Below are 72,089 nucleotides of genomic sequence, written 5' to 3'. Positions count from 1 at the left end.
CCGATCGGTTCTGTGGTTACCAAGATCTTAAGGGACAGACAGACAGACGGACAGACAGACGGACAGACAGACGGACAGACAGACGGACAGACAGACGGACAGACAGACGGACAGACAGACGGACAGACAGACGGACAGACAGACGGACAGACGGTCAGACGGACAGACATCGTTCTACTTTGTATTATAGATGTCATTTGTTCGATCTAAAATGAACCTTACCTGCAGGTGACAACATCCTGTACCAGCCCATTCCATTCCAGTCTGGACTTCTGAATACATGGCTTTCTGAGTTAGAAATATTCATTTTATTTAGTTAAAAGTATTAACCTTTGAATATTTCCTTTTAAATAATCAAAATAAGGACAGTCTTTTTTTGTGTATTTAAAAGTATTAACCTTTGAATATTTCCTTTTAAAAAATCTAAATATGGACAGTTTTTTTGTGTATTTAAAGGAAAAATATAAAATGCTGTAGTTGATATAAAACAGTATTAGAAAAGTATTACATAAAATACCTTTGTAAAGAGCAAACATTCATAAAGAAATACAGGTTTCAAATTGTTTCTATGATAATAGCTGATCATAAAAACACATTTTCCAAAGGGAATTTGATGTACTCAAAAACATTACTGACAGGTCAATAAAGTTATGAAGTAGATGCTCATTAAATTGCAAAGTCTTTACTACAGCAATCTATCTCTGATAACAATAAATAAATTGCGTTTTCATTGTATAATTCTAATGAAAGAGCAAAACTGCCAGACCAACTGACAAAGTAAGTAAGTGAGTTATTCTAGAGTAAATCATGAATAAAATTTTTCTTCTAGCGTTGCGGATGAATGGACTTACTGACAGGTGGACAGATACAGTGAATTAAAAAGCATCGCTAATAAACAATCATAATAAATAAATAAATAAATGAAACCTTGATCACAGTAAAGTTCAGATCCATGCAAGTTATTTCTGATTATTAATTAATTTAGATGATAAAGATATTTATTAAAATACCAATAAAATGTTATTTGGTACTTTACTTGTACATAAATGGAAAACTATAGGTAACCCCCACCAATTGTTCAAAAAAAAATTGGGGGGAAAAATGTTTCAATCTTTTGTATCATAGCAGTTGTATTTAGTATCTAAATTCCTAGTTGAATCATCTAAAACATTGTACTCTTCACATTGTTCTGGCAGATTGGATTCTAAACAAAAGTTGGATCAGTAAATGGGATTGACCGATTTTATAAATGCATTTGTTAGTTGTAAATGTTTAGGTTGACCTACAGAATAAATCGGCTGACCTCTAAAAGTTGTTTGTGAACTGGGCATATATTACTCATGTCATAGGTCCATATATTCATATTAGCAAATCTACTCTATATGAATTCTTCTGTCCTTTTTTTTACATTTTCTTTTATTCTTCTCCCTTCTCTCTCTCTCTCACTCACACTCTTTCTCTTTAACTCTTTCTTTCTCAAGTATATCTTTTCTTGTTTTCCTCTGATTTTATTATCTTTTGTTTATAATTTCAAACAGTTTTGCTGCTTTAATATGTAGCCGTACTTTTTTACTGAAAATTATAACGCTTATAAGTTATTTCGCATCATAATATAAACAGCTTTCCGTGGAAATAAAAGTATACAATTATAAGATTAAAACTGGTTTTAATCTTATGATTGTACATTTTTTATATTCGTAGAAAACTGGATATAATACGATGCTAGACATAATTTTTGTAAGTGTGGCTGAGAACTGGTTCTAATTCGCCGGATAATAATCAGTTTCAAAGCGATACGGGAAAAGAAATCCTCACTTTTGATAATATTAGTCTGAACTATATGAAGGAAAACTGTCACAAAACTAAGAACAATAAAGGATAAAGAAATTAATTGAATCTTTTCTAGGCGTTTCTTTATTTGTAAAGCTTCCGGCTCATTAAAAAAATTGTTCCATTTTGAAAAAAAAAATAAAAGACGAACATTTTAAATGCTTTCCAAGTCTTAGCTATAATACTATACTATTTTTTAAAAAGTCAGAGCTGCCAACAAACTTTCTAAAAATGTTGTCAATCCGTAGATGTGTATTGTCAAGAAATATTTCAAATTATTGTAATTTTAAATGCTTTATCCATTATTCCTGAGAATAAAGATTAATCTAAACATTATTTCCACAGCTCCATACAGGTAAACAAACAAACAGGCAGTAGGACTGGCAGACAAACCAACAGGCAGGCAAACAGATGCTAAACTATCAGCCAGACCTTTTATTAATTACTAAACAATTCTCTAGTCTGATGTTAATGTCTAATTTGTTAACAAATTGTGTTATATTAAGGGATATAAGAATAATTAACAAGGTTAATATTTTAAAATCGTAGGTTTTCTTTAGTTTGAACTGATCCGCCATTCTGTAAAAGCCTGTTAGAATCTTCATACTGACTTAAAATTTTGTATGATAATTTAGAAATCTAGAATTTGTTCCAACTCTATACTCATTATCAAAGAGTCCCTATTTCAATTCTAAATGTAAAAAGTTTTTATTTAAATTTTAGATGCTTTGTAATTTCTTGATACATTCTTCCCCTTTGTATTCAATTTAAAAAAGCATTTACTTTTGTTTTCTCTATGGTTATTAGCACAGCTAATAATACATATATATGTACGTTTATAAGGTAAAACAAAAAATGTTACATTTTCCTCATTTTATCAAATTAACCTCTCTGTTTATTTTATTAGTGAAAATCTACTCTGTAATTAAAAATGTCTTTTTGAAAACGTGACTCTCTTGGCTTCTGTTTGAGATAAACTCTTTAATTTTCATTGGAAGATTCTGCTAATTACTGAACATCCTTTTTATAACTCACAAGATCCCTCTGTTTGTCTGCAATGCTATACCTATATTAGAAGTTGTTTCAAATATAGGTATTAAATATAATTCTCATGGATTTTTTTCGGATATGTAGCCCATTGGCATAAATATTCTGTGGGGTATAGATTAAATTAAAATGGAAACTGCAATGCTATTGTCTGAAGATAAACGAAAGATAAACATAAATTTGTATCTTTAAACTATTAACAAGCATTTTCAGATTATATAATCTCATTTTATCTTTTTAGTTGCTGAACATTTCTACAAATAACTTTTTTTGACATTTGTTGAACAATTCTTAACATCAAATTCAAACACTAGATAATAACAAAGTGAAAAAAATCTTCCTTAATTCTGAAGATTTAATTTGAATATTCAAAATTGTTGATTTAAAAATTAATTTTTAAGTTGGCATTAATTTTTATATTTGTATCATTGGAATCAATGCTCCTTGAATTATGTAATCCTTATCTTTTATGAAACTATATTTTTAAGTCTTTATTTACATTCTTACATAAAAGTAACAGGAACTGTGCATCCCAAAGAGTATCCCTATCCGCTGGACCAATATGGTTCTCCCTTAAAATGTAGCTTCTCATATGTCCCAGAAAGGTTTTAACTATTTTTGGGAAGGACACAATCATCCTCACAAGTGAAATAGCCCCTAGAAAAGAAATATTAAAAGATATTTTAAAGTTCTGTTGTGGCCAGACCCGAATTATAGTTTTGCTGTGCTTCCTCTTTCTGTTCTATTCCTAGTTGAAAAAGTGTAATATTTGCAATTTTTTGTTTATTTAATTGAATTGTAAATTGTAATCTTAAATTTCTTCCTAAAATACAAAATGAAAGGAATCGGCCATTTTATCCTGCTTAACCATTCCTAACTTGTACTATAATTGTTTTAAGCAGGACCATCCCACTATAGTTCCACTAGAGACCACCACCGGTGTAAAACATATTTTGTACTCAAATAAATTTTAAAGTTTTACTAGAGGACTTTCGTTGTCATATAATGCATTTTTAAGTGTCTCTAGAGGCATCTAAATGTAAAAGATACTTTAAAGTAACTATATAATAAAGTTTAATATTATTTAAGTTTGAAATTTATTCAATTTTTCTGGGTTTCTTATCCAGGATTTGGTAGGGGGCATTACATCAGAAGACATTAATAAAGTTGTTTTTATACAAATTTCTATACCGACTTTAGACCGATAAATTTAAGCAATACAAACTTTGTTCCAAACTCTTCTAAACTTTGTTTTTTTCTTGTTAGTAGAAAGATGGATTAATATTCTGCTAAACAATTTTAGAATTTTTTTTATTGAGTTTTAAATTAAACTAGGAAAATTATTTTAATGACATGTGCATCAAATGAAAACATTTTAGTAGAGGGAGGTGAACAGAAAATCTCCTTAAGTCACCCAAAGACTTCATCTCAAAAAATGAAATAGCCTAGAACCATCACAGGACCGATATAAAACTAAAAATGAGAATTCAAGAGGTTCAGCGGTTAGCGAGATTAAAACAAAACTAGCAACAGCAAATGATTGATTAGCCGATAGTTTCTGTTATACGAACGGCCGCCGATTTTCCAAAAAGTGCTGATAAATTTTTGGTTGACGAACCCTAGAAAAAAATCATTATTCTATTTTGTGATCCCTCTCATTCCTGGAGGCTAACCGAAAAAGAATTAACAAACAACTTTCCGTTTAATTTAGTTATAGGTTTACAACTTTCATTTTTATGGGGAGCATAACCTCTCTGCAATTAATTCACAGTTTTCGTTCTTTAAGGTCTTATAATATGTTGTATGTTTCTATTTATGTGTGTCATCTAAGATCTCGAGGTTGCGTGACAGTTTGATTGCCAAACCTCTTGTGAAAGAGGGAACCCCTCCCCTTCTCCCCCATCTTTTTGTGTAGATGTCTCTAGCATTACTGTCCTAGCCTCTGGGGGCATTTCAAATGATAAATAAATAGCTTAAACCAGCGGCACCGTAATGAATATTCCCTTTAAATGAAAAATCATTACTTCGTTAGCAAGAGCATATCTAACTTACAAAAAGCCAAATTGGTTCAGTGGTTACCAAGATCTTAAGTTTCAGACGGACAGACAGATGGACATAGTTCTACTGTGTATCATTGATGCATATATTTCTGTTTTTACTTGTTATCCCTCTACCCTATTTTACAAAATTGTTTTTTTTTCAATAAATATTGTTATTGGTCTTTCGAGGTAGTTGAGGGATCAAAACAGCCAATTCTAAATTTTATTATCTTTGTCGATAAAGCCTAAAAGTAATGTCAAGTGTTTCATTTTGTTCAGAATCAATTTTCGATATTGCTAAAATTCTTTAAAAACGTTGTTTATTTATTTTTATTTTTATTCACAAGATTTAATATTTTTACTTTGCTTCATAAGCAATGAATATTTTCATTCTTGTATAAAATATTCTTCATTGTTTAGACTAATTTAATAAAAGCTTTGCAACTTTTTCCACAATTCATTGTCTATATTTTATTTTCTCAGAAGCGAACTTTACTTTTTCCCCTATTCCAAAAAGTCTGTCTGGCTTGCATTGGCGTTTTAATTTCAAGTAAGTGCAGAGGAAAAAGGGTCGACCCACCCCTCTTTTATATTTCAAACTTGCATCCTTTTGTCTATATTCATTTTCAATTACTTATGTCGATTATTTGACTTATTAAAAGAATTCATGACTGCCCTGATTAATTTAATTAAAGAAAATTTGTTTGAGCTTCACACCACCTTCCCCTAACCTGCCCCAAACATTTTGTACTACAAGGGACATTTAATTATAAATTAAATCTCTCCAAAAATCTAATAATGTTAAATTTTGTCTTCAAAAAGAATGAAACATTGAAAAAAAATCATCTCTATTTGACAGTAAATCAAACTAACAAAATTTATATTTTCCTTTTTATCGTGCCATACCCGATTAAAATGGCAATGACGCCCTTGGTGTCTACAAGCCAGTGCAAATATATTGAAATAAAGTATTGAAATTACTTAACAAGTAAGAAAAAGTATAATAATTATGCAAAACAATAAAAAAAATAAACAAGGATAAAACTAAAAGTGAAGCCTAAATCAAATAAAACATCCGACGAACCAAGCATTAAGTAACCACTTTGCTATTTTATATTAAAGAAACAAGATATCGTTCTGATAAAAAATTTATCTAAATCTCTCAAAAATTGCTTAAATACATTATGCTTATATTTCAGACTTGATTATTTAGATGCATTGCACCTAAGAAGGTACCTGATCGTCATAGGAATCGTAATTACAAAAGTCAACTTAATATGATATTTTGTAAAAACTTTTTTCTCAAAAGTGACAATAATGTTTTTAAATGTACGTACAATATTTCTGATTATCGATTGGACGATTCTAAAAAGCCTAAATTAACCCTCAGAGCTTACCTGGCGGGCAAAAAGACCGACTATAAACGTAGAAACATTATTTTTTGCCTGTCTGTGTTGATTAAAGGTAAAAATCAGCAGATAAGTTTTCTATTACATAAGATAGATGGTGCACTTTTATCTTCTTGTAGAATATTTAACAACTTTCTTTTGATAGCACAGATACTATATAATTATGCTAGAGGCTTCATAATTTTAAAAAAAAAATTAGGTACCTCTGGAGCTGCTTGAGATTTTTTGTTTTTTTGGTGGGGTTGTAGGTGTCCCACCCCCCCCAAAAAACAGAATAAACAAGGATGACAACATCCATAAGTAGCGAAGATTTAAAGTGTATTTATTAAAATCAAGAATAGATTTATTGATGAAAATAAACACGAAACACATACTAGATGCACATAACAATGGGAAAAAATATTTTGAAACTGTTAATGCAAAAAAGTTTTAAAATTGGGCAAAAATACCAAAGATATTTGGGAAATATGTCAGACATATAAAAATAGCCAAAAACCTGCTAAAAGGCAGTTTGGCCGCCATTATTTCTTTTCTTAAAACGCCAAAAATTTAATTTTAATATTTTTAACTGAAAAGTTTTGAAAATTGGACCATAAACACCAAAGATATGGATAAAAATGGATGCTGTGAGTATTGGTGCAAAAAATATGACGTAACAAAAAAAATTAGCCAATGAGAGTCCACTATCATTGCCGCCATTGGTCAATAACGGCCTCTCATTGGCTAATTTTTTTTGTTACGTCATATTTTTTGCACCAATACTCACAGCATCATAAAAATGTGAAAAATATAAAAATAGCCCAAAACCTGCAAAAAGGCAGTCTGACTGTAATTGTTGTTTTCTTCTAAAAAGCAGTCCGACCGCCATTGATGTTTTATAGTTAACTAGCGGCTTCGCCCCTAGCCTCTAGGGGCTTCGCCCTTTATAGTTTTGGGAAGTCAACCCTCCTTAATAGAAATATTCAAAAATTTATTCTTCGTTTAATTACTCTGTGGTAAAATTAAACCCAGGTTGTTTGCCGTATACACAAAAATTTCAATTTGTAAAAATTAGACCTAGGTTGTTCGCATACACAAAAATTAAAATTAAAAAAAAAATATTTTGATTTTTTTTGGGGGGGGGGATTCATGGGGGCTTCGCCCCATGTTGCAGTGGGGTTCCCCCACCCCAATTACTGGTTTTAGTGTAAAAAAAAATTTAAAAAATAAATTTTGGAAGTGGGGATTTTTTTATTTTTTGGGGGGTTGGGGTGTCCCACCCCCCAAGAAAATAGCCCAAAACCACCAGAGGACCAGTAGGTATATTCCTAAAAGGGTAGAGCCCAATTTGATCAGCAGTTACTGAGATTTTACAAAAAATGTAAAAAAAAAAATTTAGGGGGTTGGATTTTTTTTATTTTTGGGGGGGTTGGGGATGTCCCACCCCCCAAGAAAATAGCCTAAAACCACCACAGGACCAGTAGGTATATTCCCTGAAGAGTAGAATCCAATCGGTTCAGTGGTTACCGAGATCTTAAGGGACAGACAGACAGACGGACAGACAGACGGACAGACGGTCAGACGGACAGACATCAAGCTACTTTGTATTATAGATTGTGCTCCTTAATGATGGGAATGTTGTCAAAAAAATTCAGCTCTCTATCTTTTATAGGAGCCGAGAAAATCACGTTTCCCCCAATTCATTAATTACGGACGGACGGACGGACAGACGGGCAGACGAACGGACATTGTGAATTATAGAGTAGCTTCGCTACTAAAAACCACCACAGGACCAGTAGGTATATTCCCTGAAGAGTAGAATCCGATCGGTTCAGTGGTTACCGAGATCTCAAGGGACGAACAGACGGACAGACATCATTCTACTTTGCATTATAGATTACTCTGTCTGTTGGTCATATTATCATAAAACCTTTTCCCTATCAACAAAAGTTTTTAAAATAAATTTTGTTAAGCAGCTAAAATAATTTTATTTTATAAGATTAAACAATGCTCTTGTATGCTCTTGATTAAAATCAATTATAAGCTGAAATTGGTCGCTGTTAGTTTTATTATTAAAGTAAATTTGAAGAGCACGTAAAGTAAATATTGGAATTTCAATTTCTAAGCTTTCTCTCATTTCTCCCTCTATTTCTTTCTACCTCTCTCCATCTCTCTCCACTATTTCTCTATATCTCTTTGAATTCTTGTAAACCCCCCTTTTTCCAAAGAACCCTTCTCAGCTTTCCCCTGAAACTATCATATCCAATAGATATTATTTTATAGAGGATTATGGCAATCTAAACTACAGAGTTATGATATGAAAGCAATCTAAAATTGTAAAATTATTAGATGCTATTTTATTAAAATATTTATAAAACAGAAAGTACATTTCTATGTGTCCATCTATAATCAAAAATCACATAAATTGATGAAAAAAGTTAAAACAGATGAATATTTTTTTTCTTAATTTTATTTTATTCTCAATTTTTATGATTTTTTTTGGGTGTAGTCTCTTTTGTGGCAACGCCCCTTAAGGAGCGTTTCTTCGTATTTCACAGTAGCTTTTCTCCTATTTCTAGCGGGGAGCTCTAACTATGCGTGGCCAATTGACTAACCCTGCGAGGCAATTACCTAACCCAATATAACCTAACCTAACCTAAAATAACCATTTTGAAAATACGACGAATCGCTCCTTAAGGGGCGTTGCCACGAAAAGAACTATTTTTTTAGAAGTGCATCTACTTTATAATCCCTATACTACATGTTTTTATGTCCATCTGTCTAACTGTTACTCATTAGTTATTACAGTCACTTAGAATCATTTTTCTCGTATTCATTCGAATCCGGTGGATAGGAACCGGTTCTCATCCATACGAAAAAACTATGTCTAGCATCGTATTATATCCAGCTTTCTACGAATATAAAAATGTACAATCATAAAATTAAAACCAGTTTTTTTAGCCGGTGCCTTTGGCACCTCGAGGCTAAAAAAAACTAGTTTTTATCTTATAATTGTACATTCTATATCCGCGGAAAGCCGTTTATAATACGATGCAAGAAATAACTATTCTCAGTATTTCTCTTTATCAATTTCTTAAACAATATTCCACAGATACAAATTATAAACATCTCAAGAACTGTATAGTTATTATACCATTATATAAAGTAGTAAGGTTTTTATGAAGCTAAAGATTAACTATTGCAATGATTGAGTTACCATTTTAAGGTAAGCTTCACATAAGGATGGTTTAAGACTATTTTAAATATAATTTTCTGCCCTCTTACCCCTTTGAATGCAGATCCCCTAGATGCTAGGGATGCAGCTGGTAGTTATTTATAATACAAACTAGTGGTTATATGAAATAGATAATAAATAACTCAGTAATCTAAATGATCAAGTAACTCATCTCTGTCTTTTCTCTTCCAAGTATTTACAAGTTTTTTTCCTATAATCACAAAACTTTGCAAAACTTGAGGATGAAAGCAATAGCATTTTAGAATACAGAGAAACTAGACTAGATTAGAACTATAATTTTAATACTGATATTCAATAAAAGGAATAAAGTTTGCTTAAGGTATTTTTAAAGTTTTACAAACATTTAAAACTAAGCTTCACTGTAGCTAGCTATTTAAATTGCCTTTTCTAAAACTAAACTTCAAAACATATGAATATGGTGTAAAGATTGATTATTTTTGTCAAGGGAAAATTTAAGGTATATTAGTTTTCCATTAAATCAAAAAACCTTTATTTATACTTAAATCTTACATTGTAGAATTAATTGAAATTATCAGGGTTTTCATTAATTACAAAAAGTTTTTAAAAATCACTTTATTTAAATTTATAGATTTAAACCAACAGTTTATTTCATGTGAATAAATGAATATCAATTTCCTAAGGCTGGAGAATTTCCATGTGTAGCTTGTACTCTAACATTCAGGATTCAATCTGAGGAAATAAACAATTTTCTGGCTGTGTAATCTAATTGAACACACTAAATCTTGTCAAAGACTACATACATAAGTAATACATACAGTACACTATACACATTTTCTTGTCTAGTTGTTATGTTCAATTACTTTTAATTAGGTATTTGTTAATTTAGTTTTAAATTAAAATAATTAACTATGCAGAGAGATTGCTTACATAAATTAGAAGTCAAAATTATTTTAGTGTTACAGCAACAGTTTAAATAGTATCTTTTCTTTTACCTACTTGATATTAGATAATGTAAATGCATTTTTTCTAACCCAATAAAGTTAAATAAATGCATTCTAAGAGTTGAAAGGTTAATTATTACATTCTATAAAACGTTTTAATATTGATTTCCCTGCAGGCAAAAATTTTAATTCAAGGTTAGAATGTTTCTCATATCTCTTTCTCTGGTGAGCATTACCTAAGATGAACAAATACAAGTCTCCAATCAGGAGCAGAGTTGTTGAAAATTTCAATTTAGTTCCATGTTTATTTAGTGTGATTTAATGTTTATACTTCACCCCTAGCATCAAGAGATGGTTGGGGGATAACCTCAGCTGTAACCTACACAATAATTAATTTGTTGCCCTTGTTAATACCAGTTTGGTCCTAACAAATTATTTTGGGGGTTAAGTACCCCTGGGTGGGCCCCTTCCCCCTAAAATTACAGAAATGTACTCTGAATCAATACAAAACTTTCCTGAAAATATTTAAATAATCATTCAAGCTATTCACTGCACATAAAAACAGACAGAAAGACAGTCAACCTTGAAGTAAATAATATGTAGATATTGCTAGCATGCATCTAATACTTGTTTTTACTTTTTGTATTTTTTTTTGTCTGTCAAGTCAACATAGAAAAAAAAATATGCCTTTCCCTAATTACCTATAAAACTTGCATGTAATAAATCATGTTATAGACAGCTTCCTTTTCTCACCTCATATATTCAAATACTAGAACATTTCTCAAACTATAATTATCCTACTTTTTTCCTTGACTAAAATTTTACAATATTGCCTCATCCTAGATTAAATTAAATATATATTTATGTTGTTTTTACATTATGTGTAAAAACATGGATTTCATTACAAAACTTTCATATCTGAAACGTGATTTAAGTGTTTCTAAATCCATATAAAAGGTTCAGGTAAAAGCAAACAACTGATTGTTTGTTCTATAACCATTTATTCCTGTTTGTTATCTGTAACATGTACTACAAAGTAGAATAACGCCTATATGTTTTTTTAGTCTTTCCAACTGAGGCTTAAAATCTTGCTCACCATTGTCTTAATTGGTACTATTTTCAAAAAAAATATCTCTTAAGCTTAAAAATCTAGTGTTAAACTACAGATGTATAGAAAATTATCTGTATGATTTTCTATCGGAAGCTAATGATGTTACCATCCAGAATGGATCATCTATCTTTGTCAGTTTAAAATGGAAAGCTGTCTTGTGAAGCATAGAGTTAGAGTTTTCATCACCAGCATATATTTTATATTTTAATGCAGATATTTAGCCTAGTTGTGTACATATGAAAAAGAACACATCTGAAGAATGTAAAACAAAAATGCATTTTGTAATATTATTATCTGTAGAATCATGTTAATTACCACTGGACTAACCAACACCTTCTCTTGAGTTTTTAGTTACAAGCTTTTACATTACAATTTGTTGGAAATCATTCATATTTTTTAAATTAAAATTTAGTTTCAGAAAAAAAATTTAGATTCAGTTTTGTGTTGATTATCAAATTAACACAAACTTTTACTGATACTAGAAAATATCTAAATATTGTGTTTAGTATTCTAATTCATCTAATTGCCTGTTAAGATGGACTAGATGTATGTTTCTATGTGATTGTGTGTAAGGTATAAGATTAGAAGATTTATTCTGCTTGTAATGTTGAGAAAAACATTTCAACCCAAATATCAGAGAAAATACTGTCAATAATATTATATTTTTCATAACTTTCAAAATTTATTTCTGGTCCCTGTTTCTTTATAGTATAACTTTTCTTTTCAATGGATGATTACCTTACTATGTACATATATTTACTTCAGAACCCTAATAGCAGGCCTAGCTATTCTAACAATCAATTCTACAAAAAAATCACGAAACCTTTGGAAGTTAAATGGGAGTATATCTTGTTTTTTTTAATGTAGGGTGGGTAAGAATAAGAGGAAAAAGGGAAGGGGGTTGTGGGAAAATTTTTCTTTAGAATTATTTGTCAGAATACCATTCCCTTTTCCCTGCCCAAATAGAAGATTCTTGCCTATTTTCACTTTTCCTATCTTTTAATTTTAGTTTAAAAATCTTAAAATATAAAATAATTATGCGCTTTTTAATGTTTGTAACTGATTTCTGTTTCATGATATCTTGATAGTAGATTCACATTTGTTTAAAAGAAGGTGTATCAACTTTTTCACTTTTTATTTAAGATAGCTAGCCGGCTCTTTTAGTAAGTAGTAGATGTAATTTTTTTCATAGAATTCAGATATGCAATCGGTTTTTTTGTAGACCTCTTATTTTTTAAGTAATTTAAGTTTTAAAAAAAAATAATTAAGTCGGTTTTAAGGTACTAAAATGCAACAAAATAAAAGAAGAAAATGGCCAGCATGAACAAAAATAGTAAGATCTTTAATTTGACACCTTACTTTTAAAATTCTGTTGAGTAATTATTGAAAAAATAAATTTTTTTAATCTCGGTTTAATAAAAACTTTAAACCTAAATATTTTATCAAACAGACATAAAAAATATGGGTTCATATATACCTTTAGAATCAGAAAAATATTACGAATCCATTCTAAGCGAAATTGAAAAAGTTTTAAAAAATTGTAATAAAAAATAAAAAAAATAAAAAGTTTATTTTAAGAATTGTAACTACTAAACTAGCCAATCACAAATCACGAAAATTGACGAATCGCGAAGCTTAACCTATAAAGTTAACCAATAGAATTGCCAAAAAAAAAGGAGAACGTTTATACAATATATACAATAGATACTACAATAAATATAGTGATATTACAGAACATGTAAAGAATGAAAAATTATGAACAAATATGCACCAGTCTGTTTATAAACTTCAAAACAATGCAGTTAAAAATACATTATTGTTTCTTATGTTTAAAAAATATCTGCTACATTGCATTGTCTTTTGTTTAGGTTTTATTCAGGTTTTATTCAAGCTAACCCTTTAAAGCCGAAAATTATGATTCTTAAAATAAACTTATATTTTTTATTTTAGTTTTATAAAAGTTTTTCAATTTTGCTTAGAATGGATTCGTATTATTTTTCTCATTCTAAAAGTATATATGAACACATACTTTTTATGCCTGTGAGAGGACATTTTTGATTTCAAAGTTTTGATTAATCCGAGGTTAACAAAATAGATTTTTTCAATAATTACTTAACAGAATTTTAAAAGTTAGGTGTCAAATTAAAGATCTTACTATTTTTGTTCATACTGGCCATTTTCTTCTTTTATTTTGTTGTGTTTTAGTACCTTAAAACCGACTTGATTATTTTTTTAAAAAACTTAAATTACTTAAAAAATAAGAGGTCTACAAAAAAACCGATTGCATATCTGAATTCTATGAAAAATTTTACATCTACTACTTACTAAAAGAGCCGGCTAGCTATCTTAAATAAAAAGTGAAAAAGTTGATACAACTTCTTTAAAGAAAAATATTGGTTTGGTAGGTATTATTTTACTTGGGCCAAAACTTCTTTTAATTTTTTCCTACCTTTGATTTAATCCTTACAAAACCATATATAAGCTTTCATAAAAAGAGTTTATATATTAAGTTTTACTTTATTACACATTTTCGTAATTACTTACTTCAAATATCTGGAATCTTGAATTTTTTAGATGCAGTTATGGTTTTAAAATTTTCAAACAAAATTCCCTTTCTGTAACCCTGGCATTGCAAATCCACCCACACACAGACTAGACTTGCCCAAGGATTAACATTCAATGTCAAAACTTTCCCCCTAAATCTTTGCAGACTACAAACTCAGAGATGGGTTTTTGAAAGATGAATACTGCGTTTCTTGATTGATTGATTGACTAAACAGAGTAAAAAACTATTTATTTAACCATTTCGCTTTTGTTGGTACGGCCTTCATAGAAGAAAAACAAATGATCTTAAATCCATTTTTGCTGCATATTAATTAATGCATCTTTTTAGAGCTGTATTAGACATTACACAAATAGCTAAAATAATAACTTTAAAATTTTGAATTCTTAAGTTGTATACTCTGTTGAAATCGTACGGGGCATTGATCTTTAACAATCAAATAAGGATTTTATTAGAGTATACAACTTAAGAATTGAAAATTTTAAAATTATTATTTTAGCCATTTGTATAATGTCTAATACAGATCTAAAAATAGATTTAAATTGTATTAGACATTATACAAATGGCTAAAATAATAATTTTAAAATGTTGAATTCTTAAGTTGTATACTCTGTTGAAATCCCATTGTCTTCGTTCAATCAATCAATGTCTGAAAAATGTCGAAAAAACGCGGCATTTTTTATAAATTCCCATCTCAGTGTATTTTAATAAATAAGACTGAATAAATAACAATGTGGATATTCTCAGAATTATGTATTTTAAATAATGATGATCTAGAAAATCTTAAACTTTATATAATTTCCTCTAATTTCCTTGTTGCAAATCAGTCTAAAACAACCTTGACTAGTATAAAACTTATTCAAAAGAAGAACAAAATTATTCCAGCAATTTTTAAGTTTTCAAAAGAAAGATAGATAAAGTGACCTTCTTTTTAATATAAAAACTTTTGGATATGCCTCTATACTCGGCTATTTATTATTTTGATAAGAAAAATTAAGTTTAAAATTAAAAAGCGAAGAATTTTTCCCGGAGTTCACTTAAAATTTGAGAAAGAGAAACACGCAGAAAACCTACCTTTTTCTTTCAGGATTTGTACATGAATTTTACAGAAATACAATGTATTTGTAGATTAAATTCTTTACTATCTGTAGAATGAGACTTTTTCTATTTTCTATTCCCTGACTTTTAAAGATATTTTACTTATATATCAATATAATCTAATTTTCTTCTCTTCTTCAATCTCATACCTCATCTAGCTTAGCCACGCTGTAATTCACTTTCTCTGTCTTTTTTCTGTCCTGTTTTTCATGTGTTTCAACTTTTTCAACCAAATAATTGGTTAAAGTATAGAAAACAATGTTGGTCTGTCTTTACTTTCCATTGACAAACAATCTATGTACTTCTCCTAGAGGCCTCTATGGCACTTGAGGAAGGGGGAGTTGAATCCAAAAACCCATTTTTGGGGGGAGGGGGGGGGGGGTAATTTTTTCTAGAGGCGATTTCTCTTGGGATGGTTAAAAACCTTCCCGGGACCTAATAGAAGCTACCCTGTTAAGGAGAACCCCATTGGTTCAGCGGTTAGCGATATCCTTCGGTACAAACAAAATAACAGACAGACAGACAGACATCGTTCTACTTTATATTAAAGATGAGAATAAGAAGGGAATTTTTATTTTTTTATTTTTGTTTTTCCCTATAAAAATTTTAAGGGACAGACAGACAGGTGCTTTAACAGATGTTCAGACAGATGGTAAAATATGAACATACAGACAAACAAAAAGTTTTTATAAATATACTTGAAATCTGCTGTACTTTCAATGTATCTTTTCTTTCTTGTTGATCTTTCTTCAACTTATTATTCTTGTCCAATTTTTGAATGAAAAGTATTTTTCTACAATCAACTTTTTTGACACCATCACTGAGTCTTAAATTCTCTACCTTTTCTCTATCTATTTTTGTCTACAAATCTATCTTTTTTCTCTTCTCTTTTTTCCAATATTTCTCTTTTTAAACTCTTTTTTTCTATCTGATTCACTCTTTACTTATACTGCCTCTTCTCTTTTATCCCCTCATTTTTTAATATTACTTTTTTTCTCTCTCTCAATTTCACTGTTCTCTGATAAAACTATTTCTCTTATACATATATACCTCTTTTTTCTCCCTCCAAATTTCTCGCTCTCTCCCCTCGATAAACGAAATCTACCCTGTCTCTGTCTCCGTTGTTCTCTCTCTCTCTCTATCTTTTTTTCTCTCTCATTCTCTCTCTCTATCTTTCTCTCTCTTTCTCTCTCTCTCTCTCTCTCTCTCTCTCTCGCTACCTCCGTTGTCTGTGACAGAGAATTTACCGGTAGATCTGAGAGCCATAACATAAACCAGTTGTTTGTGAACCATTAAAGGCCTAAAAGTGTCCTGCTATTTTTTGATATTTCTAAAAAAACATTTGTGAAATAATTATAAAATAGGAAAAAAGGCCATAAAAAAATAATTAACTGGTTTAGAGCCTGGTCATGTAATTAATTATTTACTTGTTTTATAACAGTTGATAATATACACGCCTGTCTAAAGAAAAACGACAAGGACTGACAACATTCATAAAAGCGAAGTAGGACGAACGAACATTATCCCTTGTAAAGTGTCAGAATTAAACAAGCAGAATATTAATATATAACAAAATTGTAAGTAAATTTAGTCCAAATCTTCTTAAATACAGAATACTGTTTCAGGGCATATGAATAGGATAATAATATCACATAAAAAATGTTGTCAGAAAGGATTAAAAATCAACTTGTTTTAAATAAATGTACGCAGTTGCAGTTTACTGTAAGTTGTCATCCTTGTTATAATCCTAATCTATTGAGAGAAGAAACTAAACCAATTATATTTTATGGGCCCCTACCACAATTATAGTTTGATAAATTGGTCATATATACTGGATATTATCAGAAAAGCCAAAATCACAAAATTAGATTAAATTAAATCTTTATCATGTATTTTTTATGGCCATTTTCTTCAACAGAACGTAAGCATGAAAAAAAAATTTGCATGAAAAAATACAAATTTTTTATAAAAGAAACCTAATTTTAATGATTACTTTAGCTTAGGTTATGTTAAATAAGAATTAGTAATAAAAGATAAATTTTCTAAAAATTTGAATAATTATTTGGATGTGAATTAATTTTTTAATAAAATGTTAGTGATAACTTAGTTATTTTTTTTTTATAAATTAGCATGTATAATATACAATGACATATAGTATATTTATGTTAAAAAAAGTGCTTCAATAGAGGATTTTTTCAAGATTACGGACGAACATAAAAAAGGACAGGCACAAACTATTAAAGAGTAGCTTCGCTACTAAAAATGAAGAAATTATAAATTATAACAAAATGAATAGGAGTAAGAAAAGTATAAGCCTATTATATAATGTATAGATTGAAACAGAAATAACAAAATTACAATGTAGCTTTCCTACTTAATATAAGTTAATAGCTCTAAATAAACAAGGATGACAAAATCCATAAAAGCAAAGCTTAATAAATCGGAAGAACATAAATAAATTCCTTACAATTACAGAATGTTTAACGTGCATAAATTATTAAATATGGAATACTTACATTTAAGACTTAATTATAGAGATACTTTACATACAACAATATACCTAATTGTCTCTTGTAATCCTTAATATACATAGGTAGAGGAGGCCTGTTATGTATTGTTTTCCAAAAGCCCAAAAAGCCACATATTAAAAATTCAATTACGAACTTTCTGGTAACGATTATATAGAGTTTTAAGCTTTCTAAATCTTCCCAAACTGTTATAAGAATCATCATGCAAAGTCTGATATCCATAATAAAATTCCAAAATGCCCACATTTATTATAAAAGCTATCTGTTTAATAAGGACGGATGTGCGGTTCTACCCTTATTATAGGAAAGTCTCGCTTTTAAAAAGTTTCTGTGGTATCTTTATAAACGACCACCATGATCTCTTATTAATTAGAAAAACTTTTTTAATGCCATTTTTTGTATTATACTAGTTATATAGACAAATAATAGAATAATATCAAATATTTAAATTCATATTTATATTTTAAAATTCAGATTTTACTATTTATTTTTCTACAATTATTCAAAGAGTTTATCAGATATTCTTATAATTAGCTATACATATTATTGATGTTGTCAAATTTTTTTTAAAATTTGTTTATGAATCTAATGACCTCGCCTTTTGCTTCTATGGACTCTGCTTCAAAGTTGGAGGGGTAATACCTCCCAGGGGAATCAATATACCCCTTATACAGATTATAAGAATAAAGTAAAAAACTAAAATTAGGGTTACTTTCTAGGGCAATTTATCTTGGGAGGTCGGTGGTAATTACCCCTAAAGTAGTCACAAACCTATCCTTGTCCTATGAGAAACTTCACTGTGAAGGAAAATCTTGTTAGTTCAGCGGTTAACGAGATCTTAAGATACACACACACACACACACACACACACACACAGAAAACATCCTGTTACTTTAATACAGGGATACTCACTACTTTGGACTGATGTATGGTAACCTTTTTTTATTAATCCATCTCTGAGTGATGTGAAGGTCTATCCATCTATTTGATTGATATGTCTTATATTGCCGTATATTTAATGATTGTACATATACATATGGTAAATTGGACATCCATACGGCTAGACAGTTTTCCACAGAAGGTAAAGTGATAAAATATAGGATTAACTTTCAGATTTGTTGGCTCTTTAACATAATTACAAAAAGGGCGGAAAACGTTGAAATTATTCTTTTTTCTGGGAGTAATACCATGAAATATGATAACACACAATTGCAACTTCTGACTAAGTTTAATGAATCAAAGGGTTGGTTATAACTATAAGTCTAATATTTTTTCACATGAAGTGGCATTAAGCAAAGTTTACAGGTTTCTTTTTAGAATAATTTTGTCCGAAGAGACTAATAAAGCTTTCCTGAAAAGTACAACCAATTCGGGCCATTATTTGAACTTAAAAGTAAGACAAAATATGATATGAGTGAATCTCTTGGCCATTTCTATCATCAATTTGTGAGGTTTTTAAAGATATTGGGAATAGACTCTCCACTGAACTAATACCTTAATATTATATTTACATAACAAACATATATATTATATAAATATTATATATATCAATAAAATATATTACTCAAGGTCATGAGTTATAATCTTATATAAAGGGATTGCCAAATGCCAATTTTTTATCAAATTAATTCATGCTAAATAAAAAGTTCCCCCAAAGAGCCTAGTCGAGCAAAGAAAACCCTCCGCTCTATCCATATATTTACATAGATTATTACTAGCTAAACTATAGCAGCTACCCTAGTATCTCTGTCCATATATTTACATAGATTATTACTAGCTGAACTATAGCAGCTACACTGGTATCTCTGTCCATATGTTTACATAGATTATTACTAGCTGTACTATAGCACCTACCCTGGTATCTCTGTCCATATGTTTACATAGATTATTACTAGCTGTACTATAGCAGCTACACTGGTATCTCTGTCCATATGTTTACATAGATTATTACTAGCTGTACTATAGCAGTTATCCTGGTATCCCTGTCCATATGTTTACATATATTATTACTAGCTGAACTATAGTAGCTACCCTGGTATCTCTGTCCATATGTTTACATAGATTATTACTAGCTGTATTATAGCAGCTACCCTGGTATCCCTTTCCATATGTTTACATAGATTATTACTAGCTGAACTATAGCAACTACCCTGGTATCTCTGTCCATATGTTTACATAGATTATTACTAGCTGAACTATAGCAGCTACCCTGGTATCTCTGTCCATATGTTTACATAGATTATTACTAGCTGAACTATAGCAGCTACCCTGGTATCTCTGTCCATATGTTTACATAGATTATTACTAGCTGAACTATAGCAACTACCCTGGTATCCCTGTCCATATGTTTACAAAGATTAATACTAGCTAAACTATAGCAGCTACCCTAGTATCCATGTCCATATGTTTACATAGATTAATACTAGCTAAACTATAGCAGCTACTAGCCCTGGTATCTCTGTCCATATGTTTACATATATTATTAATAGCTGAACTATAGCAGCTACCCTGGTATCTCTGTTCATATGTTTACATAGTACTAGCTAAACTATAGCAGCTACCCTGGTATCTCTGTCCATATGTTTACATAGATTATTACTAGCTGTACTATAACAGCTACCCTGGTATCTCTGTCCATATGTTTACATAGATTATTACTAGCTGAACTATAGCAGCTACCCTGGTATCTCTGTCCATATGTTTACATAGATTATTACTAGCTGAACTAAAGCAGCTACCCTGGTATCTCTGTCCATATGTTTACATAGATTATTACTAGCTGAACTATAGCAGCTACCCTGGTATCTCTGTCCATATGTTTACATAGATTATTACTAGCTGAACTATAGCAGCTACCCTGGTATCTCTGTCCATATGTTTACATAGATTATTACTAGCTGAACTATAGCAGCTACCCTGGTATCTCTGTCCATATGTTTACATAGATTATTACTAGCTGAACTATAGCAGCTACCCTGGTATCTCTGTCCATATGTTTACATAGATTATTACTAGCTGTACTATAACAGCTACCCTGGTATCTCTGTCCATATGTTTACATAGATTATTACTAGCTGAACTATAGCAGCTACCCTGGTATCTCTGTCCATATGTTTACATAGATTATTACTAGCTGAACTAAAGCAGCTACCCTGGTATCTCTGTCCATATGTTTACATAGATTATTACTAGCTGAACTATAGCAGCTACCCTGGTATCTCTGTCCATATGTTTACATAGATTATTACTAGCTGAACTATAGCAGCTACCCTGGTATCTCTGTCCATATGTTTACATAGATTATTACTAGCTGAACTATAGCAGCTACCCTGGTATCTCTGTCCATATGTTTACATAGATTATTACTAGCTGAACTATAGCAGCTACCCTGGTATCTCTGTTCATATGTTTACATAGATTATTACTAGCTGAACTATAGCAGCTACCCTGGTATCTCTGTCCATATGTTTACATAGATTATTACTAGCTGAACTATAGCAGCTACCCTGGTATCTCTGTCCATATGTTTACATAGATTATTACTAGCTGAACTATAGCAGCTACCCTGGTATCTCTGTCCATATGTTTACATAGATTATTACTAGCTGAACTATAGCAGCTACCCTGGTATCTCTGTCCATATGTTTACATAGATTATTACTAGCTGAACTATAGCAGCTACCCTGGTATCTCTGTCCATATGTTTACATAGATTATTACTAGCTGAACTATAGCAGCTACCCTGGTATCTCTGTCCATATGTTTACATAGATTATTACTAGCTGAACTATAGCAGCTACCCTGGTATCTCTGTTCATATGTTTACATAGATTATTACTAGCTGAACTATAGCAGCTACCCTGGTATCTCTGTCCATATGTTTACATAGATTATTACTAGCTGAACTATAGCAGCTATCCTGGTATCTCTGTTCATATGTTTACATAGATTATTACTAGCTGAACTATAGCAGCTACCCTGGTATCTCTGTCCATATGTTTACATAGATTATTACTAGCTGAACTATAGCAGCTATCCTGGTATCTCTGCCCATATGTTTACATAGATTATTGCTGGCTGAACGCTCCACTGAACACAAAAGATCCTGGAAAATATTTGTATATTTTAGCTTAAGTCATAAATCAACTTAAGAATATATCCTAAAATCTTGAGCTATTTATTGATTTGTTGCTTTTAAATGGCTTATTCTAAATTATAAAATCCATACAAAAGATTTAGAATGTTTCACTTTGTGTCTGCCTAAACAGCTAGTGAACCGATGGATCAAACAGGCTTACCTAAAAAGGGAAGCATCTTAAAGGACACAAGATTTAAAAACAAAAATTTAAGTTTGTTTCAACAACCACCCCACCCCATCTCGCTTACCTCTAATAAAGCTAATAGAGGCATTTTTGTTAATTGTCCTAGCTTAGGATGAATTATGGATAAGAAAATATATGGTTGATATAATATATAAGTAGATTAAATTACTTACTTAATAACAAACATTTATTATAATGAATCTCTAAATACTACAGAAGTGTACAGCTTTGAACTAGGAGCCATTAATGTAATAAATAATACTATTAGATTCATTCATATTGTTGTACTTGCATAATCATTACAGGGAGGTAGGGGACAAGGGCTGTTTATTTAACTGGTTCCCAATGTTTGAAATAACTTTTTTTATTCGTTGTCTTAACAACTTCGGGAACTTTAATTTGATTAGTTGGTCCATGGAGCTGTGTGTCCCTAACGTTTTAACCACTAATAGTAATCTACATACGGGATAATTTAGTGTACAATCATTGAGGATGTACATCGATTTATCGGCCATTGTCTTATTCCTTTAAATTCCTGTAAAATATGAAAAAATAATCTTAAGAATAACGTTTCCTAACATCAACCTTTGTACAATTTAGTGCACGATAATTGGGGGGAGAAATGATTTATCATTAATTGTCCTGTCCCTGTATTACTAAAAGATTTGTATATATTTGTTTAGACTGATTTATTGTTTCATATCACATCCAAGAATAGTGATAAAGAATCTCAAAATATGATTGCTCGGGATTATCTAATACAATATTGGTTATTAGTAGCCCATTGAATTTAAAAATTTAAAAGGATGACAACGTCCATTAAAGCGAAGCTTTAAAATCAAATAAGAGAACAAACGAACATGAACACTTTTATGAATTTTATCATCAATGCAATGTCTTGACTTTATAAAAGCCCTTGTCCTACTATTTTATAACCTTCCTTATATATACTTAAGAATGCCTAGAAAGATTGTTAACCACTGAACCGAAAAAAAGTTTAAAAGGATGTGCAACTTGTAAGTAAGCATTAAACTTTCAAACTATAACTCCTGAAATAATCCGAGAAGAGGTAGATTTACTGACTATGGGGAAAAAACGGAGTAGCGTGTTTCGTCATATTTTCGTAGCTTTTGATAGGTTATTTTAGGTTAGGTTAGGTAACTGTCAATGATTGCTCTGAAGTGTTAGTAATTTCGTCCCGCAGGGTCAGAGCCCCCCGAAGGTGCTAGAATAGGAGAAAAGCTACTGTGATAATACGACGAAACCCAATACTTCGTTTTCTTTCCATGATCCGACCTTAGTTATCTTTAAAATTAATGTGTCAACATTAATAGAATTAAAAAATGAATTATCTTTGAACTATCCTTGGACCCATGTAAAGCTTCCAATAATTGAAGAACTCAATTAGTTGATTTTTAGTTAGATCTTAACTGACAAACACTTTATAATAGGAAAGCGGAGATGCTAGCTTCAAGTAAAACAGTATCAAACATTATTAAACAAAATTTTACCCCTACATTATTACATCTAAAAGACAGAATATAACCATTTTTCTTCATTTATCTTATTTTAAATTGCTATAATGCAGGTAAACAAAAGTTTTTGCTTATACTTATACAAGTTTTTTTTATTTTATTTTCAACAAAAAATAATTCGAAAATTTAACAATTATAAAAAGTAGTAAGGTTTTGTTTAAGATTTGAGAACAACTGAAGCGACTGAGTTCTACATTGTATTATAGCCCATTTTCTTATCTCTCAGACTACCCTAGCTATTTAAATTTAAGTTTAGTTTAGATAACAGAATAATTACAAAAAGTAGTAGAAAAGGCAGGGCTCGGCAGCTGCGTGTAATCTTCATATTATGAGTTTTAAATTCAGATGGACCTAAACCTATTCCTCAACAGATAATCTACCATTTCAAAAAAAATGACAGGCGAATTTAAATCTGATGATTATGTGCGGCTGAAGCGCGGCTGCCGAGCCCTGTGAAAAAGCAAGTCAAGATTGTTTCCATGCAACCTTTAAATAAATACTTCAAAAGTTTAGTGGTAATTCCATTTTGTTGCAAATCACTTTTAGATAAGGATAGAACAGTTCCAATACAATTTAAGTGTTATGATTAACAAAAAGAAATAATTAAGCAGAGATATCGAAACTGCAAAAAATATGTGTCGTCCTAAAATGTTCATTTTTTCCATTAGAGGATTGATTTACATTCAATGGAGCTTTCCCTGTAAAATCAGGGTCTTCTTATCCTTTATCCGATTATATGCCTTAGGTGGGGATTATTAGAATGATTTATAGACCTTCAATGCAACTGATAAAAGTATTGCTTGTTTTCTCAGCAGTAACCTGAGAGAAAGAGAGGGAGTGTAAGGTAGTGAGAGAGAGAGAGAGAGAGAGAGAGAGAGAGAGAGAGAGAGAGAGAGAGAGAGAGAGAGAGAGAGAGAGAGAGAGAGAGAGAGAAAGGGGAGGGAGTGAGTGAAAAAAATAGGGAAAGAGAAAATAATTTATGCAAAAAAAAATCTATTGGATAAAATTCTGAAAAAGGAAGGAGATACAGAAATCTGAGAAAGGATGAAAGAAAGTTAGAGAGAGGAAATCTCTGGTCTTAATATAAGTACATTGTATAAGTGATCGTAAAATAGACAAAACAAGCTTTTTATCGTCGGGATGGCGTACAAAGGAGAAGTCAATACTTAAATTATAATTTAGTAATCTATATTTAGAGTATGTCAGTCATGTTAAAATAAATCATATCACTTTGTTGTTAATTACAAGGAGTTTGGCTTTTCTATAAAAGAATCTTTCTATGATTTAGGTCTTTACGCAAGAACTTTCAAGTCTTTATTAATTTGTGTGTGAAAGAATTGTCCAATCATTATAAATCTTGCCAGAAAGTTTTATATTTGGATTTTAACAATTTGTTTATAATAGGGCTTTATTATCTACTATATTATAATAACAAAGAATCCGTTTTAAACATTTCTTTGGCTTTTAAAAGTTGAAATTTTGGCCTTTCAAATGGTTGTTAAGCAATGTTTTGTAAAAAAAAAATTTTCATTAAACCTTTTGGTATTAAATGCCTTATTAATTATCATATTTGTAGACGTTTTTACATATATTTGAGAGTTTGTATCTATTCATTTGTTAATTGGAAAGCTCTGCTTATTATGGATATCATAATCCATATTGATGCCCTCCTTCAATATGTGTACATATATGTCCCAACTCAAAACAAGCGAATCATGGTTTTATAGACTAAGCAATAAGATTTATATTGGACTCTTAGCTTTATAGGTTTTTATAGATAGATATATGTTGTATAGATAGGTAGATAAATAAATGTATAGATAGAAATTAAAATAGATAATAGTTATTTCTCGCATCGTGTTATAAACAGCTTTCTGCGGATATAATATTCACAATTATAAGATTGTTAGCCATGAGGTGCCGAAGGCCCCTCCCCCTCCCTCTCGCATTTTTCTTTTTTACTTTTTTAAATCTAAATTTTAAAAAATGTGTTTTGGGTTTCATCTCTCCCCTCCTCAAGTGCCCCTAGAGGCCTGTGGGGCGAAGCCGCTAGTGTTTAGATAGATAGGATAGATAGAAATAATTATCATTATAAGATAAGAATTGTATATAACTATCGATTGCTTAATTCATGAAACATGATGTTTTACATACAATCTTTTTTTTATTTATTCTATGTGGACTATAGAAAGTGGGATATATAGATAGATAGATAAGAAGATGAATATATTCTAGATGGATTCATAGTATATGGTTTGATAGTTGGAAGGATGGATAAATGGATAAATGGACAGCTGTACCAAAAGTCGAAGGATAGTGTGATAAATATGGGTATAGATTGATATAATAATAGATAGATAGACAGACATAGACATAAACAGTGACAACAAAAAGATGTAAATAAACAAATAGATAGACACATATTATGTTTGTTAAATGTAGATAAAATGTGTAGCTTATATTAATACTTTTAACATTTCTGTAATACGTCACAGTTATGTCAACCTTCTGTGTTTTTATAATATTGTAAAAACTAAATTTTAAAAATTTCAGCTATCTGTTATATTTTAAGAAACATATACAATACAGACTCAAAATCAATTTTTCTTATTTAAAATTTAAATAGGTTTTCTTATTTAAAATTTAAATAGGTTTTCTTATTTAAAATTTAGATAGGTTCAAGGATGATCAAGATCAAATGTACAGCATTCAGCTGCTACGCTTATGACCTTGTGCCATATCGTAATGAGAATCAAAAATTTATTGTTAGGTTGATATTTTGCTAAGTTTTCAATTATTTGTGGATTTTCAGAAAAGCATAAAAATTGTGTGAATATATACCTAGAAAACATTTATAAAACTTCACATCACCAGTTATATAAGTTTAATAAGATTTACAACTTCTGAATTTTATTTAAATTTCAAATTCAAATCTGATTTGTACATATATGCTGAAACGGTATTGTTAAACAATTTAGTTTTATGCTTTTCGTGTTTTAGCATTCAATAAAATAGAATAAAATTGATTTCTTATATTTACAAGGATAAATAAAATCAATAGTAGAGAAACTTTGACTCTTACTTCCTACTTTAGTAGCTTTGCCTCTAGCCTCTATGGGCTTTGCCCTAAGAAGGAGTCGGGGTAAACTCAAACAATAAAATAATTCAGCAACAGCTTAATTCCATTATCAGCTTGGGTTTTCATATTTTTACTGCTCCACCACTTCCAATATCGTTCGATGGAAAATCCCAAAAAGGAGAGCCCAATCGTTCCAGCGGTGAGAGAGATAATTAGCGTTTTCTGGACAGACGGGTAGGCAGACATGATTCTACTTTTTTTAGATTGTTTTGCTTTAAAAAGATTTCTAACATTGGGAACAAATACGTAATATTTATTTTCGGACACTTTTTGTAGGTTTGAATTTAACAAAGCATTTGATATGATGCAGTAAAGTAAAAATACAGGTTGGATCGTTTTCAAGGTTTCTCCAGGAAGGAAGGGTACATTGGACTGTACATTATAGTGGTACACAAAGTTTAATAGACACGTTCTACCATTTGTTAACTTAAAAACTTTGGGTGCTTTACTAAATCCTGATTCATTGGTTCAAACTAGCAGTTTCCAAACAATAATTTTATCTTACAGAAAGGGTAATTTTGTTTATCATCAATATGAATGTATTTCAATTGTAGATTGGTGGATAGTCATACTAATTTAATAGATAAATACAGCTATGTAGAAATATACTAATAAATTTTTTTCCTGTTATCTAATTGTAATAAGTGTCTTGACTGAATTCAAACAACAATTTAGTTTTAATTAAATTAAAATCATTTAAACGCTCTATTGTAAAAAAAGCATTATCAATCTACCTTTTCAATGCTAAAATGCTAAATTTTATATGTGTATAAAATATAAAGTGATGCTGATTTGTAACTTTTGATACAGACAAATAAATCAGAAAAGTTTTGTTTTCCAAACCTTGGCCCGACATGAATTTTGGTAGAATCCCACTTTTTGTGGGTAAACCAACAATACCTTCCCCTCTCCTTGATTTTACAGACAATTGCCAATAAATGTACATCCCCAATGATGATACACAAAATTACACCTTCTGTAGATTAAAATTAGTTGTTGAAACGTTCGAATATTAAAATATATGATTGATAGTCAAGTATTTTCCTTTTCTTCCAAACAGTATCTACTATCTTTAATAAAACATCTTTCTTTCACCAAAACTTTAATATTAAATCTACGCTTGCTGTTCTAAGGTAGGCAGTTACTCAATATCTTATGTGTCGTCTTTTAGTAATATCATAATATATAATACCTAGGAAAAGTTTTTATTCGCAATTCAATGCTTTAATTTTTTTATTTGAGCGAGTACGCCCCTAGAGGCCTTAAGGGGGTAAGGAAGGAATGGGATGTGACCCACCAATCTTCATTTTAGTTTTAAAAACAAGAAGTTTTTTTGGGGGGGGAGGGGTGTTTCTAGGGGCAAGAAGAAGCTTCGCCATAAAAGAAAACCAAGTCGGTTCAGCAGTTTGCGAGATTTTAAGCTAGAGACACATATTAAAGTTATTAATTTGCTACTTAATAACATATATAAATAGATGTCCTAGTTATTAAATCAATTTATTACATTTATTATTTTTCAGACAAAAATGTTGTGACAATGAAAATGTAGTTCTTTTTTGTTGATATATGGTGAAAAATAACCAATCAATCATATCTGTTACTTATTAACTAATGGAATATACAAGGTTATTAATAGAACTCAGAAGATTTATATATATCCGCATGGTAAAACTTACATGGATGGGGGTTTAATTACCTCGCCCCCTCTTCATTATTTTTTTAGGGGGGGGGGGGGGAAGACTGAGTTTTTGAGCGAAAAGACAATTGTTTACTTGATTTATCAAATTGATGTTATGTCAGTCACAGCCACGCTTTATTAAAGCCATAAAGACCACAAAAACCTTGAAATTTTATTACGATAGAATGCTTACAGCTTTGACAGGGATTTAGTGGGGTGCTCTGTAATAATCGAACCTTTAATAATAACCTTGCAGAAGACTAGAGCCTTTTATTCCTCAGACTACTTCTGCTGTTTCGTTGTTGTAAGTGCACAGACTTTACAGTCAGTTCTAAAGATAAAAAATAAAACCAACATCACAGCACAGTTACAATGAATCCAGAGCACAAATTGTAATGTGATTCTAATCTGAAAAAAATCTACGAAAATCTTATAGTTATCAGTAATGAAGAAATGTGTGTAAATCCATCATAATGAACACTAGGTATATAATAACTTGATATATTATATCACATCAACTGTACACTTTTTTAATTGAAGCTTCTCTATAATAAGGGTGTGAAAGTTCGCTCGCTCCACGAGTCAAACAGAGTTGATCGGTAATTTAAGTACATTGGAATCAGGAGAGTTGACAGGGTTTTGCCAGGAGGTGAAAAATTTTACAACAGCCTATATCCCCCATCTGCACACTTTGAATGTAGATTCCCTTAACAGTAAGGTCAAATCTGTATATATAATATAATTTTTATAATCGCATCTAAATAAAAAATGTCATTTTCTTACCTCTAAAGATAATAACGGCTTTGCCTCTAGCCTATCGTATTTAAAAGTGGTGAAAGATGGCAGAACAATAGCACAAAACCATCCCAAAACTTAAATATAAAAATAAAATAGATAAGACCTACGTGAAGCTTTCCTTAAATAGACTATTCAATGGAATTAAAAGTTTTATAGATAAAGATACCTCTTTCCAAAAAATAAAAATTAAATTTTACAAAAAAAATTAAGTTAATTATATAAACATTTGCAAGGTTAAAAATGAAAGAACTTGACTCTAGTTCTGTGGAGAAGGAACAGACACAAGATTTTGTTAAAGAGCTCAGGTATTTTTCTTAATAAAAGTAGTAAGATGTCTCTCTGTCTGTTTGTCTAACACAATATTCCCGATTCACTTTGTTTTGTTTCATAAAGAAACATGTCATTTTGATGTACTTTAACTGGTAAGCTACTTTCTTCCATTCTGATAAGTTAGGATATGACAGAAAAGTTTAATATTTGTAGAGTAGCTTGACTTATAATGTTTTAAACAAAAATAATAATCCTAATATAAAAGTAACAAGATGTATGTCTGTGTGTACCGAAGGATCTCGCTAACCACTGAACCGATATGATTCTCCTTTACAATGTAACTTCTCATATTATTACCAGGAAAAGTTTAAAACTATTACGGGGGATAGTACCACCAATCTCTTTCTAAAGAAGTCGGTCCAAGAAAATGTGACCTTCCCCAATTTCAAAACTTAAATTCAATTGGGGGGTCGACTACTCAGTCTCATCCATTACCTTAAGTGCCCCTAGAGGCCTCTAGGGGGCGTAGCCGCTAATAGTCTGATAAACAAGTTAATGTAATAAAGGACGTCTGGCAAAGTTTTAGAAATATCAGACCATAGATTCCATACTTAAAGTTCAAGACCTGTCCCTGACGAAGTGATTGATGGTAAACAAAACTTCGCCTTCTTTAGATTAAAATTATTGGTTGAAAAGTTTTGACACTGCTACTTTGAACCAACCAATGTCAAAATTTTATCAAAGGTCAAAGGTTTTTATGCCAAAGAACCTGAAACAAAAATCAAAACCATTTTTTAAGGCGGTTTGACTTTTGGCGGAGCATCATAGCAGAATGTTTGGGAACTTATTTTCTCTTATTTTTATCCTCAGCCGCCTCTGCACAGGAATCTATACTAGAGAAGGTAATAGTTATTTCTCGCATCGTATTATAAACAGCTTTCCGCGGATATAGAATGTACAATTATAAGATTAAAACCAGTTTTTTAGCCCGTGCCTTCGGCATCTCGGGGCTAAAAAAACTGGTTTTAATCTTATGATTGTACATTTCTATATTCGTAGAAAACTGGATATAATACGATGCTAGACATAGTTTTTTCGTATGGATGAGAACCGGTTCCTATCCACCGGATTCGAATGAATACGAGAAAAATTATTATATTATTCTCCACTGTCGCTTTTGTGCCAATGGATATAGAATACATGGAGATTGTGTGAATTTCCTACATACACTAGCTGCTAATACTATACACCCCCCTTTAAGACTTTACCCCCATTCTCTCCACTGACCATGGAGGAACGAATTGACCAATATCTGACTATATTAACCACCTAAATTGAAGACAAAAATTCCTTGTCAAAATATCTACGTATTCTTTATCCATTTGTGTACAATACCAAAACTTAAAGCACTTTCTTGACATCAAATTTCAGTTTTTTTTATTGATTTAGCCTTTTTCTAAAATTGATAATTAATGAACTGATAGTCGAAAAAGCTGATTTTCCTATTATTTAGCCTTCTTCGATTTGCTATATTATTCAAATTTTGGATTAGTCTAGTATTTCTTGGGCTAGTGTTCCTAACTTTCTTGTTTTTTATTCTTTATTTTAATATATTCTAATCTTTATTTTTCTAGAATATTCCAGTATTTCTTGGGCTAGTGTTCCTAACCTACCTATTTATGCCCGCCTCTGGTTCTCACTTGAATCCTGCCATATCATTCAGTAAAATGTGCCTACAGGAATTCATAACAATTCATTTTAACTATCTTCCAATTTGATAAATCAACAGCAGATTTCTGTACAGAACTCTGATTCACAATACAGTTTGGAGATATACATAAATAACTCTAACATTGACAATTAACTTTTTATAAACTGATATGTCAAGCTTAATCTTCCTTAATATCTATATCCTTGTTAAATTACTAGCGGTTTCGCCCCTAGCCTCTAGGGGCTTTGCCCTAAGAGGCAAAAAAAATTTGGTAGGTGTCTAAAAAAATGATGTGAGTATCGAAATAATTACATCTTCTATTATCTACCCAGCGAAAAAATTGCGAATGGGTCGCAAATTTTCTCGAATAGAGTAGAATTATTTTTAAAAAATTAAGGGGGATTTTTTGTTTTTGGGGAGGTCCCACCCCGCAAGAAAATAGCCTAAAACCACCACTGGAGCAGTATGTATATTCCCTGAAGAGTAGAATCCAATCGGTTTAGTGGTTACCACGATCTTAAGGGACGGACGGACAGACGGATAGACATCATTCTACTTTGTATTTTAGATATCATTTTGATATTTATATTTTTGAAAATACATTGTCTTGAAATAAGCCACTTGAAGCTAGATTAAGCTGCTATTTTTTTCTGACATTAATTTTTAAGGATAAAATGAATATTATGAATGTTGATAGGATATATCACCAGTACGAGCAATTCTGTACATAGGGGCCCAGTGCGCAGGCGCAATCTCTGGCTGCGGTACAGCAGCTGGTGTTCTAGGCCTTCAGGTAAACAACAGGACTCTTTTGATTTAACTATGTAATAATGACCTTACTTTTACACCAATAATTATAATGTACATTTTTCATAGGAAAAACATTAAATAATTAACCAGAATAAACAATAAAAAAGCATCTAATAGAAAGCAACTTCTTTTGTTCTTTGCTATTGCTTTACTTAAATTTTAAAAAAAAATACGACGAAAATTCTACAATTTTACATTTTGATATAGTTTAAATTTTACAACTAAATTGTTACATGTCCAGTCTATCCTAAAACTTAAAATAAACTTGGGCAAGATCTTAAAGACTTGGTAAAAAGTTTGTTGGCTCAAATTAAATGTAGTTTAATATGTACTTCTCATGCAGGTCTACGTTTACTAAGTTTTATAAAAAACTTGGATGACAATATCCATAAAAGCGAAGCTCAATCGGACATATATAATTATATAATGTATTTAAATAAAAAATCCAGTATCAAATGAGATTATGAAAATAGAATAACTATACGATAATATTTTAAATTGAACTAAAAACCTATTAATGTTGCATATAGAGTTTTTACGATCTGTAAACTAATCTTTACAGGAGTCATCACTCCAAATTTATAATCGATGAGACAATTCTAACATACCTAAATTAATGATAAGAGCTATCCGCTACATATGGACGGATGGACCTACCTAAATTATAGAAAAGCTTCGCCTTTAGAAATAAAAGTAATCTGAAAATGGCCAGTACATTGGAAATACTTTTTATAATTTTTTTGAATTTCTTAAAATACTAATTATTACAACTTTGTTAATTTTAGTTGAAGCCTGGGATAACAACACTAAGTGACCTGGGACCAGAATTCATTGTTGCTTTTATCATCTCCATAGCTTACTTTCATTCAGTAGAACAGCCACCAGCTGAGGCAAGGCAAACATCAGGTCACATATGTCAATCAAATTGGGGAATGGTTAAAACAGACAACTTTCTTCGGTCATCTTTATAAAAACTTTCATTCAGTAAAACAACTGAAGCCAGTGAATCAAAAGGTTTATTATAAAAAAAGCCACTTACTTTCTTCTCCATAAAACACTTTTATAGAAAACTTTCATTCAGTAGAACAGCTAACAGCTGAAGCAAGCCAGTCATAACACTTTAATATATTTTTTGACACTGTAGGCATCTAATGGCACTTAAAAATATTTTTAGGTATTTATTTCTCTAGGGTGTGTTGTGTACCATCTCTCAAAATAGTTACCTATAAACTTTCCAGAACCTATGAGAAGTTATATTGTAAAGATCATGTTACTTTTTTGTTAGGATAACATACATCAGTTATCAAAATTTCATGTGATTTAAATAATAAGAAATAGCAAATTAGAAATATTATGGTTTAGTTTTATTATAGATTCCCTAGATGCAAGGGGCACTGTCACTAGTAAATCACAAAGTAAGCATTCTTTATTTTAAAAATGGCAGGAATCCTATCTTCCTTGTACTTTTTTGCAGTTTATCTCTGTGATGCATTTTTTTCTTAGATATATGATTTTTTATGATTGATGAGTTTTCATATTTATTATATACAGAGAAGTTAGCCATGGAATTTTTATTATACACAAATATTTCAAGAACTCTATTACATATTTTTCTATCTATCTATTATATTTTCCGACTATTCTTTATTCATTTATTGTCTCTTTTATACTTTTAAATTAAAGTTACTTTACATAATCCAATTAATCCGTCTGATTTTTCTTTTATACTTTATAACTTACTTTGTCCGTCAGTCTGTCAATATTACTATAGAAGAGATTTGATTACTACGGGGGAAATATATTTTTTTTGTTTCTAAAGAAACAGTTCTGATTTATTTTGTAAAAATCTCCGCACTAAATGTAATAAAATTACTTGTTAAAAAGTATAATATTTAAAAACTATTCTATTAATCTAATAATTTTTCCACATAAATATAAATATTTTCACTTTTACATAAAATTGCAAAACTTTTTCTTCATCATTCATTCTCAAAACCCCTTTTCTCTCTCTCTCCATCTCTCTCTCTCTCTTTTTATCTTTTTTGTCTACCTCTTCCCCCCCTTTTTTGCCACTAAACAAGTGCAAAGGTGTTCAATAAAAGCGAAAACTAATATCCTGAAACTAAATATTATGAGAGAAAAACACATCGATCTGTACATTTTTAATTTTTTTCTTTCTTTAATAAATATGGTGGTGGCCTTCTGGCATACCAAGTTGAATACATGACGTATTCACAAAAGTTTAGAGTAGCTTCGCTAGCGCAGAAACAATTTTCCCCATGTCATTTTAGTTGTCAATGTCAATAATCACTTACTTTGTATAAACCAGGAATATCAGTATAAGCAAATAGAACATTTTTTTAATCATTAAAATAATAAAACATAGTAATAAAAAAGCTTTAAAAAGGTCCCAGGGTGGTTTTAGGCTATTTTTTTCAAGATTTAATTCTTTGGCACAGCCGCTAGTTCATATAAAATATAAGCAATATTAAAAACAAATAAAAAATATAAAACCTGATGTTTTTCATGCACAAAGGCGGCCATTTTTGTTGGCATCAGCCACGCGGCGGTTTTGACGGCTGTCGACAGAATCTGGATAAATCCGGTCAGAGCTTTCGGTCCGGCTTTCCTGGCAAACCAGTTTAGCCGGCACTGGGTAGTCTGGCTGGGAACTGGTTTGGGGTTTCTCTCAGGTAAATTTTTTAAAGTATTTTTTAGTGAGAAATTATGTTTATATGTACATTTGTATACGCTAATTTTAACCCCTTTAAATTTTTCAGAAGTGTACCTAAAAAGGCTGAAATGTAAAATATAAAATAATTGTATAGTTCAAAATTTTAGATGTAATTTTTGTTAGTGTGTTAGATGTATATTGGTAAATTTGAAAATTTGAGCCAGATGTACATCAAAACAAACCATTTTCACAAAAATGCATTAAGTGTATTTCTGCTGGTTGTAAAAGTGTCATGTACACTTTTATATTTATTCATGGATTTTTTAATGAATATAAACATAAAAATTAGTATATTCGTTTAGCTAAAATGTAATTATCTGTAAATTTAGTTTTTTTTCAGTTTCTAGTATAAATATTATAATAAGATCATATTCACATTATTTTGTACAAAGATATTATTAATATATTTATTAAATATTGAGAAAAAAAACTTTTTCAATAATGAAGAAAGTTTTATAATGTTATTACTCCTGAAAAACTGTATCATAAGAGTTTCAAAATCCTCCAATCTGTCAATATAAAATGTTATTTTTTATAATGACATAATTTTCTCTGTATTCAATAAAGATAGAGGTCTGGAACTTTTGTGAAAATTTCTCAAATCAATGAGCATCTATTCCATAACTAGCTGTATCTGTCTGTCTGTTCATAACACTGAATATCTACTCTAAAACAAACTTTATCCTTTTTTATGCAAAGGTTTAAACAAAATGGGATTAATGTAACGTATTTTGTCCTACTGTTTGGCTTTTGTGATTTAATTTTGAGTATAAAAACCACTGTTCTTAAACTCTTCCACTAACAATCTAATAGAAAGTTGTTAATATGTATAGATTACTATTTTATGTAAATGTGAATAATATTTCAATTATCATAGATTAGTAAGGCTAATATTATAGGATGTCTCAGGGATCTGAGGGGATAAGACAATGGCCGATAAATTTATGTACATCCGAATAGTTATACTCCAAATTACCCCAAATGTAGATAACATATAGTGGTTGAAACATATGGACACTCAACTTAATGTAACAAGCAATGTAAATTCGACAAAAGTCCGCCAAGTTGTTTAGCCAACAAATAAGAAAACATTATTATAAAACCTTGGAGACTGGTGTAATAAATACCCCAATGTCCCCCTCCTCCCTGAGGTTATCTTTTTGAATGTATAGTAATGACAGTGCCCCTAGCTTCTGATATTTGTAGAGAGATTATTCTAATAAAAAAATATATCATTTCATTTCTATGTTCTCAATAGGTACCAATGTCTAAGTTATTATTGGATTCTAATTATTATACTAACGGCCATGCCCTGAGAGGCCTCGAGGGGAACTGGAGATGGAGGTGGGAAGGGAGTTGTACTCAACCGACACCCAGTTTTTATTTGTTTTATATAGGTGTTTTATATGAGAGTGTGGTAATTTTTTTCTGGAGGCGATTTACCTTAGGAGGGGGGATGATACCCTCCCCCTAAATACCTTCCAAGGATCTATGACAAGCTACATCGTAAAGGAGAACCATATCGGTCCAGCGGTTAGCAAGGTCCTTCGGCACAGACAGACAGATAGACAGCCAATTACTTTTATGTCTGGAGTATAGAGTAAACAAATGTTGTTAATATATGTTATTTAGCAACTCTACATATAATGTACAATGAGATATATAAATTTTGACATCTGTGATTGGTGGATGGAAAACTATCTGCGCTCTTATTGAAGAAGCTTAAGTGTCGTACATCATTCAACCAATTAGAGCGCAATCCAGCTATCCTATTGGTCAAAATTAATTAACTTAAATTGCATTTCCGCTTTTAGATAAAGAATTATACAAAAAACGAATTTTATAAAAAAAATCCTTAAATTTTTATGTAGATTTCAAATCTCCCTCTAGCACTAAAATTCCTTCCAACTTATATATCTTACTGTACAATGATTTCAGGTGGTATCTGTTACAAGTTTATATTCCATGAGAGTGTCAAGGATCAAGATAAGAGAAAAGTTAAGAAGGATGATCACAAATATATTGACAAGGACAATCATCACACAGAGGTAAACACAGTTTTTATGATATATTAAAAAATAGATTTAAAAATTAAAATTAAATTGTTGGATTGTCAAGAGCAAAGAATTATGACCATAGATATATTTTCAAGAACAATTATCATTCTGTGATAGAAAGATCAAACATGAAGGATAAACAACACATCAATAGCATATGTACAGAAATATATGCAGCAAAACTATGAATTACATAAAAAGTTGTTGACTACTTGATGGTTAGATCATTAGATAGATATCCTTATAATAAAGTAATAGGATGTTTGTCTGTACCGAAGGGTCTTGATAACCTCTGAACCATTATAGGTTTTATTTAAAGGTAGGCTTCTCATAGGTTCTGGGAAGTTTTATAACTATTTCAGGGGAGGATAACATAACCCTCCTAGTAGAATAAATAAAATAACATGTTAAACAATGAAAAAGTAAATTTACATATTAAGGAGGCCCCAGCCCTACCCCCAATTGTGCAACCCTCACACAAGATGAATGGTCAAGCAGGAAAACCTACAGCAACAATACAGAAAGAAGTGCAGGAATATTGGAAACACAATAGTATTTAATTCTAATTGATTCATTAAATATTTACTCTCAGAATTGATGATTTATCCTAGATGGTCAATCTTACACATTAATCCAATAGAATTTAAATTTCAAGTAGAGAAAGATTGTTGTACATTTTCAGTTACATATGCTAATGCTAATGTTGTATGGGTGAGTTGCACCTAGACTGAACAGATAACTTCTCAACTCAAGGCATTCTCCCATCTCTACTTTTTTATGTCTTGTGCCGAATAAAGCAGGTAGGTACCATTATTAACCTCTTTGGTATAACGTGGATTCGAGTTGCATCCTTCCCATCAATTTCCTTGGCACTTTACTTAGGAATTGTGGGTAATTTACACTTCAAACTTTTTTGTGGAGAGTTATGGTTTCGTGATTTTTCAGTCACGGTGTCATTGCGATAATTAATGCAACCAAAGCATGAACAAGACGCTGTATCAGCAATCACTGACGCCACATCAAATCTTAGGGACTTTTCAATCAACCTAGGATCCAAGCATGACTCCTAGTCGTTGAACTAACAAACGTCACTAATACACTAGTGACCTACTACACAATGCTAGTCCATAAGGACTTTTCAATCAACCTATGACCTTACAGCATTTTTCGCTCACTAGTGCACCATGCCAAGGACCACCCATGCATACCTGATTTAGGGCTAAGGCTTCCCCCCTACTCTTACTCCAAATCTCTAACACCAGAAAGAGCAGTAGTTACTAATTTTACATCTTTAGTATTGATGCAGTCCGGGGACTCGAACCCGACACCTCCCCAACAGATAAGCGAATGCTAAACCACTAAGCCATATAAGTCACATATAATATAATCCTGTGGTATGATTTACATAAAGAAATGTTTTGACGTTATAACTTCCCCTTAAGACATCTTAAGTAATAAAAGTATGTGAACTATCTAGCTAATAATTTGTTTGGGCTGTCCTACATTTCTATTGGTTTAATAAAGAAATTTATTATCTAAACTTTCTAAATATTTTACTCACATGTCCATTATTATTAAGATTAATTATGTATCCTACATATATATTCAACAAACAAAAATATAATTCTATAATCTATTTATGTATATTGTATATTAGCATTTTATTCAATTATTACCTTCATGAAATTATTTTATCAAAAATTTTTCCTTGGCTTCTAAACAGATCTTGTTTCTAAATTACACACAATACAAAAATACAATGGTTTTACAAACAACAGCTTAGAAATTTTAAGACTAAACTTAAAAGAATTTTTATTCCAAGATAAACATATATTTGAGATTAGACTAAATTTGTCTAAAATGAATATTATAATTAAATTGGATCTGCCAGTATCATTCATTCATGGAAATATCATATTCCAACATCACACTCAAGTTCCCAGGATCATACTAAAATAACCAACATTATAGCTGAGATTTCTAAATATAATACTTTTATTTTTAAAAGAAGTATAGATTTATTTTTATTTTTATTTTATTTTGATTATCTTATATACATTATTTGCTATTTGAATTGTTTATAAAAATCCTTGAATCAAAGTTCCAAGCAGGCCATGAAAACCAATAAAAACAATGATGACAACATCCATAAAAGCGAAGCCCTGAAACGGTAGTACAAACAGACATTAACATTTGTATAGTGTCTGAACTGAATAATCAGAATATAAAAGTATAAGAGTCGAAGCAAAATTTTAAGTAAATTTGTTGAAAACTGCTTGATTCAGGATAATGTTTATGGACATACTTAAATTTTTAGGACTTGATTATAGAGTTGCTTTGCTTATAATATTGTTCTTTGTTGTACCAGGAATCAATATACCAAAAATCAGATCAAACGGATAATTAGAGCACATAAAAATTTGTTGTTAAAAAAGTAGAAAAATCAACATGTTTAAATGGACGTACGGACATTCTAGTAATGATTATAGAGTTGCTACGCTTTCTAAATTGTACCTAACTACTACAGGAATCATCATGCAAAGTTTGAAATCGATAGGACAATTCTAACATGCCTAAATTAATGAATAAAAGCTATCTATCTCGAACGGATGGACGGACAGACCGACCCTAATTATAGAAAATCTTCGCTTTTAATAAAATGTTATTTTAGTAGTATTGTTAAAACATTTATACTCATCTTCTTCAAGAATTTGGATTCTCAAATTTCACTTCCTCATTCATTCTTCTTTCTCATCCTTTCTTTTCAATTAAAATTTCTCAATTCTTTTCATTATCAATCTTCCTTCCTTTTAAACCTTTAAAGGAGAGAATCTAACCAAACAAGGTCTATTAGTTAAATTGTATCAACCAATTTAATGTGTTTTCTAAAACTAAAAAAAAAGGATCGTATCTACTGTTTCATAACAATTAAATGTCACCCCATAAAATTAGATAATTGTTTTGAAATAAAAAAAATATAAATATTTTTTTAGTAGTTTCTGATATCTTACTTGAAATGAACAGAGAAATATAATGATTTCCAATAAGTTTACCAAACAGGATCACCTTGATTACTACGGAACCCAATCAGACCATGAGTTGCTGTACCCTGAAGAAATTGTAGCCTCGTTCCCGCCATATTATGCCAACACCAACAAATCCTCGAAACCTATAAAGTCACGCGGCAAACAGCGCGCAAGTACAAAGTCGTCTTGCTACTATAACCTAGGCATTGTTTCTTTTAATTCATAACTTCAGTAAAAAGTCAGTTTTACTTACAATTAGTTTTCAGAAAATATAACATTTCGAAACTTTAATTCATAGTTAGAAATTGACAATATTAGAATAAAAGATAAAAAAAAATGAGAAAACTTAAAAGGCAATGAAAAATGTGTGTCCAGAAAATGAGCGAAGTTTGACGGATGATGAGCTACACAGAAGTTCCAGGTAGTAAGTACAGTTAAATGACGGAGTAACTTTGCTGTTCACTCATTAAACTTATATGGAGGTTGCTAATGTCTTTGCATTTAAATAAGCTTGTTATGTCATTTTACTAACAAATCCAAACAATATAATATTTACCTTTTCTGCATATACCTTATTTTAATAACTCATCACTCACTAATAGACTCATTATAAGTTGAATTATACAATGGCACAACTAACTATAAAAAAGCATAACTTTTTATATCAAACTCTTTGTAATCTCATCATTGGTGTTAAAATTGCCAAAATTTAAATGCTTCATATGATTGTACTTATCATCTGAATGATTTGAAAGTTTCAACGATTTTAACTTTACTAGTAAGTGCGCCCCTAGCCAGCCTCTCAAGGTCTAATTATTTGATAAGGGCTTCATTAAGCTGACACCACCCTAAGGCTAATAGTAAACATTCCTAACATGTTTGCGCACTTTAACCCACCCTTTTTTTAGAGATCCTTAGATAGCAACAAATAAAAAATTTCAAATCTCCCTCTAACATTAAAATTCTTTTCAACTTATATATCTTAATAGACACCCATGTGTCTATAATAAAATCTTTATTTTCAACTCTTAATTAAATAACCCCGTAACTTGCTAGACAATACAAAAATTGGAAAGTCAGATAAAAAAAGAGAAAAAGTTAATTTATATCAATATCTACTTAGGGATATCAGGATACGAAAACGTCCAAGCTTTTTACTTTTTTGGGAGGGGGGGGGGGAGGCAAAAACATGGAAAGGTAGGGGGGGTAATTTTATTTTTATTTCCCAGAAGGATAAAATTTACATGATGAAGTCAGGGGGGGGGCGGGGGGGGGGGGGTGTGTAAATTTGTTTGGGGTCCTTGCCAAAATATGTTTTATTTTTTAATATGATCGTTTTTATTTGCATGTCTTTTATTGTACAATACTTTCGCACTGTGCTTGTTGAGCTTTGATAACTCCCCCCCCCCCCCTTTTATATGATAAATAATTGGGGTTGGGATATGTCCCTTTTCCTGTTAGGCACATAATGATGACGGACCAAACAACTGATTTATAGAAGACATTTAACTTAACTAAATAATTTATTAAACAACATTGTTCTATTCCTTCATCCATGCATCTAATATCCATTGTAGACCTATAATACTTAATTATAGACTTTATACAGTTAACTTTACTCTATAATATACTTTAATGTTTTATTGGAAAGTTAACATTATAGACAAAAAGACAGAATTTATGTTTTCATTTTTTTTGCAATAAATCAAAATTATTACAATATTGTTTGCTGTACAAGTTATTATAAAATGTAATCAGTTACAGGCAAACTAACTTTCTGTTAAATAATATCTTTCATCAAAAGTTTCATATATCTTTCAATTTACAATGACTAATTTTTTTGTTGTTAAAGCTGGAAACCTCAAATTTTGATATTGGGTCTACTTGTAGCAGTCTTTCAGCAATTAGAGCGTTTTTTTCTTGTAGGATTCCTTTAAAGGGATTACAAAGCATTTTATTCTGGTCACTAGGACAAATAAAAAACAATAAAAATTACCCTAATTACAAGAATTTGTTTGAGTTCAATTTGCTTGTTTGTGTGTGTGTGAGTATAAGTGTGTGTAGAAAACTGATAAATCTTTTCTCATTATAAAGTTGAGATATATTACGTGGTGCTGATTCAAAACAGCTTGAAAACATTGCATTCAGCCTGTATGTTTTTGTCTGTGTTAAACGTTTTTTAAATCGTGCTTGAATTCTTAAATTTTTCTTAAATAGGGTGACAAGCGTAAATTATAGATTTATGGACAAGCAAATTAACAAATATGCACCGAATCTTAATTTTTGGTATGCCTGGTTCTGTCGGTCTGTTATGCACGATGATAAAAGGAAAAATAAGTACTTATAGACAGCTTTACCCTCAGGGCTAACAAAACTGGTATAATCATATAATGTATAATTGTCTGTGATTCGATGTTATACATAATTTTTCAGTATGGCTGAGAACCGGTTCTTATCCAGCAGATTTTAATCGGTTTAGAAGCCATTACTGGAAAATGTATAATCCTGCTTTAACTATAAAAGTTTAAAAATGAATGAACACTTAAATATATTATGTAATGTAAGTACATTTACTGTACCCTATTACTCTTTTTTATATAATCATCTTTTTTTCTTAAACATTTCCTATTGTTTTAATCATTTGTATTGAAATCAAAACTATTCTAAAACTGAAGTGAATTCTTAAAAAAAACTTTTGCCCCACTAAAATCAGTTTGCCTCACTAAAATTTTTGCCCCACTGATTTTAGTGGGGCAAACTGATTTTAGTGAGGCAATTTTTTTAAAGAATTCACCTCTGGTATTTTTATCTTAAGCTATTGGAATTGTGTCTAATCAACGTATTAATCTTCATTTATATATCAAAACGATCCTCTCATTTCAAAGCACTGAGAAATTATAGTGTAATAACATGTTTTAAATTTTAGTAATCTCGTCATGTCCATACAAGTACAATGTTTGAACGTTTATATCATTACAGGAATCTGCAAAAAATATAGGATATGGGATACTTAAAATCTTTCAGCTCTTCTTTGCACTTCTTTAAGCCATGGTTGTAAAGAAAAGAATAATTAAAATCAGTTTGACTTTGGTAAAGCATTTAAATTGTAATTCTGTTTCTATTTTTTTTAATTATACACCTTAAATCGTTCTACCTAAATTTTCATGATGATTCCTGTAACAATTAGTAATAATGTCATTATTCTTAAACAAAGATTTTTTATTTAAAGCAATTTCCTGATATAATACCATCGCATCTTTATTTGGGAGCTTCGCTTTTATGGATGTTATTGTTGTCATCCTTGTTTTCTATATCCAAATTGTTGTTAATTCTACGGGTTTTTTTAAAAGTGAACATTTAAAATTTTCAGACATTTCCGAGATCAAGCAGGGGAACAGTTTTCTGGATCTAGTAGTGGCTATTATTCTGCAACCTGGGACAGGTATATATTTCTGGATCTAGCAGTGGCTATTATTCTCTAATCTGGGACAGGTATATATTTCTAAATCTAGTAGTGGCTATTTTTTTCTAATCTGGGACAGGTATATATTTCTGGATCTAGTAGTGGCTATTATTCTCTAATCTGGGACAGGTATACATTTCTGGATCTAGTAGTGGCTATTATTCTCTAATCTGGGACAGGAATATATTTCTGGATCTAGTAGTGGCTATTATTCTCTAATCTGGGACAGGTATATATTTCTGGATCTAGTGGTGGCTATTATTCTCTAATCTGGGACAGGAATATATTTCTGGATCTAGTAGTGGCTATTATTCTCTAATCTGGGACAGGTATATATTTCTGGATCTATTAGTGGCTATTATTCTCTAACCTGGGACAGGTATATATTTCTGGATCTAGTAGTGGTTATTATTCTCTAATCTGGGACAGGTATATATTTCTGGATCTAGTGGTGGCTATTATTCTCTAATCTGGGACAGGAATATATTTCTGGATCTAGTAGTGGCTATTATTCTCTAACCTGGGACAGGTATATATTTCTGGATCTAGTAGTGGTTATTATTCTCTAATCTGGGACAGGTATATATTTCTGGATCTAGTGGTGGCTATTATTCTCTAATCTGGGACAGGAATATATTTCTGGATCTAGTAGTGGCTATTATTCTCTAATCTGGGACAGGTATATATTTCTGAATCAAGTAGTGGCTATTGTTCTCTAATCTGGGACAGGTATATATTTCTGGATCTAGTGGTGGCTATTATTCTCTAATCTGGGACAGGTATATATTTCTGGATCTAGTGTTGGCTATTATTCTCTAATCTGGGACAGGTATATATTTCTGGATCTAGTAGTGGCAATTATTTTGCAACCTGGGACAGGTATATATTTCTGGATCTATTAGTGGCTATTATTCTCTAACCTGGGACAGGTATATATTTCTGGATCTAGTAGTGGTTATTATTCTGCAACCTGGGACAGGTATATATTTCTGGATCTAGTAGTGGCTATTATTCTGCAACCTGGGACAGGTATATATTTCTGGATCTAGTAGTGGCTATTATTCTGCAACCTGTGACAGATATATATTTCTGGATCTAGTAGTGGCTATTATTCTGCAACCTGGGACAGGTATATATTATGGATCTAGTAGTGGCTATTATTCTCTAACCTGGGACAGGTATATATTTATGGATTTAGTAGTAGCTATTATTCTGCAACCTGGGACAGGTATATATTATGGATCTAGTAGTGGCTACTATTCTGCAACATGGGACAGGTATATATTTCTGGATCTAGTAGTGGCTATTATTCTGCAACCTGGGACAGGTATATATTATAGATCTAGTAGTGGCTATTATTCTCTAACCTGGGACAGGTATATATTTATGGATCTAGTAGTAGCTATTATTCTGCAACCTGGGACAGGTATATATTATAGATCTAGTAGTGGCTATTATTCTGCAACATGGGACAGGTATATATTTCTGGATCTAGTAGTGGCTATTATTCTGCAACCTGGGACAGGTATATATTATGGATCTAGTAGTGGCTATTATTCTCTAACCTGGGACAGGTATATATTTATGGATCTAGTAGTAGCTATTATTCTGCAACCTGGGACAGGTATATATTATGGATCTAGTAGTGGCTATTATTCTGCAACATGGGACAGGTATATATTTCTGGATCTAGTAGTGGCTATTATTCTGCAACCTGGGACAGATATATATTATGGATCTAGTAGTGGCTATTATTCTGCAACCTGTGACAGGTATATATTTCTGGATCTAGTAGTGGCTATTATTCTGCAACCTGGGACAGGTATATATTATGGATCTAGTAGTGGCTATTATTCTCTAACCTGGGACAGGTATATATTTCTGGATCTAGTAGTGGCTATTATTCTGCAACCTGGGACAGGTATATATTTCTAAATCTAGTAGTGGCTATTATTCTGCAACCTGGGACAGGTATATATTTGAATATTTTCTTTGGGTTTGTCTGATTACCCTTGGCGATTTTATATTCAAACTAATTCAGGAAAAGCGAAAAAACAGCGTTAGATGCAGAGGAATGCAGAATGTATTTATCTAACTGGCAAAATTTTGAGGGTAGATACACCCCCTATAGGTATCAACCATATCATACCTTCTTGACATTGGTCTACACCCCCTTTTAAAAAAAAGGCGTGAAAAATCCAAACAGATGTTACAATATTTGGGTTCTCAAGCAAAACCCTGTGTAATTACTCCCAAACAATTTCGCCATTCCAAACATTAGTTTCTAATGCTTTATAGCTTCTTTGGGGGGGGGGGGGGGCTCTAGCCTTGTGGGGGTCTATACTTACGATATAATATCACTCCGGGGCTGTTAACATTACCAAAAATAACTCCACCTAAAACAAGAATCAAAAAATGTTGTTTCCTAAAGATATTGTATTTATTTTAAATTTGCAAACTTCTTATAATGTCTTAGGAAAATGTCTTCATAGTATTTCTCTTTTTTGTATCTGTAATTTTATGTTTATGCAGGAGGTCAATTATTTTATGCTCAATTAAAAATTATTTTTTTATTTATTTGTGTCAATGGCTTTTTGTCTTAAAATAAATTTTTTTGGAAAACAAGGACAATTACAAATTATGTAGCGTATAAGTAGCGTAGCAATAGCAAACTAACAGAAGTGAATACTATAATGCATACATATAAATATTTTTCAACCTTTCTTTTTTAAAAGCGAAGCTTTTCTATAATTAGGGTCGGTCCGTCCGTCCGTACGTCCGTCCGTCCGTCCGTCCGTCCGTACGTCCGTCCGAGATAGTTAGCTTTTATTCGTTAATTTACGCATGTTAGAATTGTCCTATCGATTTCAAACTTTGCATGGTGATTTCTGTAGTAGTTAGGTACGATTTAGAAAGCGTAGCAACTCTATAATCATTACCCAAATGTCCGTACGTCCATTTTAAACATGTTGATTTTTTTGATTTTTTTAAATAGCTTTTACTAGTTAATTTAAGCATGTTAGAATTGTCCTATCGATTTCAAATTTTGCATGGTAATTCCTGTAATAGTTAGTTACGATTTAGAAAGCGTAGCAACTCTATAATCATTACCAGAATGTCCGTACGTCCATTTTAAACATGTTGATTTTTCTACTTTTTTAACAACGAATTTTTATATGATCTAATTATCCGTTTGATCTGATATTTGGTATATTGATTCCTGGGACAACAAAGAACAATATTTTAAGCGAAGCAACTCTATAATCAAGCCCTAAAGATGTAAGTATGTCCATAAACATTATCCTGTATCAAGCAGTTTTTCAACAAATTTACTTACAATTTTGCTTCGAATCTTATACTTTTATATTCTGATTATTCAGTTCAGACACTATACAAGTATTAATGTCCGTTTGTCCTACCGTTTCAGTGCTTCGCTTTTATGGATGTTGTCATCCTTGTTTTAAAGAGAAGGGAAGGGGCAGCAATTTAATTAAACTAATGAATTGATAGCTCTTCAAATTTTTAAGATAGGTCTATGAACAATGAAGATATGACCAATTTCCCTGATCTAACAGACTAAATTTATCTATAACGTAGTTGCGCTGTTGAAAATTAGAACAATCTCTTGAAAGAGAAAGTATTAAAGTAAATTAAACCAAATAGAATTAGCTCAAGTTTAAAATTGAACTTGTAAACTCGGCTATGTGAACAAAATCTTAGTAGAAAATATATTTTGTTTAAAGAAAAAGACTAATATTTTGAAATTATATTTCTATTATACGACATTTATGAGAAAGGTATAAACTGACATACATCTATTGAACTGAAAGTTATTAATTATCTTAATAGTTTTGTTTAAAACTACTAAAAAGCAACAAATTTACTAAAATCTAGATATCTGTAAAAAAAAACGAAGTTGCGGGTTTCGTCGCATTTTCACAGTAGCTTTTGAAAGGTTAATTTAGGTCAGATTAGGTTTCGTCGCATTTTCACAGTAGCTTTTGAAAGGTTAATTTAGGTCAGATTAGGTTTCGTCGCATTTTCACAGTAGCTTTTGAAAAGTTATTTTAGGTCAGATTAGGTAAGTGTTAATTATTTCCCCGCAGTGTTAGAGCCTCCCGCAAGGGCTAGAAGTAGCAGAAGAGCTATTGTGAAAATATGACGATACCCTAATCTTCGTTTTTTTTCCATGATCCGAAAGTTACAATGAGCTACTGTTAATACTGCGCTATTTATGAACATAATTGTCCACGATTCTTCCTAAATTCTCATTTTCGCTTTCTCTCTCTCTCTCTCTCTCTCTCTCTCTCTCTCTCTCTCTCTATCTATCTATCTCCATCTCTCTCTCTCTCTCTCTCTCTCTCTCTCTCTCTCTCTCTCTCTCTCTCTCTCTCTCTCTCTCTCTCTCTCTCTCTCTCTCTCTCTCTCTCTCTCTCTCTCTCTCTCTCTCTCTCTCTCTCTCTCTCTCTCTCTCTCTCTCTCTCTATCTCTCTTTCTCTCTCTCTCTCTCTTTCTCTCTCTCTATCTCTCTCTCTCTCTTCTCTCTCTCTCTCTCTCTCTCTCTCTCTCTCTCTCTCTCTATCTATCTCTCTCTCTCTCTCTCTCTCTCTCTCTCTCTCTCTCTCTCTCTCTCTCTCTCTCTCTCTCTCTATCTATCTATCTATCTATCTATCTATCTATCTATCTCCCTCATCTTTCTCTGATTATAATTGACTCTGACCTTCAAAGTATTATTACAATAAATTAGGCTGGCCAAAATTATATTTGAAAAATTATTTTGAATATTCAGAATTGACAGACGGATATATACAAAGTTGTTTAAGTAGGAAATGGCAATAAAGAAATATAACATTAAAAATCTTTACAAATTAAATATAAGCCCAGATAAGTACAGTTTCGTAATAGAAATAACAAGGATGACAACATCCATAAAAGCGAAGCTCTGAAACGATATGACAGACGAACATTAACTTTTGTTGAGTGTCAGAACTGAATATACAAATTATGAAAATAAAAGGTTTGACAAAATTATACGTAAATTTGTTGCAAAACTTCTTAAATACAGAATTCTGTTTAAGGACATACTGACATTTTTAATACTTGATTATAGAGATGCTTCGCTCATAATAATGTACCTTATTGTAATAGGAATCAGTAATCAAAAAATCAGAGCGATCGGATGATTTTATCACATAAAAAATTGTTATTAAAAAAGTACAAAAATCAACATGTTTAAAATGGAAGTACGGACATTCTGATAACGATTATAGAGTTGCTACGCTTTCTAAGTCGTACCTAACTACTACAGGAATCACCATGCAAAGTTTGAAATCGATAGAACAATTTTAACATGCATAAATAACGAATAAAAGCTAACTATAACGGACGGACATACGGACGGACGGACCGACGGACCGACCCTAATTATAGAAAAGCTTCGCTTTTAAAAATTTCTCAATTATGTTGATCTGACATAGTAACTTTTATTAGTAGATAATCATTGCGAAGAGAATCGCAGACATGAAACTCACCTACATACATTGGACATCCAAAATACAGAGTGAGAAAGATATATGTAGGTTTTCTTTGCTGAGCTGGATCTTTAAATCATTTCAATAGTGCGCTAAATCACCCCGCCCAGAATTTCAGCCAATCACAGCGTCCCATTTTGTAAAATGCGCTGCTGTGATTGGCTGAAATTCTGTGCGGGGTGATTTAGCGCACCATTGAAATGATTTAAAGATCCAGCTCTGCTTATCAACTAAGAATAATATTAAAACATTTTAAATCAAACCTTTTTGTCATGAAAAAATAACAGTTTTTAATATTTCCTTCCTAAAAAAAATGATGTCTGTTTGTGCCAAAAGATCTCCCTAACAGCTGAACAATATGGTTTTCTTCTCCTTGGTTCTGGGGTTTATAGCTATTTTGGCGGAGGGTACCACCACCCTACCGAGAGAACTCGCTAAAAAATTTTTAAAAAATGTAAAACTCCTCCGGCCCATTGGATGTCTTTGGCAAAAAGCTAATCTTTACATAGAATGAAAAGAATAGTTATTTCTCGCATCGTATTATAAACGGCTTTCCGCGGATGTAGAATGTACAATTATACCTTGGGGCTAAAAAAACTAGTTTTAATCTTATGATTGTACATTTTTATATTCGTAGAAAGCTGGATATAATATGATGCTAGACATAGTTTTTTCGTATGGATGAGAACCGGTTCCTATCCACCGGATTCGAATGAATACGAGAAAACAATATATGTGTCTCTAGAGGTCTCTATTGGCGTAGCCGCTAGTATTTATTTAAACAATTATAAGAAAATATGCTTTTGTACCTAATACAATTTGTTTCTAGAAGTTATAAATTTAACTGAAACAAAAAAATAAATTTGAGCCAGCCTACTCTGCATAAGTTTAATCCGTTGTTCTTGACTACATATTTAAGTTTCCTTATTAACATACACAAAAGTTGGAGGATTCCTTTTCATATACTTTTGAACTCTCTTTATTTAAAACTAGCGGCTACGCCCCTAGAGGCCTCTAGTAGCACTTTGAATGTTTTTTTTTATTTAAAACATCTAATTAGATAAATAATTGGTTTATGTTTCGTTCAAGTCTCTTTTTTGGGAGGGGTATTTTTTCTAGGGGTGATTTCTCATTGGAGGGTGGTGGTACCCTCCCCCAAAATAGTAATAAACCTTCCCGAGACCTATGAGAAGCTACCCTATTAAGGAGAACCCGATCGGTTTAGCGGTTAGCGAGATCCTTCGCTACAAACAAACAGACAGACAAACAAACAGACATCGTTCTACTTTGTTTTATAGATTAGATGCTTTGCTATTTATCTGCGCGTTTCTCTGTATTACGTTCTATGAACCTTGCCTATTATTTAGCAACTCTATAATTGAAAATGTCTGTATGTCCTTACATTGTCTGCTTCGTTAAAAGGGGGAATAGTGATTTTCTCGACTGCTATCTAAGAAAAATGGCAGATTTTTAAAAGCGAAGCTTTTCTATAATTAGGGTCGGTCCGTACGTCCGTCCGTCCGAGATAGTTAGCTTTTATTCGTTAATTTAGGCATGTTAGAATTGTCCTATCGATTTCAAACTTTGCATGGTGATTCCTGTAGTAGTTAGGTACGATTTAGAAAGCGTAGCAACTCTATAATCGTTACCAGAATGTCCGTACGTCCATTTTAAACATGTAGATTTTTTTACTTTTTTAATAACAATTTTTTATGTGATAAAATCATTCGATTGATCTGATTTTTTGATTACTGATTCCTATTACTATAAGGTACAATATTATGAGCGAAGCATCTCTATAATCAAGTATTAAAAATGACAGTATGTCCTTAAACAGAATTCTGTATTTAAGAAGTTTTGCAACAAATTTACGTATAATTTTGTCAAACCTTATATTTTCATATTTTGTATATTCAGTTCTGACACTCAACAAAAGTTAATGTTCGTCTGTCAAAACGTTTCAGAGCTTCGCTTTTATGGATGTTGTCATCCTTGTTGTGTGATGAATCTCCTTTCCTATAAGCCATTTACTCTGTAGTTCCTTTTTTCCGTTAATCTGCCTGTAACAACCTCGAAGATATTTAATCTATAATACAAAGTAGAATGATGTCTGTCCGTCTGTCTGTCCGTCTGTTTGTCCGTCTGTCAGTCCGTCTGTCTGTCCGTCTGTCTGTCCGTCTGTCTGTCCGTCTGTCTGTCCGTCTGTCTGTCCGCCTGTCTGTCCGTCTGTCTGTCTGTCTGTCTGTCTGTCTGTCTGTCTGTATGTCTGTCCGTCTGTCCGTCTGTCCGTCTGTCCGTCTGTCTGTCTGTCTGTCTGTCTGTCTGTCTGTCTGTCTGTCTGTCTGTCTGTCCGTCTGTCTGTCCGTCTGTCTGTCCGTCTGTCTGTCCGTCTGTCTGTCCGTCTGTCTGTCCGTCTGCCCGTCTGTCTGTCCGTCCGTCCGTCTGAAGCTTAAGATCTCGGTAACCACTGAACCGATCAGATTCTACTCTTCAGGGATTATACCTACTGCTCCTGTGGTGGTTTTAGGCTATTTTCTTGGGGGGTGGGACATCTCCCTAAAAGCAGATAAACACAAATCTTACCAAGACCAAAATCAAGCTTCTCTGAGATGTTGAAACAAATCGAACCATTTTGCAGGGGTTAGTAAGATCTTTAATTATACGCAGACCGAAACTATACACAATAATAGCAAAAGTTTTAAAAATCTTAATTGACAAATTTTGTTTTTATTCTATTGTATATTAAGACAAGAAAGAGGTTCTAACATGGTTTATTTTAAACAAGAAGGAAAATTATTGAAGTTTTGTGTATGTAGAGTAAATTTATGTAACATTCTGTTGGAATAGATTTGAGAACATGGCTTTCAGGCACTTTATGCTAGGTTGTGTATTCAGCCCCGCATAACTTTTTTTCTCGTATTCATTCAAATCCGGTGGATAGGAACCGGTTCTCATCCATACGAAAAAACTATGTCTAGCATCGTATTATATCCAGCTTTCTATCAATGTAAAAATGTACAATCACAAGTAAAAAACTAGTTTTTTTAGACCGTGCCTTCGGCACCTCGGGTCTAAAAAAACTGGTTTTAATCTTATAATTGTACATTCTATTTCCGCGGAATGCCGTTTATAATATGATGCGAGAAATAACTATTCTTCTGTCACTTAAAACAGGGGTGAATATGCTAGTATTGGCAAGACATAATATGAATTAGATTAAAGGGGGGAGGGGGTTCTGTTCAATGCTGATGATAAAGCAAAAGGGGAAAGTGGTAGTTTGTGCTGTTGTAATAATATGCAGTTCTGATAATATGGTAATCTGATTCATGTGCGGAAAATAATGCATTTTAAAAGCGAAGCTTTTCTATAATTAGGGTCGGTCCGTCCGTCCATCCGTCCGTAACGGATAGCTTTTTTCGTCAATTTAGGCATGTTAGAATTGTCCTATCGATTTCAAATTTTGCATGGGGATTCCTGTAGTAGTTAGGTACGATTTAGAAAGCGAAGCAACTCTATAATCATTACCAAAATGTCCGTACGTCCATTTTAAAAATGTCAAGTCCTAAAAATGTAAGTATGTCCATAAACATTATCCTGTATCAAGCAGTTTTTCAAAAAATTTACTTACAATTTTGCTTTGACTCTTATACATTTATATTATGATTATTCAGTTCTGACACTATTCAAGTGTTAATGTCCGTTTGTCCTACCGTTTCAGTGCTTCGCTTTTATGGATGTTGTCATCCTAGTTTTTTACTAGGGCTAAATCTAATATTTTAACAAGAATAAAGATAATAAGGATAAGTTTTAGAGATGTTCATTGGAAGCTTTTCATAGAGCCTATAAAAAATGACGTCATGCTGGCCTTCCATTGGACAATTAAAATGTATACTGTCCTGTCATTGGTAATTTATTCTGTATATTGGCCAAGCATTGGTCATTTTTATTGTATGACGTAATTTTTTATATGCACTATAAATAGCTTCTGCTAATTGGCTTTGGATATCTTCACCAAAAATATTTTGAGGCAAATACCTCGGTTAAAGCTCCATTTTTTAATAAAATTTTTCCCAATATGAACAAATGGTGGTCAGTTAAAGTGGTTTTGTAGAGTTTAAAAAATTAAAACACAAGTATTTGCTGATTTAAATCTCCTTGTTTAAAAAAATATATTAACATATTTGTGTTTCTGAAGGATAAAGGGTAAGAAAAATAAAAACTATCATTATTGAAATGGCGTTATATGTTAGATTAGGTTATGGTTTCTTGCATGTATTCATAATTAATATGTCAATGTGCTTTTCATTAGGGTTGGGCCGGATATTCGATTTGGCCGGGTATCCGGACATTTACAATATCCGGTCGGATATTGAAACTATCCGGCTGATTTCTAAAGCCGGATATCCGGTGATTTGCCGGATATCGAGTTATTTTCAATATCCTGCCGCATACCGGATATCTAGTATTATAAATCAGGTATCCGGCCAAAAAAGTATCCGGCACAACCCTACTTTTTTTTAAAAAGTGATTAGTCATATCTGACAAAATATCGACATGACAACATGCTGGTATTAATACAACAATTAAACAAACTTTTGAGAATTAATTTATCTTCTATTCATTTTCCCCTTTATCCATGATATAGTATAGTATTCAGAGTACATATTAAATGTTATAAATAGCAATTCGTTTCCTACAAAGAACAACCAAAATTTGTAAATTTTCTGGTATAGAACTACATAGGGTATGTCAATATGTTCCTAAGTTTTCTAACACAAACTAAATTAAAGTATGCATGTGAACACGATTGGGACGTAGACAATTTTTTTTGGTGGGCGGGTAAAATCTCAAAGGGGGTGTGATTAAACCATGACAACTATTGGATTCAAACAATTGCGGTAAAGTGTCAAAAAAAAATTTTGTTTTGGATGGGTTAATCCTCCTTCCACTCTCTTTTGATTATAATGTCATAAAACTTGTTATTTGCTTGATTAATACAAAACTTTTACTTTTTTATATTTTTTTTACATATAACTGTTTTACAAAAACTCTTCATAGCTTTAAGCTAAATATTCATTTTTCTCATATTCTCCTATCAAACTATTTGTGTAAAATGTCACCTTAAACCTTAAAAAATATGTTTTTTGGTGTTATTTATACGTTCACAATGATGATTTTTTTCTCAAAAAATAAGCTAAAAGAGTACAAGTTGATAGGTAATAAAGTTTGAGGGAAAAGGCCTTTTGCAAGAGTTGCGTTACCCATAGAATGAAGGACAAATAAGCGTAACAGAAAAGCTTCGTTACTGAAAAACAACTTACTCTAGAATCATTGTTTGATTTGGTTAGACAGTGTTCAAAGAACAAGGCTATAAATCCGGGGAGTTAATGAAGCAAATATAAGATTCTCATAATTTTTTTAGGGTGGGGTACGTGTAATGGGACTTGCGGTATACGTGTTTCTGTATAGAAAATTGTCAAAGAATTTTCATATATTTAGCAACTTTTGATTAAATGTGAAAGCTTTTAATAGTTATTTCTCGCATCGTATTATAAACGGCTTTCCGCGGATATAGAATGTACAATTATAAGATTAAAACTAGTTTTTTTAGCCCCGAGGTGCCGAAGGCACCGGCTAAAAAAACTGGTTTTAATCTTATGATTGTACATTTTTATATTCGTAGAAAGCTGGATTTAATATGATGCTAGACATAGTTTTTTCGTATGGATGAGAACCGGTTCCTATCCACCGGATTCGAATGAATACGAGAAAACATTTTATATTCATTTTTAGATGTGCCCCAGAAAGGTTTGAAAACGAGGAAGAATATTTACACAGGTTATTTCATTTAAAATTCAATACAATGATTAAATTATAAATTTGTTTTTTTATCTTTGTTACCTTGACATAAGCAAAACCTTTGATGTTTCATGTAAAAAGTTAATTACCAGTTGGGGTGAGATTCTAATTGATTTCTTCAAGTGATCATCTAGAAAAGCTAGAACATTATCGGCTTGTTATTGGATGACGCAACTATAGGATATTAGATTAAGTAACATTCAACATACAACAACCCTATGATTGCCCTTTGTCTGGAAGTCCTAAGTGTGCGTAAGTTGCGCCTGTTTATGGGCAAGGCATTTCTCTTACTCTCCCTAGTAGTGTCACGTTTCAGATATAATAGCAGTAGGTACCATATTTAATTCTTTAGTATGATGCGGTGTGGACCAGACTCACTCGAACCCGACACCTTCCTGACAGCAAACAATCATTTACGGGTTTTTAAAAAAGTGTTTCATTTTCAGACGAAAACAACAACATCACAGTCTGCTGAATTCCTCCGCTGCCACGAGACAAAATGGCGCCGGCGGTTTGATTGACCACCGCCAGGTGCCAACTATACCACGGTCACGACATTCCCGCCAAAAAATGGAGCCCAGCAGCAAACATCGGTCGTCGGGCGGCAGCAGAAGCTTAAGGAATTATCCAATACAAAAGTCGTATTCTACATCTTACTAAATTAGACTAACATTCATGGAATTAAAATCCAATTTTTTTGGCATTAAAAGCTAAAAAATGAAAGTGGCGTTGTTATGATTTTAAACAATCAAACACAAAATTGAAAGCACAAATTGTTAATCATTAAAACATATTATAAATAATCATTATGTATGTATTTTTCATTATTTCTTTTCCAAAGATCAAAAATATCTTTATATCTTTAGAATATACTATTGATAATATTTCTAGTCTAATTATTTTGAAAGATTAAAATTTTTCAGATTTTATTTTTGATTAAGTGATTATTTTCTTACATATTATAAAAAACATAATGGAATTTTCTTAAGACTCTAATTTTATTTGAAATGATGTATTTTTATAGTAAATTATTAATTAATTATTTGTATTATTTCCCTAAAAACAGAATTAGTATTTTACTCTTAAACCTTACCCCCTAACCATGTAGTTTTTAGACCTTTTCCACCATCTCTGTATCAGACATTTTATAAATAATAAAACTTAAATTGTAAAAGTGTTTAGCTAGATTTTTCACTGCAAGAATTGTATGTTTTATAAAGATTAGAAAACAGAAATAAAATGGCTAAAAAGTCAAAATTTGACATAACAGAAAAAAAAATTGAAAGTTTTTTAATCTTTATAAAAAAAAATAATCAATTCATTAAATATTCTTAAAATCCAGGGAAAGATGGATTCATAAAGCAAAAGTATACATTTTTTATATCTTAAGTTTTTGACAAATCAAATGTTTCATGTGAAGGAGACAAAGTTGCGGGTTTCGTCGTATTTTCACAGAAGCATTTCCCCTTTTTCTAGCTCCTACCGGAGGGGCTCTAACCCTGCGGGGCAACCATCAACATTTACCTAACCTAGAATATTCTTTCAAAAGCTACTGTGAAAATGCGACAAAACCCACAACTTCGTTTCTTTCACATAACCCAAAAATTCATCAAATTATGAAAAATTTTAGATTTTCGAAGATTTTCTCTGGGTTTCAGTAGTACAATTTTACAAAAATTTGAAGAATCCATATCTTATCTATCCCTGGATAAATTACACTAAAGAAACAACACTATAAAGTCTTTCTAAATATTATGATAGTAAAAAATTTAATATTTTATTTCCTGTAGTTTTCATTTACTATTACCTTAGATTTTTTAATTCATGCCCATTTGTAGCGCAGTTTTTACACGAAGAAACTACTTTTTGACTTTGCATAAAGTGCTTTTTGGCAGTTATATTCTCAAAATTTTATTAATTGCAGGTTTTTAAGTAATATATTTGTTTTAGATTAACTTTCTTTATATTATAAAGGAGTAGCCATATTCCTATTTCCATCTACGCAGGACGTAGACATAAATAAAGGCAATTTTATTAATTATTTAAGTCTATTACATCATATTATATCCTATTTTCCCCATTAATTAATAACATTTTTAGAAATATGATAATATTGAAATTAATAGCATTATAAACATGAATATTTTCAATAAATTTTAATCATAATATTTTTTCATCATAAGCAATGTTACTTTTAAAGTTCGTTCGTTTTACTTTTGTGCTCATAATGATGACTCAAAGCCAAGGTTAAAATATTATATTGTATTAGCGGCTACGCCCCTAACGGCCTCTAGGGGCACTTGAGATGATGGGGTAACCAAATTTTTTGTTCAAAAAGAAAAAGTAAAAAAAAAGGTAATGGGTGATTTTTAGGGGGAGAGAGAATTTTTTTATTAGGGAGGTGCACTGCCCAAAATAGTTATAACCTTCCATAGACCTATAAGAAGCTCAACTGTAAAGGAGAACCATATAAGGTTCAGCAATTATCGAGATCCTTCGTTACAGACAAAAAAAAGGCTAACTACTTTATATAAAAGGATTAGGCAAACTTTTATTTTTGTTGACATAAATTAATCCTATTATATAAAGTAGTAAGCTTTTTTTGTCTGTATCGAAGGATCTCGCTAACCGCTTAACCGATATGGTTCTCCTTTACAATGAAGCTTTTTTTAGGTCCAGGGAAGGTTTTTAACTATTTTTGGGGAGGGTATCTCCACCATCCGAAGAGAAATAGCCCCCTAGAGAAAATAAAAAAAAAAACATTTTTCCTTTTTAGACCTAAAAATTGAAAGTGAAGGGTCTACTGTTTTTACTCCCCATTACCTAAGGTGTCCCTAGAGACCTCTAGGGGCGTAGCCGCTAGTTTCATATATATCACTAGCGGCTTCGCCCCTAGCCTCTAGGGGCTTTGCCCCAAGAGGTGATTTAAAAAATTAAGGCGAAATTCGTTAAAGGACCAAGGAAATCTTCTACAAAACCTAAAGAACCTAGGAAATCTTCTACAAAACCTAAAGAACCTAGGAAATCTTCTGCAAAACCTAAAGAACCTAGGAAATCTTCTACAAAACCTAAAGAACCTAGGAAATCTTCAGCAAAAAAAAAAAAAATAAAAAAAAAATGGGGGGGGGGATTTTTTGTTTTTGGGGGGGTTGGGGGTGTCCCACCCCCCAAGAAAATAGCTTAAAACCACCACAGGACCAATAGAAATATACCCTGAAGAGTAGAATCCAATCGGTTCAGTGGTTACCGAGATCTTAAGGGACAGACAGACGGACAGACGGACAGACATCAAGCTACTTTGTATTATAGATTACATAAAAGTAACAGGATGTCTACTGTCTATCTTTCTGTAGTCAGAGATCTCGGTACTTGGACTAATAAGGCCCTTTTAACAGTGGAGGTTCTTGTAGGTTCAGAGAGGTTTTAAAAATTGAAAGATTGCCTCAACCTTCCCAAGGAAAATCGTCCCATAAAAACACAACTTCTTTATTTTTTTTTATTTATATTAAAATTAAAAGTGGAGGGTCAATCTCTACCCCACCACCTAATTTCTAGAGGTTAAGCGGCTGAACCCATACCTGAGGCTTTCATGTTAATTTCATTATAAATAGCTGCATGCTAATGGACGAAATCGTCCTTGTAAAGTTGAATAAAGTTATGCGACTAATTAATTCTCTCCAAACTGTCTCTATACTAATTTTCTATGGAGGCCCAAAATTTAAATTTAAATTTGAATTATTAATTTTGTCCCGACATTAAAGAAATCGGCGGAGAGGAAATAAATTCTGAAGAAAATTAAAGAATGGATAGGTAAAAAAAATTGACAGAATATGATTTAATTAGCTTTTAAGAAGTAAGTCATTACCTAAAAGAAAATTTAAGATAAAGCAAGTTAAAAGCATAATTATTTCTTTACGATGTTTACTCACTCAATGATTCTAGAAGAAGGTGAAACTATAAACAAAAACTTTTTTTCTAAAAACCTGGCTTTCTGTTAGACAATCTGAAACAAAATATCTCAGCAAAAGCAAGCCTTATTTTGGTGGTGATATCATGGTATTTTTTGAAGAAAATTTACCAGAAAAACCAGGGAGGATGGGACATTAGGCTGTAAATTACACCAGTACCCAAAGTTTATAACCAAGAAATCTTATTCAAAAACTTTGGATTCATTTATTTTTGTTCCAAACTAGAATTGTACAAATTTTTTAACAAATATTATTATTCTACAAAAGGGATAATTTTGTGTATCATCAATTCATAGTTCATTATTATACTTTAAGATTGAAAATTACTTGGCCCAACTATCTGATATGATAAGAAAAGATTAAAGAACTTGGTTAATAGCAAATGCAAAAAAGGGCAGTTATGCCAATAGGTAGTATTTCAAAACTAACTCTTTTGGTAGGTAAATATCTATTAGTCAACGAAGAAGAAGACAAATTAATCTCCACTCTTCCTTTTTCCTAAATATTGGTATGTGCTAACAGAGACAGAATTTCGCAAATAAGATAATTTTGATATTTTGATGAACATATTCATTGCATAGATGCTGTTCTGTCATATTTTTAACTGTCAGTTTCAAAATTTTTACTGTAGAGGGCATACTCTCTTATGCAATTTTTACCAGGAAAAAGGGTTATGCAAAAAAAATATAAATATTTCAATAAATGTAAATATTTAATGTGATGATTACATTCAAGTTATTTATATTTGTCTGCATAGGCGTCCAAGGGGGGGGGGGTAATGGGCCATTTGGCACCCCCAAACGATTTTGGGGGTGCCGTAGGCACCCCCAAAATTTTGTGAACAATACCCCCCCCCCAAAAAAAAATTACCCCCCCAAAACCATTTTGGGGGGGGGGGGGGGGGGTAATTACCCCCCCCAAAATAAATGTTCTTTAATAAAATTTTTTTTTTGGGGGGGGTATTTACCCCCCCCCCCCCATTGAATGTTCTTTAAAAAAAAATTTTACTGATAGTTTATTTTAGGATAGGTTATATTGGTTTAGGTGATTGCCCCACATGGTTAAGCAATTGGCCCCCCGCAGGGGCTAGAAATAGGAGAGAAGCTTGTGTGAAAAAAACGAAGAAACGCCCCTTAAAGAGCGTTGCCACAAAAGGGACTATACCCCAATATAGTCCAACCAGTTAAAACAGTTCTTAACCATGATAACAAAAAATTTAATAGTTTGATCATGTTTTATTTGCTTGGGCCTTTATAAGGGCTAAAACCATCCCGGGGATCTATGATGTAATTGTAAAGCACTGAAGATTCCATAAAATAGATACCTAACTAAATTAAATATTTCATTAAATAATGAAAAAAGAATTTCTATAGGCGATTTCTTTTGGGAGGATGTCAGGGTGTCTCAAAACTAGTTATAAAACTTACCAGGACCTATAAGACGCTTCACTTTAAAGTATAATCATATTGGTTCATTGGTTAGTGAGTTAATTATTGTATTTTTATGTTCTAAAGAATGAGATACTACTATATATTTGAATAGTAGTGGCGCCCTTAGCATCTAAGAACTCGTGTTTTCTAAAGGAAAAAAAGGGAGGAGAAAAATAGCCTAAAACCACTCAAAGGATTGACCTATAATAGTGTGGAACCATCATGGGATCTATGTGAAGCTTTCCTAAAAAGGAGAACTCAGTATTAAAAGTAATGAAATCTTAAGCTATAGTCAAATAAACCTTACTTACTACTTTATGTTATAGGATAGTACTTATTAACTTAATAGATTAGGTAGGTGCTTTTTTTACATAATTAAATTACCCCCCCCAAAAATTTTACCCCCGGGGTAAATTAGTTTGGGGGGGGGTAATTAAAAAAAAATTTCGGCGCGCTTCGCGCGCCATTTTACCCCCCCCCCAAACACGAATTACCCCCCCCCCTAAAATTTTTTACCCCCCCCCCCAAAAAAAAAAAGCTTGGACGCCCCTGTTTGTCTGCTTTAAATGTCTATCTGTTAAATTACATTATTTTTAGAGACTTGACATTTCATTCATTTTCAAATCCTTATTTTTAGTAAGATTTTAAATTAAGTCTGCCTACAAAATGGCAGTTAAAAGCATAATTCTTGTTGTCCTAGGTTTCAACTATCCTCAACTTTTTTTTTTGAATCGAAGGCGCAGCCACCAGCCGTTTTTTCAGCTGAATTCTTTACAGTTTTAGAACCTCTCCGTGGCGCACATCCAGCCTATCTGAACTAAAATTGCGCGGAAACTAAATCTGTTTTTATGACATTTGAACGTGTATCCATTGCATTCCTGGCTTTTTGTATTGAATTTATCTAAAATTCATCTTTGCTAACCTTTCAATTCAATTTAATCTTCCCATATTATACATGGATTAGTTCATTATAAGTTGGAGAATAAGGAAGATTTTCTCTTTAAAAAAAAGAGCATATCAATAAACCTTCTCTAATATAATATAATATTGTTAGGATATATCAATGAAAGATGAATAAATCTTTATTGGTTGGTACAAATTATCAGTAGTCAAACTTTTCTTGACAATAATTTTAATATTGGGTATAGTCCCTTAAGGGGCGATTCGTCGTATTTTTAAAATGGCTTTTTATAGGTTATATTTGGTTAGGTGATTGTCCCACATGGTTAGGCAATTTGCCCAGCAGGGTTAGAGCCCCACGTAGGGGCTAGAAATAGGAGAAAAGCTACTGAAAAAATACGATGAATCGCCCCTTAAGATGCGTTGCCACGAAAGGGACTATACCCTAATATTGTAATAGGATTTACTTTGTTAATCAGGGCAGATTTTGAATATTTGGCTGGAGATATTTAAACTCTTCAATAAATACGGCTAGGAAAAAATCCCCCTCCCCCTCTCCACCAAATTCTTAAAAATTAGTACAGAAACAGCAAATTACATATAAAGATAATAGTTGTTATAGCGACTAGACAATTTACACCAACACTAAAAATGTATTTTGTATTTTATATACTCTTTAGACTATGAAAAATAATACTTCCTTGGTTCTCAACTTTTTAAAAAAATGTCTTTGGTATGCAGAAATCAAATGTTAAAAGATCTTTGAATCGGTATTTCAACAATTTTGTTTCAACTTTTGCATGCGCATACTACCCGACCTAACTATGCTATTTTTATTAAAAATCTTAGCAAACTTTTTAACCAGGGAGGAAGAGAACATTGTACTCTAAATTGTGCTGGTACCCAAAGTTTTATTAACTCAATGTCTCAATTTTTTGTTAAAAACTTAAGATACCTTATTAAGTCTTAATTGGTTGGTACAAGCAAGCAGTGTCCAAACTTAGTATAACATACAGAACGGGGTAATAGTATGTATCATAATTTGGGGTCTATATCAATTTATCGTCCTTTGTCTTATTCCCGAATTCACTTTTTTATTCATTAATTCATGCGCATAAACGGCAATTTTTTTAATTTTCTTATTCTTGAAGAACAAACTTTATGGATATATTATTACTTGGATCTTACACCAGAATTCCATGTTCTCTAATAGAAAACTTGCAGCGGGCTAAAAATTAACAATTTTTTTCCCTTCCATTCTCTTTACCCCACCCATCCCATCTCCTTCTCTTAGAACAACGAACTGCCCATAAATGAGTTTCATGTTAGCAAGTTAAATTAACTTCAATTTTTCCGCTGTCATAATATCCTAGGCTAAATGTGCATTTTAAACTCTTTTTATAAATGTGTTGTTCTACTATGTAAAAAAATGCTCATTTTATCGTCTTTATACAGCATGAATAAAAAGAAAAGGATAATTATCTAATATAGACATTTATTAGACTAGGTTTTGGCACTAAGACATGGTTATTACAAAGTATACATGGATAAATGAATTGCCACATAAGCTGAGCACAGATGCCGCGTCGTACTAAGCAAGACGCAATTATGAATTAAATACTCAATAAATAAATCAAATATTATATATATTGATTATGTTCTGGTGTTTTTACAGAATTGATACCACCACAGGGATCTAGAATTAATATCTAGGGGGGGTGATAATGAATCTATTAGCGCTAAAAGATAGGAAGGATAAAAAATGTTGTATTAGGTAAGGGTTGTATGAATATCTCTTGCTAAAAATAAAAAATGACTAAACTGATTTAATTGTACTTTTAAATAACATTTTTATAGATGTATCAGCTTTAGTCTTTTTTGTTTTAATATTCCATATGTTTACTATTTCTGCTACTAGTGGCTGCACCCTTACCATTGCCCTCTAAAAAGCTTCACTGATAAGGAATGGGGACCAAGTCGACTTAAATTTATTCATAAACATTTACCTACCTTTTTTTACATATCATTTTATCCTTATAGGTTATTACCTACAAGAATCATTGACTAGACTAATGATAAATGTATATTACAACTCAGAGACATGACAACTGAGTAGGAAATATGAACCTAGTAATGGTGTCTAACTTTTTATCTTTGTGACGTAACAAAAATCGAAGGATGAGAGGGGAGGTGGGAATGGAAACCCCTAAAAAAGAGATGGATTTTTGTTACGTCACAAAGATAAAAAGTTAGACACTATTACTAGGTTCATGAAATATGCTTCCCCCAAAATTTTTATGTGTGAAATTCTACTTTGGTATTCTTTAATTTTGGCTCTAAAAAGATTCTAATGAAACCAATACGGGAGTCAACCTACTTATTGTTCCAAAGGCCCTCCCACTGCTAGGAGACAAACATTGTCTGAAAATAAACTTAATGGTACCTATATTAACATAACCTAACAGTATTTTTTCGCTTAGGCTTTCAAATAAAACTATTTTTTAACAAAGAACAAATTTTAGCGTGATTAATGATTCGCTTGAATTCTGTACTATTTAAGTAAAAGATGGATAAGCCTTATGAAAAAAAACTATTTTGCTTTAGAAAAAGATTTAAAATTGTAACAATAAAAACTGTTTGCTTCCTTTAAATACGTAGCACCTCTACAAACGCTTCACTTTCTCACTGACACAGACTATTCTTATTTCTCACTTTCTAATAGAGGTCCCAACTCCCAAGAAGTAATCAAAAGTTGGAGGGGATGGGGGATAAGTTGACTCTCCACATATAATTTCATTTTCAAAATAAAAAGTATCTGTGATTTTTTTGTAGGGGTGTCTTTTTTTCTAGAGGTGATATCTATTTGCAGGGTTGGGTTACCATGGTACACCACCTCACCTAGGAGATATAGATCCTAAAACAAACCCCTTAGTAGCTGGGTGCGCAGCCTTATACAGAAGCTGCAATAGAAAATGAATGTGGTGAAATAAGTATCTGAAATGGTAGAATATAATTGGCTGATATATGCTACCAATATTTTAGTGCAACCAAGTATAATATATTTACACACACACAATCCTTTGCAAAAATTTTGATATTTTCGGACAATACGTCTATACTTCTTAGGGCATAGACGTCCAAGGGGAACCACTTATTTTACTCCCCAAAAAAATTAAAAATATATTATATTAACCCATGAAACCTTTGAAACCCTTCATTTTAAATATTATATCCAGCAAATTAGAGAATGTTTGTAAAACTTTAAGTAACAGTATAATGTACAGTCCAATGTCCGAAATATTGAAGGCAAAATAGTTTTCTTCTGTTAGAATATCCCCACCTATTATTATCATCATTTATATAGTTACATTAAATATAATAGAAGCATTGCTTTTCTACAATAATTTCTAACTTCATGTCTGTTTGCTATTCTAAATTACCCGATTCAACAGTAAATTGTATATGATAACACAAAGCCAAATCTGATATTTTTCCTTCCAAAAAAAATAACATGTTATTGTTCTTTTTTTACATAATTTAAGGGTATGCCCACTATTTTGGCTGGGGGGGGGAGGTGACCCCTACTCCATTCAAACCCTCCCAGATAATTATGATAAAAATTTTGAGAAGGGTACGTTCCAATATTTTAGATGGTAGTAGTACTTTACTTCACCTAACCTAACCTTAAAAAAGTATCAAAAAGAGTTTTTTTTTTAACTTTATCTTTTTTATTATGTTATGTAAAAATAAAAATATTTTTGATAGATAAGCAAAAGATCTGAAAAGTTGATGACGAAATATCTTTACAATTTGAAACATGACACAAAACTTTATGAAAGAAGGGAAAATTCAAAGTAAAAGTTTAAATTAAAACTTGTCATATTTGCACTGCAAAATATTGTATAATTGTCATGAATATATGCAGGCCTAATTTATGTAATTGTATGTAATTCATATTTTTATCCTAAAAGAAATTTGGGGGCGTTTTAAGATTAGTCCGTCAGTAATGCATTAAAGAAGGTTGAGAGGGGGACAATGGGCTGTTTGTTATACTAGTCCCCAAAGTTTTAGAATAACGTTTTCTCATATTCATTCGAATACGGTGGATAGGAACCGGTTCTCGTCCATAAGAAAAAACTTTGTCTAGCTTCATATTATATCTAGCGTGTAAGTATGTCCTTAAACAGGAACCTGAATTTACGCAATTTTGCTATTTCATACAATTTTGTTTATAGATTTATATTCTGTTTTTCATGTTTTGACACTCAACACAGTTATTGTTCGTTTGTAATTCCATCTTAATTTGGAGCTTCGCTTTTATGGATGTTGTCATCCTTGTTTTGAATATGTTTCTGGGTAACCTAGATAAAATCTGATATGTGAAGAAAAGTGCAAATTTGATAAATTTTCTTTTCTTTATATCCTACTCATCAGACATATGCACACATGACTAATCATTAACTTAAAGAGGTAGAATATTCCTATCGATTTAAAACTTCGTATAAATATTTAAAATATAGCAACTCAATGATCATAAAAAAGTCTTTTAGCATTGATTATACTTTTATCTTATTTTTTTTAATGGCGATTCCTAGGAGAAAAAGACACAATAATATAAGTGACGCATTTCTATAGTCAAGTCTATAAACGTAAACATGTCCTATTTACCATATTACACTTTAAAAGAAACTTAAACTCTGAGTAAACTCTTATATAATTGTGTCATTATCCAATCTCGTACAAAAATCAGATCGTCGTTTAGAAATTTCCTTTAATAGTTTTTAGGTTCTTGAACCATTTTTAAAACCCCCGCCCCCAAACCCACTATAAATAAACGAGAAAGGCACTCTTCTTATAAGCGAAACAAGCCAAAATTTAGCAATTATTGAGTAAATTTGAACATAGAATTAACATTTTTAAAAGATTATTTCTGTTTAAATAGCTGATGTAAAATACCTTAGTTAAACTTATGATTTACTTTTTACATAATTATAGAAACACGTAATTATCATGGTTGTTCCTTCTAGGATTCATCATTTAAAAAATTACTTTTAGCAGTAATAAATCTATCTCAATCATAACATTTAAAAATTAGTAACTACTGCTGCTTCATAACGAAATATATTTCAAGAAAAAAATCTTCATTATCAATCGCCTTTTTTAGTGAAGTGAATCAGGAAAATTTAGCTTGGTCAGTTTAAACCAGAGGTAAATTCTTTTTAAAAAATTTGGAGGATTTTTCACGAAAACAATTTTGCCCAACTAAGCGATTAGTGGGGCAAATTTTTTTTAAGAATCCACCTCAGTTTAAAAAATTTAACCAGATGGATAATAGTAAAATACGATTCTTTGTAAAAGATAAGACTTTAAGAGAGCACTGCAATGTTGTTAAAGATAGAAAGAGGAAGGGGGGGCGGGGGTAACAAATGCTTCAATGAGGATAAAAATGAAATGAACAACTGAGAGAAGAAAAAAAAATCAGATCGTTTTCTGCAGATTTATTTGTCATTTAGAATATCTAATACTCAAAAAAAAGGAGAGAAAGTGCATTCAGGGATTTAGGGATTGGATAATGGATGATTAATTTATCTATCAAAATTAAAAGTTATAAGATTTAAACCAGTTTATATAGGCCCGTGTGGCCAAAGGACAGGGATAAGAAAACTGTTTTTGATTTTATGTTTTTCATTTTAATACTCGTGGAAATTTGTCTGTAATACGATGCTATAGTATGGCTAAGAACCAAATCTAATCCAGCGGATATTATTCGGATTCAACGCGATACTTTTAGGCAATACATAAAATGGTTTTTATGTATATTTGTAAACAGGTTAAAAAGGCGTAGATAAAGAAGTTTAAGACGGTTTGACACCTCAAAACAGGTAGTGTTTGATAATCTTCTAATGTGTTAGCTAGATTCATCCTTATCATTATTTGTAGAAACAAGGAAGACAACATCCATAAAAGCGAAGCACTGAAACGGTAGGACAAACGGACATTAACACTTGTATAGTGTAAGAACTGAATAATCAGAATATAAATGTATAAGAGTCGAAGCAAAATTGAAAGTAAATTTGTTGAAAAACTGCTTGATACAGGATAATGTTTATGGGCATTCTTACATTTTTAGGACTTGATTATAGAGCTGCTTTGCTTATAACATTATACTTTGTTGTCCCAGGAATCAATATATAAATCAATATATCAATATTATAAAATCAGATCAATAGGATGATTAGATCACATAAAAATTTGTTGTTAAAAAAGTAAAAAAAATCAACATGTTTAAAATGGACGTACGGACATTCTGGTACGTTTTCTTAACCGTACCTAACTACTATAGGAATCACCATGCAAAGTTTGAAATCGATAAGACAATTCTAACAAGCCTAAATTAACGAAAAGAGCTATCTCTCTGTGACGGACGGACGTTCGGACCGACACTAATTATAGAAAAGCTTCGCTTTAAAAAAAGAAATGTTCGATTTATCTAAGCACATCTCCTTCTTTGAATTGCAAGATAAACAAGGACAACAAAATACACATACTAACAGCGAGAGACAAGTAAATTTGAATTAAACTAAAGGACAATTGAAAAAAAATATTGATTAGGCTGCTATAGGTATATGAAAGATATATTGCCCATTTGACTTAAATTAAGGTCAGGGTTAAACTTTGAAGATGTTAAAGTCCCTCCACAGATTATGACGTCAAACGATAAAATAACCAATAAGGGGCCAGCATAAATTTTACCATACGTCAATTACAGTGTATACTGGCCTCTCATTGGCTATTCTATCATATGACGTCATAATCTGTGGAGGGACTTTAACATATTCAAAGTTTAAACCACACCTTAATTTAAGTCAAATGGACAATATATCTTTTTTTTACCTATAGCAGCCTAATCCATAGTTTTTCAATTGTCCTTTAGTTTAATTTATACTAGCGGTTACGCCCCTAGAGTCCTCTAGTGGCACTTTAAATGTTTTTTTATATCTAAAATATGTCTATGTTGACGTTTATGTTTGCGTTGAACTCTCTTTCTAAAATCGAGAACGTAAAATTTTTTTGATTTTTTGTGATGTCTCTTGGGAGGGTGTGGTACCCACCCCCAAAATAGTTAAAAACCTTCCCGGGACATATGAGAATCTACACACAGACAAACATGCTGTTACTTTAGTATAAGGATTAAATGTCTCTCGCTGTTCATATGTGGATTTTCTAATCTTTATTTTTGCAATTGTCCTTTGGTTTGATTTAATTAAAATTAGTGGCGTCACAGCATTTTTCCAAAGGGGGAATATTAGGGAAGGCAGTCCTTCCATATTTTGATTTTTCTGTACGCTTATGGTTAAAATTGATTTGAATTTGAGAAAATGAAAAATTTTGAATCTATATTTTCTTCCTATAAATGAGTTATTTAAGCAAACAAAATTTAGCATAAATGGATATTTAATACCATAATCTGTGGAGGGACTTTAACATCTTCAAAGTTTAACCCTGACCTTAATTTAAGTCAAATGGGCAATATATCTTTCATATACCTATCGCTGAAATTTTCCCACGCTTGACATTCTTGAAAAAACCTAATTAATTGAATATTTAAACAAACTGAATATCGCGTTTTTTGCAATGGAATGTAAATTTATGTTTTCAATTGATATTGAATTGTAAAGTAGGGTTTCTCCAATGTTGAAGAGGTTACAACAGAATACATTAAAACCTACTATTTCAAGGAGCAAAGCTACTTTATAAGTATGATTCAATTTTACTTTTTGCCTGTCTGTCATTTTCTCAGTAACACTTTACTCCGTTTGGTTATATTTACTCCTAGCGCTCCTAACCTTGCGAGGCTAACCTAACCTTACCTTTTCTAAAGTAATAAAGAATCAAACAAAACTACCAACTTTTCTTTTCTATTAATTTTTAATAAGGGGTCTTCTGTGCTCGGCTAGGCACTTTAAGAGAAACCGCTTGAATTTCTATTTGTTATGGCCATTTTTCTTTGCTAAAATCTTTGGGTTTCATTTTTCTAATAATTTTATTAGCGTTTCTGCAAAAACACTGTGAGTTGCCCTTTTCCGTGTTTTCATTGTTTAAACAATCAGTTTTGGCAGACAAGCCTGAATGTTTTTCTTTTACAAGCTATTTTTTTCAATATAACATGAGTAATATTTAATCTAAATATTAGGTGTCTAATATTAATCAACATCATGGGTAGTTAAAATTTAGTTATCACCCTCTAAAGAAATAGTTTAAAACCCCTCAGTGTGCTGTAGAAAGCTTCACTGTAAAGAAGACCCAATTCGATCTATTGGCTATAAAATCTTTTCATAAGAACATCCTAACTTTTAATATATAACATTCTTATGATTTAAAAAAATAATTACAAAGGCATAAAACAGTTTTTTTTTAGTATTAAGTGTAATCCTGTAGCACTAATTAGTATGATAAAGTAAATAAAATCTATATGTGTGTCTGTACCGATGATCTAGCAAACCGCTGAACCTATACGGTTCTCCTTTACAGTGTAGCTTCTCATAGGTCCTTGGCAGGTTTACAACTACTTAGATTGAAAAGAAAACGTGTCAATAAAATTAACAAGTAAAATTATGTTAATAAAAAACTAGTCTAATGTAAAAAAAAAAAGACAAATATTAATTAAATTAGTTACATTTTTATAATCTTTTCGAAGAATCAAAATTTTTAATGGTTTAAAATATAAAATTTCCTGTACAAAAAAAACTGGAAATAGATGTCAACATCATTTATTGGATTTCTTTGAATATCATTTCAGGAATTAAAACATAGGTATTCAAAACGATAATGTATATAAATAAATTTATTAAAAAATTATACTGGAATTCATACATTTTCAAGTAAAATACAACAAAATTATGTATCACATTTTTGTAATATTGCAATTACGGGAATATATTTCCAGATTATTAAAAGCGAAGCTTTTCTATAATTAGGGTCGGTCCGTCCGTCCGTCCGTACGTCCGTCCGTCCGTACGTCCGTCCGTCCGTCCGTACGTCCGTCCGTCCGAGATAGATAGCTTTCATTCGTTAATTTAGGCATGTTAGAATTGTCCTATCGATTTCAAACTTTGCATGATGATTCCTGTAGTAGTTGGGTACGATTTAGAAAGCGTAGCAACTCTATAATCATTACCAGAATGTCCGTACGTCCATTTTAAACATGTTGATTTTTCTACTTTTTTAACAACAAATTTTCAATTGTTTTAATTATCCGTTTGATCTGATTTTTGGTATATTGATTCCTGGGACAACAAAGAACAATATCATAAGCGAAGCAACTCTATAATCAAGTCCAAAAATGTAAGTATGTCCATAAACATTATCCTGTTTTTAAGCAGTTTTTCAACAAATTTACCTACAATTTTGATTCGACATTTATAATTTATGTTCCGATTTTTCAGTTTAGATACTATACAAGTGTTAATGTCCGTTTGTCCTACCGTTTCAGTGCTTCGCTTTTATGGATGTTGTCATCCTTGTCTATAATACATACATGTACAAAGTAGCTTGATGTCTGTCCGTCTGTCCGTCCCTTACGATCTTGGTAACCACTGAACCGATCGGATTCTACTTTTTAGGGTATATACCTATTGGTCTTGTGGTGGTTTTAGGCTATTTTTTTGTGGGGGTGGGACACCCCCAACCCCCCAAAAAAATATAAAAATTCCCCATAATTTTTTTTGATGATGCAGATGATACCAACTATTTGGTGCTGCACCACATGTACTACATTTTTTTAACTACCATTTGGGGCAAAGCCAATAGAGGCTAGGGGCGAAGCCGCTAGTTTGTTGATAAAGTGATAGCATAACAAAATTTGTAATTTTTAACTCTTTGTTCACGAAAATTTGCCATGTGATCACGCATTGCTAGAATATTTTGAGTACCCAATCCAGCAGATAATTATTTCAGTATAGCTTAATTTTTGAGTTTTTGCTCAATTAATTAGTTACAAAGATTATAGGGTCGTGGCAATAAATGTATATAAAGACTAGATTACCAATAGGAATACCATGAAGAAACAATCTAACCACATTATTGGCTAGAAAGTGTACACATTTTGGTCCGAAAAGACAAATGTAATAAGTCAGATATAAATAGTTGAATTTCTTGGGATAAAACTATTCTTTTGGGGAAATTGTATTGTCAAAACATTTCGTTCTGAAGATTTGATCAAATATAACTAAAAGCCTTTGCTTTTAGAAATTCTTTTTTGAATGGATTTATAAGAGTCTGATTGACCACTTAGGTTAATAAATCTATTGCCAAAACATTTATGTTAGTAGTCTCCACATTAGATGTTAAAACTAAAGTTTAAGCCTTGAAAAGATAGTTAATTTTTTCAAAAAAAAATTATTCTAAAAAAATTTTCATTTTCAATTTTCTTTGTGAATCAATTGTCACTGTTCAAATGTTACTATTTGGAATGGAAAATTCTATTTCTTTTAAATCCAATATCCCAGGATTTAAAAGTAGGAATTGGAAATGAAATGGTAATTTGCACAATAGTTAAATTGTTATGCAAAAAAGGTTCAATAAAAACAAGGTTTATAGAACAAATATAGGAAATTAAACATTCTGATATAAAATACCCCAATTCCGTCCTTTTATGGAACTCTCATGTGGTTAGGAGAAACGGTGAAAATTATCAATATAAAATGACTCAAAATTAAGCTCAGATAAATTTGAAGATTTCCTAATAATTCAGTAATTGAATCAAAAAAAATCCTATTATCATATGTATATTTTTATGTTAAATCTATTTATCTAACAAACGTGTTTAAATCTAGCCATTTACACTATTGCATAGCATATTTGTATCTATCCGTAGTTTTTAAAACATCTTTCTACCAAAATATCAATCTAATCATTTTGTAGAAGCTATCAGAAGAAAAAATAACTGTATAATTTATAATTATAATTCATTTTGTATAAGTAACTTTGACATCTACCATACAGCTTTCAATTTATTAATCATTTTGTAGCCTCTTACAAATATCTATACATACTGCTTTAAGAGCTATTATTCATATTGAGTCCTTGTTTCTTGC

The 72,089-nt window shown here is 31.5% G+C and overlaps 2 protein-coding genes across 5 annotated transcripts in view; one reads left to right on the top strand and one right to left on the bottom strand.

Moving 5' to 3' along the window:
• Window positions 1–2,296, bottom strand: part of LOC145320227 (pancreatic secretory granule membrane major glycoprotein GP2-like) — a 7,356-nt gene extending 5,060 nt beyond the window's left edge. Inside the window, exons 1-5 of one of the 2 annotated variants that reach the window (XM_080162660.1) lie at window positions 2,141–2,296; window positions 1,816–1,864; window positions 1,152–1,204; window positions 928–967; window positions 223–288 (exon numbers count right to left, since the gene is read on the bottom strand). In XM_080162660.1, the coding sequence (XP_080018786.1) occupies window positions 223–288; window positions 928–967; window positions 1,152–1,204; window positions 1,816–1,864; window positions 2,141–2,164 (232 nt within the window). In that variant the 5' untranslated portion in view covers window positions 2,165–2,296. The remainder of the gene's footprint in view (window positions 1–222; window positions 289–927; window positions 968–1,151; window positions 1,205–1,815; window positions 1,865–2,140) is intronic. The other variant, XM_080162659.1, reaches the window with a different exon arrangement.
• A 25,980-nt stretch (window positions 2,297–28,276) lies between these two features.
• On the top strand, window positions 28,277–56,851 carry LOC145318607 (uncharacterized). Of its 3 annotated transcripts, none has more exons than XM_080159993.1 (15): window positions 28,277–28,383; window positions 28,696–28,920; window positions 29,468–29,539; window positions 30,304–30,406; window positions 31,139–31,245; window positions 31,915–32,008; window positions 32,811–32,915; window positions 34,562–34,718; window positions 36,698–36,807; window positions 37,257–37,351; window positions 39,879–40,045; window positions 40,218–40,263; window positions 43,213–43,284; window positions 54,630–54,674; window positions 55,142–56,851. In XM_080159993.1, the coding sequence occupies exons 2-15, from the start codon at window positions 28,910–28,912 to the stop codon at window positions 55,353–55,355; spliced, it is 1,398 nt and encodes a 465-aa protein (XP_080016119.1). In that variant the 5' UTR covers window positions 28,277–28,383; window positions 28,696–28,909; the 3' UTR covers window positions 55,356–56,851. The 3 variants fall into 3 exon arrangements, with proteins under 3 accessions (XP_080016119.1, XP_080016120.1, XP_080016118.1); XM_080159994.1 differs by having other exon boundaries at window positions 28,693–28,920; window positions 37,257–37,343; window positions 39,877–40,045; XM_080159992.1 differs by having other exon boundaries at window positions 28,693–28,920.
• The last annotated feature ends 15,238 nt before the right edge of the window (window positions 56,852–72,089 follow it).

The sequence above is a fragment of the Acartia tonsa genome, chromosome 5, assembly GCF_053477335.1.
Source record: "Acartia tonsa isolate MP-2025a chromosome 5, ASM5347733v1, whole genome shotgun sequence".
Classification (NCBI taxonomy): Eukaryota; Metazoa; Arthropoda; class Copepoda; order Calanoida; family Acartiidae; genus Acartia; species Acartia tonsa.
Note: the sequence above shows the minus strand (reverse complement) of the source record. Positions and strands in the feature narration are given on the sequence as shown.

What these genes read in the sequence shown, in the direction of transcription:
- LOC145318607 (XM_080159993.1), top strand. An exon ending in GTCTTGCTACTATAACCTAG is followed by an intron (nt 40,046 to 40,217) that starts GCATTGTTTCTT and finishes ATGTGTGTCCAG; the next exon opens with AAAATGAGCGAAGTTTGACG. An exon ending in GAGCTACACAGAAGTTCCAG is followed by an intron (nt 40,264 to 43,212) that starts GTAGTAAGTACA and finishes TAAAATTTTCAG; the next exon opens with ACATTTCCGAGATCAAGCAG.